This window comes from Balearica regulorum, chromosome 4 (genome assembly GCF_011004875.1).
Source record: "Balearica regulorum gibbericeps isolate bBalReg1 chromosome 4, bBalReg1.pri, whole genome shotgun sequence".
Lineage (NCBI taxonomy): Eukaryota > Metazoa > Chordata > Aves > Gruiformes > Gruidae > Balearica > Balearica regulorum.
Window position 1 is genome coordinate 38167866 of NC_046187.1, and position 72089 is coordinate 38239954.

General features: G+C 38.3%; 1 protein-coding gene across 1 annotated transcript; it reads right to left on the minus strand.

The window, feature by feature from the left end:
- Positions 1–33058: 33058 nt before the first annotated feature.
- NAF1 (nuclear assembly factor 1 ribonucleoprotein) lies at positions 33059–55439 on the minus strand. The gene is made up of 8 exons (XM_010313241.2): positions 55086–55439; positions 52601–52736; positions 49692–49785; positions 46118–46200; positions 44906–45066; positions 41331–41382; positions 36323–36428; positions 33059–33801 (listed from the first exon to the last, which is right to left on the minus strand). The coding sequence occupies exons 1-8, from the start codon at positions 55367–55369 to the stop codon at positions 33377–33379; spliced, it is 1341 nt and encodes a 446-aa protein (XP_010311543.2). The 5' UTR covers positions 55370–55439; the 3' UTR covers positions 33059–33376.
- Between the last annotated feature and the right edge of the window lie 16650 nt (positions 55440–72089).

Consider the following 72089-nt stretch of genomic DNA (forward strand, 5'->3'; position numbering starts at 1 on the left):
TGCTGCTGCTTGTAATTCACAGAGAAGAATCACTCAGAAATCACAGGAAGAGGGATACAGTTTCTCCAGTGCTGTATTCTGCTCAGCCTTCAACAGGCCATATGAGTTAACAGAAGGGCCCGTTGTGATTAACAGAAAAATGGAAGTTTGTCAAATTAGAGCTAAATCAAAATGTTTGAGCAGCAGATTCTAGTTAAGGTTAATTTTAAAACTCCATTTACTGCTCTCAGCCTAGTTTCTTTCTTGTTGATTCAGGATTTGAATCCTGGCTCAGATTTTGCTAGCTCTGGAAGTACATGGATTTTATATATAGCTGTTCTTCCTCTGATAATGAGTTTTCTATGTTTATTCATCTGCGCTATACCAGAATTTATGTATGAAAACCGACAATTTACATCTGGTCAATTTGCCCAAATCTTCCTTCAGCTGTTGCCATCCTGGTACAAAATATTTCTGTAAATACATTGAAATATGGTAGATATTCAAACAAAATTACTCACTGATCATACAAATACTGTTTGTGAAAATGTGACATTTCAGTCATACACTTATGATACTTCTGTCCATATCTAAACCTGGCACAGCAGACATTTTAGTAAACTGTATATCAGCACTGGGCAACTGAATTGTTTCTCCAGCTTCAAATTGTTAGAGTCAAAATTTTATTTTATAGCATATTCAACAATAACAATTTGTCATTCTATCATAGGTGAGCCCAGACTCAATCAACCTCCAGGATGCTAAAGTTGTTTACCAGTAGCTCAGCCTGAAATGCTCCTTCTTCCTTTTTTCCCAGCACTTTAAGATGTGACAAGTTGTAGTCAATATCATTCACCTAATGAAATTCAGCAGTTTATTCTCACCTCCTTGATTTTCTTACCACTTGCTACAGGTAGCATGAAGGCTATCCAAACTGCCTTGTGGAGAGAGAAACCCAGGCTACAGGCTGTCTGCGATGTTCCTAACTGCTCAGAGCTAGCAACCTGTGGAGACAACTGATGTAAAAACGATGCGTAGCACTTTACCTCATCTCCTCAAGGTTTTGCATAACATCATTACATCCCCAAGACAAAAAGGGGAAGATTTTTTTTTTCTCAAAAATATCTAAAATAATATCCAGACAGCACTGCATTTACTATCACAGTTCTGAGGAAGGACTGTGTGCTTCAGAGGATGCTGGAGGAAATTATGATGTTACATGGCAAGTGAGAAGCTTTTCTGGTCCAAGGAAACCATGTGTCCAGTCTGTTGGGGACAGACCTTGCAGTAAACTATCTTGTCAAGACAAGCTACCAGAGCTTCATCTCAAAGAGCAGTATTTGGTTCACTCCTGAAGGAATGAGAAAGCACAAATACAATGCAGACGTTCATGAGACCAGGACCCTGAAGTGAAAGGGAACACTAGCTGTCTTGGTAGTACAGATCAATCTCAGGTCAGTCATCTTTAAATTTATCCTGACTTTTAGCCAGTTGTCCTGGGAAGACTGTCACAGGTGAGGCCGAGTTGTGGGTGAATCTCTGAGAACTGCGATGTCTGCCACATCAGCTTTGCCTCTAACTTCAACAGTACTGCAGGTTTTCAACTGCTCTCCTCCGCACCTTCCTCCTCCCATGTTTTTTGGGCTGCACACTTTTGCAATGGAAAACATGGCTTTCTAGCAAAATTGCACATCTAGATTATCAAGTTTGTGTTGCAGGGATACAATTCTGGGGAATTTTTACAAAACTGTTGTAGCTTGTTCATACCAACACAATCTGAACTAAGGGAAAATGAGACATGCTGTTTTCATATCTTCTTTTCCTAACTATTAGCACTTACTTGCATTTTGTGAGACCTCAAATGGACTTTTCATTAAACACCGTCAAGAACATCACAGGCAGTCTCTTAAAAAAAAAAAAAAAGAGAAAGAAAAAAGAAGGAAAGAAAAAAGAAAGAGAGACCTACCACCCTTGCAGACATTCTAGAAAGTGTTTAAGACATTCACGTACTTTCTGACTTCAAGTGCCCTTTCTCCTCATAAACAAAGCACAGCCAGAGATGTGCCTTTAGCTAAGAATAGGCTGGAACAGTTCTGGTCCACTGACTTTCTTCTTCCCACAACAGTAGTTCAGTTTGTTACTTCTTTCTTGAGGTTACCACACACCTATGTGGATTAGGATGCATTTTCTACTACCTTTTAAGCCCCACACATTTGGGGAGAATGGTAAGTATTTGGTTTTGCTGAGAGGCCATCTTAGGGAAAAAGTGCTAAAACTTCTATAATCATTGCTTTCTTTCCAGATTTCCTCTTGGGAGGACAGGCATATTATAACAGTGACAAATACAGGAAATTCTTCTTTTGCATTGCTTCTCCTCCGAGAAAGTCCATTAAATCCTGCTAACGATCCCTGTCAAAATTCCATCAACACCTCCATTCTCTGCTCCAGCTTCAAGCTAAGTAATCTTTCCATTTTGCTTTATTCAGTAACCTAATCTGTTATCCCAGCCTCTTCCAGTAAAGAAAGCATTGCCCCCAAAGCTGTTTGAAAATACAGGAGGATTGTAACTACCTTTTTCTTTGCCAATTTTAAGGCCACTGGGAAAAATTTGGTGTGCTTGCATTGCAGTTTTATTTTAAGCATGTAAAGACAGCATTTGACCTCTTTTATATTAACCCCTTTAATTTTTTGCTGATGGCCAGCTCTAAGCTTAGATTTCTAAGTGGCAGGACATTATTACATGAAAAAGTACACTTTTTTCCTGTTAAGGCAGATGAAAGTATAATCATGGTTTTGCATTTTCTAGGTGATATCTGTGTTCCGTTATTCCATTTATTGAGATGTGTCAACTGCTGTACTGCAATAATTCAGAAGAATTAGATCAGCAAAAGAAAATATCTGAAGCCTTCTTTTTCATGAGCAATATTTATTACCTGGGGACATTAAATTCTGAACACCAGAACATTGGACCAGCTGGGATACGTGCACAGAAAGCTTCTCTACTCTCTTGTGCTGGTCTAATTCATTCCTGTGATAGCAGGTAGCATTCTGAAATGCATAAGGAACTCTGCAGAGGTACTCTGTATGTTGTGCAACACTCTGCCTGGTCATTAGCACAGAATTACGAAGGGAAAGTCTTTCCTAAACCTCTTGGCTTGGTTTTTCCTCTCTTTTTTCTCCCTTTAATTTACTATTTCTATGCATTTTCTCTGTGTGTAGAGGGGGAAAAAATCTCTTTTTTTTTCTTTTTTAATAAGAAAAAAATAATTTTTAGCATCATGACTTGGCACCTCATAGTATAAACCCATAAGCTACAGCATTTAGATCTGCGTGGTCACAACCTTCAACAGTTTTGTCAAGTATTCCCCCATTATTTCCATCTCCAGGTACCTCAGGCACATGAATTTTTCTTCTTCTGTGCTCAAAACCCTTTAACTTGCCTTTCCTATCTCTTCATAGCCACTGGCTGCAGCTACCAGCCTGCACACATCAGAGCAGGAGCCTGCTCCAGGATGTGCCAGAGGGAACAAGGACTATGTAAGTTGGACCTCAGTCAGACTGGAAGACCCTGGCCAGCATGACAGACTAATAGCAGCAGGTGGTCACATCTGTTTGAGGGGCAGATGGAGTTAGAGAAACATGGGCACAGTCCTTGCTTTGCAGTTTGAAACTGTTTGAAGGAAAACTTGCAGAATTTTCTGGCATTGTCCATGAGGCTTTCCCATCATTCTCACCTCTTCTCTCTCTTTTAGTCAGTCAGCTGGAACCCTCAAGTGATGTAATTTGGGTGCCTTATAATATAAGATTTTCTTTCTCTTTCTTTGAAATCAGGATCTAGAATGTTTTCCTCATCTTTTCATTCAAATGCTCCTCATTGCTCTACTTCCCCCTGAAAAGGCTCTTTTTGAAATTTAATCTAGTGATAAATTAAAATAGACTGAAAAATCCCTAACTTTCCAAAGACAACTTAAATAATTTACAGGGTTTCCTCTTCTTTATATGAAATAGTGTAAATACACATTATTTCCACACACATCCATACAATGTGTATGGATACATACATATCAATCTCTTCAGGGGGCAAAATTACTATTAGACCTTCAAAAGTAGAGTTCCTCAGGTTATAGGTCATCTGACTTACACGTCTGAAAATACAGAATCTACGGTTTGGGGAAAAGAAGTGATGTTGTTTTAAGCCACTGCAAAAATCTCTATGTCCCACATATCTATAAATCAATTCTATCTGGTTTACGTTTAGAGTTCGGAAGAAGGGGAGGAAAAGGTTGGGTAAAACTGGTTTTGTGCAATTGTTAGGTGTTTTTTAAACAGATCTTATTAAAATGTTGATATATTATTTATTCTTACCATCAATGTTATCGACAAAATGATTCAACAGCTATAGAATTCAAAAAGGAGACATTAAGAAACTCTGCAAGCAAATCAAATATACACCATCCCTGAAAAAGTATAGTCCATACAGTACTTTCAACTTAAACTTTTGACTGTGACTTTTTTGGTTTCACAGACCTTGATTACATCTACAGTCACCATCACTAAAATAAACTCCTTGAAGGTTACTGCTGCTAAACCTGAACTATATGTACTAACTCAAAAACTTACTGTAGGAAGGCAAGATAAAAAGACTCTGTACATATCAGTATCCAGATAAACAAAACAGAGACTTATTAAGGAAAAATTGAAAGTCTTGCAAGTTTCCTGAAAGATTTCTGAACTTATTCCTGAAAGATTTCTGAACCATTTCACTTATTTTGCAATTAGGTTGTCTAATCTATTATTTGTTTTCTGGAAATGCTTCTCTATAACATAATTGTCATTTTTTAAAAAAAATCTATACCGTTATTATTCATTTAAACCCTTGAGGTTTAAACGGGTGACCAATAGGTTTATCTTACCACAGTAACAAAACATTGTTATGCTGCTTAAGCTGTGGTGCAGAGCAGAAATTCTGTGTGTCTATAAACTCACTACTTCATGCAGTGCAGTAAAAAAAATATTCAGCATGTGTGATGTACATCAGATCCTTAGTGCTACTCTACTCACCCAAATATCAGATTCATTCTCCAGGCTCTTGAAACATACGTTATCTGCACAATAACACAACTATTGCAAGGACTAGTATGCAACAACCCATGCCACACCCAAGTGGAAGCACTGGACATGAGTACTTGCCTCCTCTGTTCCAGGAGTTAAAATACCTCCTCCAAATCTGGAAGTGCAATGTGAGAACATTTCTGCATAATGCTGGCTGGAATCCTGTAATTTCCTTCACTTATTCATGGTAAACTGTAAAAAAGTTTGAAAGTCATGAGAAAATACAAAGCAAGTTTTGCTTCAGGCTGTAATTAACAAGACTTCATGCACTAAACTATAAAAGCTGTGATACAGTTGACTGCAATGATAAACAGTCGTTTCCAGTCTTCATCCAAGACTTGAATAAACAGGCATTTATGGTACTGAAAAAGCATAGTACATATAGTTTCCCAAGACTACCTCAGTTCTATGAGGAAAATTCTAACAAAACAGGCCATGGAGCATTTTAAAAGAAGTATAGAGGCTTAAGCAGACTCTAATTACCAGAGCTATCAGATCTATCAGGTGTTGCCATTCTACAATATTTCAATTTTCCCAGCCTGGTATTTTAACAGTAGCTTGAAAGGTGGGGAAAAAAAAGAAATTACTAAGATGACAGCTCAATTGTGCAGCAAAACTAAGTCATATTATATAAAGACATCCAATGAAGAATCACTTTTTATCACTGCGTTTTTTCCTTTGTAATTTTAACATATGATTTTCCTTGATGCCAAGAAACAGTCAATAAAAAGAAGCTTTTGTTCTTGAACAGCACCTTTGTTCTTCCCAAGCCTTAGCAACTGTTCATCAGTTCATGAATGCAGTAAGCGTAGAATAAGGGGAAAGGTTTATTGCTTACCTGAGTACAGCCTTAGGCTTATATCTGACTCCAATTTATAGTGCTAAAACTGCTGAACACTACCCTACTGACAAAACCACTAAGAACAGGAAAAAGCATCTTCCCTTTTCTACTCCTTATTTCAGATCACATCCCTTGAGCTGAGCACTGCCTCATGTGACCATTTTCTGTAACAGTAAAAGATGTAAATTTTTTAATTGGGTTTATTGTGGTAAGCAAGCTCTGTTAAGTAGCTAGATTAAATACAGAATATGAAGCTTCCTTGCCAGATTTTACTGAGCATAAAGAGTACTATTCCACTTAAGAAATGCAGAATCAGACCAGAGCACTGTACTGTAACAGCCACAGGCACAGCTGAGGAGGGAACCTGATAACATTTGTCAGTTTTCAGGTCCAGGTCTCATCGTTGCTGCATATGAACAGCGTATCAGGACAAAATATGTGAAAATAAATTCTCCCATGCACAATAGATCCCTCATGTGGGAAGCCTGAACCTGGAGTCATGGGGTACTTCCGCAGGTCCCTAGGGCTGGGCAATCAGAGGATGGGGAACATGGGGTCTCCAGCCAAGGGCAATATCTGCCATGGAGCTCGTTCTTGTATATCAGAGCATTTTTCATGTTTCCTCAGCATAATTTGATGTGAAAGCTTGGGTTTGTATCTCTCTGAAACCTACATTATGATTATTTTTGCATCACAATTTTATTAATTGTTTTTTAATTTACTAGTCTAGTACAAAATACACACCTGCTTTTGAGAAAATCTGCTGACCAAAAAACCACCAAAAATTATTTGGACTGTAAGGAGGAAGCACACGTCTAAATTAAGGTAATTTGATGCTGAAACAAATGTTGGGGGTAGTGAATTCTTCACTACTTAACATTTTTGCATTAAAACCTGTTTTTTTAACAGCTGTGTCATAACTTATAGGCATTGTAAGTCTATGTGGAAATCCTTTGTGTTCTGCTCTGTGTGACACCATAAATCATATTAGAAACTAAGAATAGGCATTTCAGGTTTTAAAGCACCTTGATTTAATCATGCAACCTGCAATCTTAATTAACTCTTTATAAAACAGATATTCCATAATTTACATTATTCTCCCCCCCAAAAAAAGTACAACTTTATCACTACAGATTTTTTTTTTTTTTAAAGTAACTGACAGTATTCCAAATTAAGTGGCCTGTGGTCTCAAGAAATTGCTCTGCTTGCTTCCTATAGAGAAATTATTTCAGTGTGCCTTTCTTATTTAGTGAGAGTATGGCGATTTTCTTCTATGGGCACAATGTAATTAATAATGGACTCATTTTACTTATGACTTTGAACATTAACTTCAAATTTATCAACAATTCACTTAGCTTGCTATAATAAATTCCTTGATTACTAGAAATACTGAGGGTGTCTGATATCTTTTCAGTTTAAAACAACTGGTTTTAATTAAATAACGTTGCTTTAGGTTACTTAGGGTCTCAGGTGACATTCTAAAGATATACTACTACTCTTCTACATATAACAATACAAATTGATATTTAAACCAGTGTTTTTTCAGTTTGTGAATTTCTGTATGATCCCAGCTATGTGCCGGTTGATGCCAAAACCTTCAGACTCAGTTTTGATGTTTCCAATAGAGACTGTTATTTCAAATTACACCAAGGAGATTAAGGAGCCAATTCAAAGCCTTCAAAGAGAAAAAGCTACTTACATTGATCTTAAACAGCTTTAGATCAGGACTGTAATTTAGATATGTGTTAAGGCTCCAAAGAGCATGTCCTTTTTAAGAAGCTTCTCGTTTCAGTTCCATGAGGACCAGAGTGATATGACCTGTATGACATTATGAATTACTTCAGTTTCAGTAACCTTTTTAGATAACTATGTTTCTTCTTTCATCAAGATACCGGTTAAAGATGTGGCCATGTCCCTTACTGATCCTGACTGCAAGTTCCAAAGAGATATTACTACAGAATCTCCAGCTGCTGAAATTATTTCACTACGAATTTATCTTCAGCAAATTTTTTTTTTTTTTTTAAATGTAAAGTTATAATTCTTCCTGAAAGCACCTTGTATTTGCAAGCAACTGATTTATGTTCAGGCTATAAGGAGGTGTCAGCTAACCACCATGCAGAGTCAAAGAGAACAGCAGGAAAGACACCTCTGAGGATGGACTCGCCCTCAGCAACCCTTTATTTTACTGCCAAAATACCTTTCAAGCTCAGACACACATGATAATTTTGTACCATTCCTGGTTACACCACCAGTCTAGGTGCCAATATGCACTGCAGTGGATTTTGAAAACCTGGATCGTGACAGAAGATATTGTCCTCCTATAGCAAACACCCGACTAGTGTGCAATCATATCACTTTTGTTTCAAGGCTCTGGTCTACAAAAAGAAAGAACTTGCTTGGGTTGTATTTCATAACAACTTCAGTATGCATGTAAGCAAGTTACCCAACCACATCATCGTTAACTGTAAGGGTCGTATAATCAAACCTCTCCTTTACATATGGTGCAACTCCTCCACCTCACCTGCCCCCTCTGAACAGCCTGCAGCCCTCCGTCCCAGCACTCCAGTCACAGGACTCATTCCACCAAGTCTCACTAACGCCGATGATATCGTAGCTCTGAGAACTGGCCTATGCTTCCGGTTCATGTTGACTGCATTCAGGTTTGCTCCTTAAAAACAAAAGAAAGAAAGGAAAAAACAACAAACTAACCCACAGAGTAAGTTTTTCTGGCATTTAACCCTCTTGCAGTGATCATCATCAACCTTGCTGCCTTTCTGTAGTCTCCTCAGAACACAAATTGGATGCTTAGAAAAGGCTGTGGAATAACTTATGAAAATAAAATTTCTCACATCTTTCACTATGGAAAGCATTTTATCTTCCATATGATTTCTCCAATTAGTTTTAAATTAAAAATATTTTAATTTTTAACTATGTCTTTAATAGCTATTAACTACCCTCTGCAGCTGAAACAGAAGTAAAACGTGTAGGAAAAGTTTTATATCATGATTCATGACCTATTTCTAACTGCTCATGAAATTATTTTCACCTTGCTGGATCTGAAACTGTCCAAAATAATCCAGTGAGAGTTTTATGAGCAGCAAATTTAGAATATTGAAGCAGCATTTATAGAAAGATTGAATCTTTTTGCAAAACTTGTAGGCATTTGGCTTCTCCTTTTCAGGAATAAAAGGGAAACTGTTTGGGGACCAAAAAAGGTTTGGTTTTCACTGTTTACGGTCCTGTGAGATCACAGGGTTAAGAAAACATTAAGAACAACCTTTACAAACACGATCACCTGCAAAAATAAGAATATTAAAACAAAGTGTAGCTGACACCTTCCAAGAGTAAATTCTTGTCCAATAATTAAGTGTCTGAACCCACTGTAGTTTGACTTTTTTATGCTGTAGATAGAAAATCAAATGTGTCAAACTGAAGCAGCATAAGATACTATGTTAGAATTACTGTTCCTACTCACCTGGATTTAGTGCCATTCACAATATCATGTAAATTGTGATCCACTGTTCTACATGCTGAATAAATATCAAATAAATGCCAGTTCATGTGAAGATGATGATACAATTTGCAAGACAAGTAGTAAAAGTTGACAGGGGATTGAGTAGAGTTGGGGCAAAATGACTAAATTGTACTAAGGCAATCTCAACTGCTTTGATCAGTACTAATGACTAGTTAAGAAATCAAACACATTCCTTCATGAAAAAAGAGCAAATTTTAATAATGTACACTTCAAATAAAACACTACCATATTTCCGAGATCACTAAGGGGTAATGAATGATATATCCACAAAGCCAGAAAATTCCATTTTCTGCCCCTAAGAAAGTGCTTGTAAAAACCTAAGTGAACTTTTCAATAAAAAAATCACCCAAAAAACATGTCTTGAATTTATGGTTTTGTGCTGTATCTTTCAAACACTAATCTCTAACTGTGCTGAGTCAACACCTGCACAGCAACAGAGAAGAGGAAATACTGGTACTTGGGGCTCCAGTCAGCAAGTGCAGAGGAGTCAGGTAGCTTGGCAACAGCGATACAAGTAATCTTTAAGATTTCATCCATTTAATTCTTGAGGAAGAGGACTCTTAGTGAGCTGAGGTTGCTGCTAAAAGTGACAGTACAGCATCTACAGTCACCGATCAATTTAAAAACGTAATAAGAAAGATTCAGAATGATTGAAAGTAGTACAGAGCCTTTGAAAAAAAAAAGTTGTTTTTTTATTTTAAGGTTACTTAGATTTGCAGGTTAGTACTGAATACTTGTCACCTAGAAGACCCCAGAAGATATTAATTTCTACAGTATCATATTGCTGTAATATAGTCTTAGTTCAGGGTAGGCTTCAATTCCTTATTATTTCCTTGAAACATTGACATATCAGTAGAATAATAAAAATGAAAAAAAGAAAACACACACAAAAATAACACAGTATTCAAAGAATGTGTGAGAAAACAACCTGATTTTTAAAGCTAATTTGCAAGGCCATTTACTTGTACTGTCCCCAAAAAGTTCAAAGAAAGCAGAAGGCTGGCTGATAACACAAATTTAATACAATTTATGAATAGGATGGTTTATAGCAAATTAGCTATAAGGCATCATAATTTATACATACAGTCAACTGCATCAACAGTTCTTGTACGGTCTCATTTATGAGGTCTTCCAAGTGGTTAGGAAAATGCAGAGAGTCTAGAGATCACACTTATCAGAGAAATATTTAAAAAACCATTGTGCAATGAATTTTATTGCTGAATTTTGAATGACACTAATACCACCTTGCAACATGCAATTATACACTTACATGCACAGAGATGCTATGTTCAAAAGTCCTGAAATTTAACTTTAACATTATGACTACTACCTGTACTTGCTTTCATTACACCTGTTTTAACAACAATATTTTTTTCAGTCTACAGATTCCTAACAACACCATTTTGCATACTTTTGCTAAGCTGAGAGTGAGAGAAATGTGTGTGACGGAACTTTTATCTGTCTGTCTGTTGAGAGCAGAGCTGCTTTCTGCCCCTTTCCAGACCTGGTATCCCTGAGAGAGAAGGGGAAGAGAGAAGAGCAAAAGCTGGACTCAGAGGGGTGGTGGAGAGAGAGGAACCATTCTGACCTTTCTCTGCACTCTTTTCCATCAGTTTGCACAAAACTCTCTTTAGTTCACAAGCAGAAACTTCTGCTTTTCCTCTGCAGCTACCTTCCAAAGGATAAAGAGGATGGAAGGAAGAGCTCTTTCTTGGAAGGGGCTGAGATTCCTGACAGAGCTGGAGCTTCTGGTGTCATTGTGAGAAAGCCACCAGCTCGAGCCAGAACAATTCAACTTGCAAACACTTTAAAAGTTGGTAACTGCAACTCTTGCTGGTACCACTTAAAGAAAGTGTCCTTTGTGAATTTAATGCTTCCGAACAAGTAGAGTATGAGTAATGTCGTTGCCACTCCTCACAAAGATCAAATCCCAGTGAATCAACTATGTGGGAACCAAAATATCACAGTGACAGGCACTTCAGAACTACATCATAAAGCCTCTTTTGTAAATACGATGGGTTAAATCTTAGCCCTATTGAAGTGAAAGCTCACTCAAAATCAAAGAACGGAGTAGCATGCCTCTAGGGAAATGAACTGTTCAGAGGCTTATCTTCCTAGCAGTATCAGGCTGCTTCTCACACCTTGCTCTGGTTCTTGCTCTGCCTCTGACCTGCTGCGTGACCCTGAATAATTCACTCACCTTTCTCTCAGACAGAAGCTGTGCTTTAAAAGGAGGGAGGTTGCTTCCTACAACATAATGCATGTCAGCTGCTGCTAGGTACCCAAACACTGCCGCTGTATCACACCCAACAATGACTGCAAGTATACCGCATCTATTCTATCTTCAGACAGTTTGGGATTTTCGTTGTTGTAGTCCTATAAACACCATCTTCTTTCCATTTAGGAATCTGGGAGATATAAAAGAGAAATTGCTTAAAATAGAAGCCATGAAAGGGCTCACAAATCTAACCACCACAAATGAGATCTTTTGCTGTAAAACAGGATGACAGCATGTTCCAAAATGAAACCATACATTTTAAATTACAAGTGAAAAGCAGAAAATTAAACACAAAAAATGAACATTGAGCCATGCCAATAAAAACTATTTGGAATCGTCTCAGCCTCCAAACTGGTAATAAGTTAATCTCTATAAAAGTCAGCTAAAGGCCATCCAAAATTGACAGTTTCAGCTCCCAGCACTGAATACACAATCTCGGTGCTCTTACAAAAATGCTGAATTCATATAAGCAACCAGGCAACAGCATCTTAACAAATACACAGGCTATTGACCAAGCACAGAAGGCAGCAATTTCAGGAATGTAAAAAATGTCATGGTAATAGCACCACGTGGAAAAGACCAGATATATTTAAAAAGCATTTAGTTAACTGACCCTCTGCCACTACAACTACATCTTGAGGCCAATTCAAGACTGTGGAAGAATTCAGCTCAAACAGGTACGGGACAGAGTCGTATTCCTGCATTATCATCCTCATGAAGCCATAATGATCTTCTGAAGAGAAAGGACACACTATTATTCCACAGGTTTTCTTCACAGTCATCTGTGAGAAACTAATCTTGTACAGCATCCTTCTTTGCCAGATCTTCTACATGGCAGTCATTACAAAATGTTTCTCATGCCTGAATCTGACATCTTCTATATTGTAAAGACACCCAGAAGTTAAAATCGAGCTACTTATTTTCAAAAATAAGCACAAGATACTACATGGCAGGTACAGTCCAAAGGAGCAAAAAAGCAGATGTATATTTGGCCTAAATTAGATTACTCTCCTGATGATCTTGATGAACTCTTGGCATGGTCTATAGAGGGAGTAAGATTCTGGAATAATTCACATCTATGGATGTCTGCATCTGGCTCTTCACAAGTACTTCGTTTCCTCTCTCTTGTGTTTTCACAGCAGTGAAATAGTCATCCTATGTCCTCGCCATAATTCAATGCTTACAATTCCTTATTGATCATAGTAAAAGTTATTGCATTCAGTTACCCAGTTTGCCGGCATAAAATAGTTCTCTGGGGAGCAAGGCAGTGTATTTCACTCACTTCTAAATAAAGCTAGTACCCATTCCATACTTCTACAGCTAAAACCTAACACTAAAAGGCAAATAAGGCTTCACATCTTCCTTAAAGTTATCTATCAGAGTAGAAGGACAGAGGGAGATTATTTTCAGCAACAGGGCATCAGTCTAACAGCTGTTGATCTTTCTACAACAGTGCATCCAAACACACGGCAATGACTATTTAAGGGCCTTGGAGGTAGCACAGTAAAACTGATAAACACAAAGATTCAGTTCATAACTTAACAGATGAGGTGTTATTTGCATAGCAAGCATGATTGGAAAGGAAAAAAAAAAAGACCCAGAAATCATGGATTAAGAAGTTGAGAGAACAAAAGCTCACATCACTGAATTGGGCCTGGTAAAGAGAAGGAATTACCTCAGTAGGATTAAAAACTGTTCTTGGAAAAATATATCTATATTATTAACTTTTTTCAAGCCCTTTATGGTTTAAACTTCTTATTAACACAAATTTGTTTTTTTAAACCATCTCATCAAAAAGCCATCTGTTCTGGCAAAGTCCCAAGATTTGATCACTAATGAGAATCATTTTACAAGTATCCTAAACCATAAAAATCTACCATATTTATTTTAGTCTTTAAAATTATTTCTCTAATAACTTTCTAACTTATCATTGTCCTCTGGAAAGTACCTGAGATTACTATGCACAGGATTATGTTCAGTTGTTAGCTCTACAGCTTCATCAAATACTTACATAGTGTGCAGCGTCTCCTGCAAATGCCCAGGAGCAGCTTATTTAGTGTCTGACAGCTTCTCTTTGTTTTTTTAAAGTTATCCTAACATCTCTTTGTACCTGTGCAAGGTGCCATATTGATTTTTGTTACCTTTTACTGTTCTTCTCTTAACTACGGCACATTACAATAATTCTCTGCTTTGCAGGTATATGCATGTTTTCTCAGGTAGGGCCTTTTTTTTTTTTTTTTTTTTCTTTTTTTCTTACTTTAAGAGCTTTCTCCACCAGCTGTGCTTTATCCCTTTGATCTTTCGCTTGTTTTACATCTACAGATGTTTTCCATGGACAGGAGGGTTTTTCTGTAGAGGGTTTTTCTTCAACTTTGGTGTAGCTTCACTTGACAAAGGTCTTCTGAGATGAGCAATCTATGCATGTCTCTCCTGTAAATGACACCGTTTCCAGACTGATTAAGCAAGATATTATTCCTTTATTTTCACTTCATTTACAAAGGTGAATAAGTCTAAAATATGCTCATTTTTCAAATAAATTTTAATTTGACTAAGAATAAAGTCTTCATATATTTTTCAAAACCATCAGGGTACTGACCATTATTGACAAAACGCAAATTAAAAAGTTATATCTCGTACTCATGCCAAAAGAGCGTGAACTGCACTCATACTTAACTACCATTTGCCTTCACAAAAGAATAAGTAACAGTAGAGGAAATAAAGAAGGAACAGAAATGCTTTTTTTATGAACACTGACATACAGCGTATATTGCATCCTCTTAGAGCATTATCATAAGATAATAATGTGACAAGTGTAAGTGTTCAATAAAGCATGAAAACTCAAGGTATTTAAGCTATCTAGAAAAAGTAGCTTATTTTCTCTGTTTTTCCTCTAGGTATCAACATCCATCTCCCGGTTTGATGGTTAGGTTCTCCTTAAAAGATACTTGATTTTGTATTTAAACACTGAATACAATAGAAAAATTAGATGTCAATATATATTTTGAAAAAATTATTTTTCTTTAATCCAGTTTTTGTCTTCTTACTATCACTTGAAGTTACACAGTTCCCAGCCTTTTCTGTATGGATCAGTAAAGTTAACACTTTTTCTACTACACCCAGTACATTTTCTTCTATATTGCTCCCCGTTGTTCAAGCAGAGAGCTAATATGCAAACCCAGTTCCTTGCAGTAGAAAGCAAAATTATATATTGAGTCAGGCATATTACTTAGTATAATCTTGTTTCTAAACAAGATAATAATAAAAATAACAACATAATATTTCTTCCACACTGAGGAACAATAATAATAACAACACATGCAATCTTACTTCCCAGAAGGCCATATTTACAATCAAAGATGTAGTTTCTGTCTTTAGAAATCCTCAAAGCTGTCGCTCCAGAGAGCCATATGTCAAGATAAAAAAAATTTAGTCTGTTTTCATTACTTCTTACCTCTACATCTGACTCTCATGACACTTTGTGATTTCTCCATCTCTACATGCATTAATGCTTTTCTGCTTTACTCCTTGCTCTATGTTAGGCCAGCAACAAGCATTCATACATTTATGCACAAGTCAGACCGGGGCACTACTGAAGATTTAAAAAAAAAAAACCAAACCAAAAGAGACATTTACAGAAAAAAAACAGTCTGCTTAAATTGGTATTGCCCCTAATTAGCTATGGGCCAAATTTCATCCTCGAAGAGTGCCCAAGATTTTTTTTTTTCCTTTGGAGTTTTTTTTTTTTTATGGTTTGGGGACTTTTTTAACCAGGTCTATGGGGTTTTTTAGACTAAAATCTTGTCTATGGGCATTTTCAAGCTTACCTATACCTGCACAGAGCCTGCTTCAGCTGTTAGCGTTGTAACACTCCTTCTCTGGGTCATTTTGTTCAGCACCTTCTACCAGGTACCAAGACACTCCACAAAGCAAGATATACAAAGATAAGAAGTACACAGCAATTATTTACTCGTGAGTACACACAAGAGCTGCCTAGGTGTAACAAGCAGTATTTAAACATTAATATGCTCACTACTCTTGCAGCAGTCATCACTCAGTGGGAAATAACTGTTCCTGTTTGGAATGGGATAATCTTCAACCTCACTGAGTTGTAAACTTTTAATTCCTTGCTTTTTCTCTTATGGTTTAATACCTTTTCTTATCAGTGTTCTTCCTCTTGAATCCTTCAGGATTAAAATAACTTGCATTTTAATAATTCTCAGAATAAAGCTAAGGCAGCATCACATTGCTGTACAGCACCAAACCAGACCTTCAACCACAAACTGCTGGAGCCCCAGTTGGGAATTGGAGTATCTGTTGTTCATGTGCCCTTATACATTCCACTTCTTCCACCTAGAATGAAATGGGTATTTCTTACAAGGTCAATCCAAGTAATTGCCATTCACTTCTGAGCATCCAACTTAATTTAATCTCAGCACAAGCAGACAGCTCATACCACCTCCAAAGTACTCTGGTCTCAGTGATGCTGCTGCTGTCCTTGGCAGTGCAGAAGAACTCTTCTTTCCTTGTAACTGAGTGCCAGTGCAGGCAAGAAAGAGGACAGCAGCCACGCGTAGGGAAAACCTTGCACAAGTCCAGCACGCACAAAGTATGTCAAACTAGTAGGCAGAACATTCCAGAAAATTTCTGAAAGTTCCCTTAACCAGAATTTTACAACTAACCAATCAACACTGAAAATCTTTTCATAAACTTCCAGGGGACCTCCAACTGAGCCAGGCGCCTTTGTCACACAGTTGCCTTAGGGCTGCCCCGTCCCCCCGTCCCATCCTTGCCGCACAATGAACTCAGAGCACTAAACATTGTTTCCAGAGCTTCCAAGCTCCCTCTCAGAATATTGCCCCAGGAATTTCACTAAATGATACTTTTTCAAGAGATATTTCTGTATTGACAGATTGACATTTTCCAGGTGAATAATAGTAATCTCCAGTTTTAAATATCCACTTTAGATGTAAGCTTTTATACCTTTTGTTTAAAAAAAAAAATCAAAATAAATTCCACAGATGTTTCCTTTATCTAAAACCAAACTTTGGCACCCTTGCAAATCAGAAAGATGCGTATGTGCACACACATACAAACATGTGAATATGACTAAGTACTGCCTAATGTAAATCTTCTAGTCAGAAGTCAGGCCTTTAAATATTCTTGAGTGACAACCAGGCCACAGTTTTCAAATATAAAGGCAAAGTATATCTCAAGTATATGAGAGATGAATGGTGAAATGCTACAAAAAATAAAGCGTTTGAAGCTGCAAGACTGCACGCACTGAATCCTACTGGCCAAGGTTATTGCATACACTAGGGACTTCATGTCTTTCCCCTCCGTCCCCGAAGACTACAAACCAAATCCTTGTGCAGTCTCCTCCACCTCAGCAGCCGTGCACATGCACCCCATTTCCTCCTGTGATCTTCTCTCCCCCACTTTTACAATTTGTCTGAGATAGTTATATCCAAGAAGTTAAATCAGTTTTTTTTTTTTTTTTAGGAGATAAAATAAAGTATGGTCACACAGATATTAAAGGATCTTTTCAAATTCTCATGTGATTACAGACTTACACCTGTGTATAAGTTTTTTTGCAAAATCTGCACTAAAGGCTAAATCTCTACTGTTGACTCATCGCACTGGAAAAATTGTGCTCCTTCAATCTAGTCTGGAAAGAGTAATTTGTCTCTGCTGTTTCAAAGAACAGCTTTGAAACCATAGCTGAGTCTAGCCTAGGAGTACTTCCTTGCATGGTATTCTAATATTCCCAAACTGGTAACATACTGAAGTTTTCAGTAGTTTCTGCTCGTGTCTCTACTCATAATTACCATAGGTATGTTGGAACAATCTATAAACAAAAAACTAGATTTTGGGAGCAGGAAAGTGAAAACAGAAGTTTGGCAAGAGGCAGAGAGGGGAGGCAAGAAGTCTCCTGGCCTCTTTAAAACTACTACCAGAGCTTCAACATACTTTAACAACCATCCACGATTCATTTAATTTAGAACACCCATTAACAACATCCTATTTCACCTCGTTCATACTCCCAAAAGAGCACAACATATTTAAATCCTGGCATTTTAAATGACCTATCTCAGACAGTATTAGTATCATATCAGTGGCGGTATTATGCTCTCATTTGAAGAGAGAAAGTAGGATATCGGAAGGGCAGGAGTGAAAGAAAGGGTAGATTGGCAAATTCATTTGGACTTCCTATAATCAACAACAATTAAGGATACCAGTTTTTCCAACGCTACAGCTCCAATTCTTTATCCAGGGAAATCCCCATTGACATCAACATTACTAATTAAGACCAAGGTTGAGATTTCCTGGGAAGCTTTAAACATTTTGCCATCAAGAGGTGATCTTGCTCATCCCTATGCTCCTGGCCTATACTCTTGACCTCCTCTTGTGTCCACAGGAGTACCAAGTAGTAAACTGGACTACTGACCTTATCAATCTAAAAAGAAAAACGTGCCTAGTACAAACACCTGACTACTTACCGAAAACCCAGCTTAGGTATTATTTCAATATTATTGATAGTGGTTTGGTTTTTTCTCATTCTGGGAAAACAGTGGTCCACACTGAGCTGCTACAATATTAATCTGGACTGCAGTTACAAGTATTTTTTTCAGCACATTGCATTAGTCTGGTGAGACGAGGCAGGCTTTGCCCTTTCCAAAGGGTTATTCCTTCTGATTGTGAAACAAAAAGCATGTCATCCTAATTATTCTGCCCACTAAAAAGCAAATAGCAGAGATGAGGCAAACATAAATGAGAGAGTTTGCTAGCAATACAAGACTTGTAATTTATGAAAAATGGAAGGGCACTTTTTTTATTAATAAGGCATGTGACCTATTTTCTGTGCATCATTTTTCATTTCAGGAGTATTCTGAAGCATTTATTTAATGATCATATAATGATGATGCTTCCAAGTTTCGCCCTTGAGAGATGAAGGTGATCTGTGGCCACTATATTTAAAGACTATAAATTATATTTGTCTGTCATATACTTTAACATACCACATTGATTTCTGTTTAGACACATACCAAAATTGCTCAGGATTAAGCCTTAAGAGCTAGATCCCATCATACACTTGGACAACTTGTGACTATAAATACAAACTCTAAAAACTCCATGTTGACTGATGTATATTGTGCCTATGGCTGACTAACTAGCTCTCTTATGTACTCCACTCAAATTCCATTTTCTTGTCTTCTATACAAGACACATGACATTTGCACACAAAACATTTGTAGTGAAGCATTATTTTTTAGCCTATATAAATAAGAATTCAGGAGGTACAACCAAATAAAGATTATTCATGGTATGGGTTGTGGATTGGCTTTTTTTTTTTTTAATGTTTAAAGCAGTACAAGTGTCTGATCTCTCTGAAGCATATTCAACTTCCTTAGGCCTTGTTCAGAAAACCTGTATACAAATCTTGTTAATTCTTTTAGATAGGATGCAGAGACAGACGTCTCTCTTTTGTGTTTGTATCTCATATACTATTGTTTATGAAAATTATTTCCATACCAGAGGAGCGAGGGAAGAACTTCTTTAAAGAAAAAAAAATTAATAAAGTTTGATTCAATTTCTGCTGCATACAAAGCAAATTCTAATAACCATTAAAGGATGCAAAATTTCATCTTAAGTAATGAACATCAATAAAAATGTTTCTTTGGGGATAAAAATAGTTCTCTTTCCATGTTGACATTTTTAAATGCATCTACTTATGTGTTATAAAGTATCTATTTTACTTGTTGTTTTTGGCTTCTGCATGATGTTGTAAATGAAAATAAGAAAATACTTGTCAAGTGGTGGTTTTAATCATCAAGATTTACTTGATCATCAAGAGGTACTGTAATTACATCTGGAAGTTATCAAATTGCTTCTTGAGTTTAAAAAACCTACCCTCTTTTATAATCACAACTTTAATGGAATTTGAAATGCAGTAATACATGCCAACAGAATTGAATATAGGAAACAAGTTATGACAGGGAAATTAAATTAATCACTTTAAAGGCATAGCACTAAATTTAAAGCTCCAGATTATTATTTTTTTTTAATTACTGATAGTTTAAAAGTGCTAATAATCTGAAAAAAATACACTACTATGGTGAAATTGTAGTTTCATCCTAAAGATGTATGGACATTGAAAATTTTGAAAACAATATAGAATACTACTTTCACAGAAAAGTAGTATGGTTTGGGTTGGAAAGGGTCTTTAAAAGTCACCTAGTCTACTGCCTCCTGCAATAAACAGGGATATCTTCAGCTAGGTCAGGTTGCCCAAAGCCCCATCCAGCCTGACCTTGAATGTTTCCAGAGATGGGACATCTGCAATCTCTCTGGACAACCTGTTCCAGTGCCTCACCACCCTCAGAGTAAAGAATTTCTTCCTTATAGCTAGTCTGAATCTACCTTCTTTTAGTTTAAAACCATTTACCCCTTGTCCTATTGCTACAGGCCCTACTAAATAGTTTGTAGCCATCTTTCTTATAAGCCCCCTGTAAGTGATGAAAGGCAGCAATTAGATCTCCCCAGAGCCTTCTCTTCTCCAGGCTGAACAGCCCCAACTCTCTCAGCCTGTCCTCATAGGAGAGGTGCTCCAGCCCTCTGATCAGCTTCGTGGCCCTCCTCTGGACTCGCTCCAACAGGTCCTTGTCTTTCAAGACAATATGGCAAGCCACATTATCATCCAGATCTCCTCGAGATCTTTTGTCTTACTATTAGATTTACTCTTCAGCTGAGTCAGAAAACTCATCCCACTGAAATATGAGGACTCTGTTATTCTCAGAACCACCAGACAGGAACATAGGGTAGAGAACATAGCTGTCTTTTCAGTGCATTTTTACATCCACTTAACTGCTCATGAAACCACATCCTGAATACTGAAAAAAATAGATTTAGAAGGCAGCCAGGCACAGCTCCCATACAACAGCAAGGTGCTGATCTGCCAACACACCACATGAAGCAGAACACTGAATGACCACAGAAATGGACTTGAGCGTGGATCCCCCTGTTCAGCCATTTGCACGGGGAAAACACAGTGCACAGCCGTCCTAGCATCCACAGGTAAAGGGAGGAAAACACAAATTCTTCCATAAAAGAAGTGCTTTCTTTGCCTCAAGGGATAATTTAAATGAACATTTTACTCGATGCAATGCAATGGAATAAGAGCATTAACATGCTCAGTCACTTACATTCAGCTGCCTTGCAGTAACTGCTTAAGCAGAACTAACAGTAATTCGCAAGTTTCTGCTGAAACTTATCGTGAAGCAGGCAAAGTTATATTAGTTCAGAATAACTTACAAATAATTGTTTATACATATAATATGTGTGTATATATATAAAAAACTCACATATATAATTACTAATATTTTAATATTTATATTTTGAAGTGCATATATTACAGATTATTATATACACATGCATGCATTTCTTTATACTGATACTAAAACCGTTTACTTAAAATAGAACATTAGATGATACTTGAGACCAACTCTATAAAAAAAAAAAATTCTTTCTTGATAAAAGGGGGATTTGCTTCCCAAGTGTCATGGTTTTACCTCAGCCCAGCCGGCAGCTCAGCCCCACGCAGCCGCTTGCTCACTCCCCCTCCTGGCAGGATGGGGGAGAGTGAAAGTGAGAAAACTCGTGGGCTAACATAAAGGCAGTTTAATAGGTAAAGCAAAAGCTGCACACAAGCAAAGCAAAGCAAACCAAGGAATTAATTCCCCACTTCCCATGGGCAGGCAGGTGTTCAGCAGGGCTCCATCATGCATAACAGTGACTTGGGAAGACAAACGCCATCACGTCTTCCTTCTTCTTCCCCCAGCCCCTTATATGCTGAGCATGACGTCATATGGTATGGGATATCCCTCTGGTCAGTTGGGGTCAGCTGTCCCGGCTGTGTCCCCTCCCAACTCCTTGTGCACCCCCAGCCATCTCGCTGGTGGGGTGGGGCGAGAGGCAGCAAAGCCCTTGGCTCTGTGTCAGCACTGCTCAGCAGCAACTAAAACATCCCTGTGTTGTCAACACTGTTTCCAGCACAAATCCAAACCATAGCCCCTTACTAGCTACTGTGAGGAAAATTAACTCTACCCCAGCCAAAACCAACGCACCAAGATTACTTCTGAAAATTAGAATCTAAGCAAGACATAGAGCATAACTTCAAAGATTTTCTGTGTCTCCTCTTTTATTACATTATATGCTAGTTCAGAGCCAGTCATGATAATTCTTTGTTTACTCACTTAAGTTCTCTATTCTGAGACTGAAGCAGAACATTATAACTGAACTGGGTTAGTGATCGACCACCTGTAGGAACTCAGCCACTTTTGTATGTTTTTGCCTCTGAAGGAAAAAGAGTCAAGATTTTAAAAAAGTGTGGATAGGCCTAGAAATTTGACAGATAAATAATGCTTTCAGGTTATGGCCTCAAAGTTGGGAAACAGTTTGAAAGTAAGACATCTGCATCTCTACAAGTAAGCATCTAATGCTGATGTTTCCAAAACTGCCTTTTTCCAGGGTTTAAAATTCCAAATTAGTGCTAAAATATTCCACTCAAAAATCCTTAGAGATTGAAAGAGAGTTTATTTAAGCTTTTTCCTCCAAAAACAGAGCAGAGTTCTTACTTTTAAGTCTCTCTGTGCCTTATTAGATGATTTCGCAATAGTCTTACCTTTAGGTTTCCTTTGTTTTAATCACAAATTATAAAAAAAGTCACCTTTAAAGAATATCATCAACACTGGACAGTGAAATATTCAAAATTCAGGAACAGCAAGATTAAGCATATCTTTACAGATATACACTTTTTCATCCACAGATAAAAAAGAAATAAGCTGGGGTTTAAATAGCCTTTGGATTAAAGACTCAGAAGTCCTGCTCATAAGATCTTTAAAAGCAATATTGTGACTGCATAGTATAGGATCTATACATAAAGTACATCATGCAAAGATTCGAGTTATCAGCTAAACACCCAGTACCTGAATCCCGATAAAAAGGTAAATCAGATTAGTCTGCAATTTTCAAAAAGGAATTAATTCCCTGAAAAATCAAATCAATATTCTGTATATCAACAAATCATATACATTAAAGTCTCATTTGCACCAGTATTCAATATAAATAAAGTTATTTTACTCATACTATAAAAATAAGTAGGAAAACATTGGATTCTTCTAGCATTTACATTATTTTTAGGTCAGTCTTCTCTCTCAAAGCAATTTTAGATTAACATTTCCATGGAGGACTGTGGGAAAAGAAAGTCATGGGATTTGGACACATTTTGCATTAACCTTTCAGGAAGATATAAATCTAAATCCCTTATACTTTAAAAATGCTGAGCTAATTTGCTTTTCTCAGGCCTGAGATAAAGTGATTGTCAAGAATGTATCAGCCTCTCATGTTCAACAGTTTTCTTAACACCACAGAATAAATGACAAGTAAATGTCAAGGAATGCCCAAATCAGAACTATGAATTAGCCTAGTCAAACTAAAGCAGAGTGTAAAAAAAAATAAAAAAAATTAATAATATTAAAACTACTTAATTGTAAAGACACTTAACTGTAAAACTCTGAAGAGAGATTGTTTGGGGTTTTGTTTTGCTTATTTATAGAATCCATGAGGATGTTGTTATTTTCAATATCTATCACAGGTATGTTATAGTACCCAACAATGTAACAGTAAACTGCTGCAAAATGTCCTTGTCTGTCTTCCTGTCTGTAGCTGCTTGAAACGACAAAATATATTTTCTTATTGATGTTGTACAGTACTCATTTATATGTATTTTGCTATAAATTTAATTCAAAGTAAACCTTTTTCAAGATTACACTTGCAGGAATAATAAGAAAAAAAACCAAACCAACAAACACTAAGTAACAGCATTGTACGCTCGTTTCTATTCTATACTTATGTCACACAAATGTGTAAAATGGGTCTTTAAAAGTTTCTAACTGGTTTAGATGCATGAGCACGTGTCGCGTGAAAGGGTACAAGTCTGATGTGTGGCTGAGGGAGGCCCTCCCGTTGAGTCACGAGGTTCAGAAAGGACCCCCTTGCTTTCTAAACTCCTTCTCAGAGAGGAGCCTAGGTGCGGCTAGGTCCAGTCTTAGTCCCAGACTTGGTCAACGGTTTATGTCTAAAGGGTTATGTGTGTAGCCACTTATCAGAGTCAACGTTTGCCTGTCAGAACCCCACTAAGGACTTTCACTGAAACAGTTTCGCAAAGTTGAAAAGAAAAATAGGTAATTTATTGAAGCGACAGATATAAAAGTTCAGAATTGCCATTGATAAATGCACTAACTGCAACAATTTTGAGCTCAAGTTAATAGTTCAGCGCTTTTGTTAATGATAGTTTTCCCGGGGTAACATCCGACATAATCGGAGGTGCAAGTCTTACCAAAGAGGCGTCCCTGCTTGGGGAGGAGAGAGGTCCAGGCCCGTCGACCCGTCCGGATAGTTGGAGTTCTCGTCCTCAGAAAAGAGGATTCTAAATGCCAGATTTATACTTTTGGCGAGGTGGGACTAAGTCAGGTATTGTGTGTCGATTGGCCCTTCACAAGGCTTGTTGTGCAGTTGATGGGGGCTGGGGGGGGAAGTGGCAGAGAACAAAGGCATTCAGTACAGAGGAGCGGTGGTCTGTTTAGTTTTACCAAAGTAACGTCAAGCTGTGAAGGCTCCCCCTCACCCCAGGCGTCACTTAGTTGATTAAGGAGCAGACCCGTCAGGCGCTGCATCTTGTTAAGATGAACAAATTGCTCATCTCCTGCCCCTGTTCAGGTCCAGTGCTTATCAGTGCAAGATAAGCAAGTTGCTCAATCCCTGCTCTCGCCCAAGCTGGACTCCCCCAGGGCCCCTTCTGCTGGGTCATAACGGCCCTGTATTCGGCACCAACAAGCCTGGATAAGTCCGGCACCCCACAGCACGGGACAAGAGAAACCTAGTATCTGACCCTGAGTTCTGTCTGAAACCCAAATTGAATTCTGCTCACTATCCAAATGTTAATGTTTTCCCGACATCCATACGAGCCAGATTGATTCTGCCTGAAATTGCATTTTAAATGGAATCTCCAAACCAGTTACAGGGCACAGGAGACACTAACCTAACTTGTAACAAACTAGAATCATCCCTTCTCTAAAAGGGCACTTTCTCTACGGTTACTTATAAATATAGACTCATCTTCCAACATGTTATATATTTGACCAAAATGAATTTGAACTTAATAGGAAATATTTTGCCTAGGAATCCAAAACTTGATAAATACCATGGCTTTTTGCTGGTTTTCCCCTCCTGCTTCTCCAGCGGAAGAAAAGGTTGATTTGCTTAAGAGACTGAGGGTGACAAAATAATGATCTGAATGTCCTACACTGTGACACCCAGACGTGCCTCAATTTTGAGGAGTATGATAATCCCCTTCCTGCCAAGGTCACCAAGTCCTCCTTCTTTCACTACATTGGAATAGTAAAACAAATAGCAAACAGGATTCTCTACTCACAGACAGAAGAGCATCATGACCTACATCACTTCCCCAAGGCTCTATTTTCCTCTAGAGTACAGCAATTGTTTCCATCTCAAACTCTGACATCACCACTTCATTACCTTATGCTGGAGGGATGGAAATCTTTAATGCCTGAGCAATTTCAGGGTCAGAATGGTACAGAGAGAAAAATCAAGTATACCATAAATAGACAGAGAATATAACGGGTATGTGCTGGATACACTGCAAAGGAAAAACCAAACAGCCAGTCACCAAAAGTGAAATATCAATGCAAGTGGTACTACACCTCTTTTTGATATAAGAGGAAGAGATGACTGTTGTGGAGTGTCAAGAAGTAGGAAAACCCCCCAACATACGTGTGTGCTCTCTACCTTGCAGAATGTGTTAGCCAAGACCAAAAAACAAGTACATCTCTATGTGGCAAAGTAAAGCTGTGGAGACTGAGGACTGCAGGATATAACAAATAAATGTAAAACTATGTGAAATAAATGCATCATGATGAAGAGTGTAACCAAGAAACTACATGCTGACCATGATTTCTGAGAAAAATGCTCACCAAAATGCCACCTCTTTGCACTTTTACTAAAGTTTGCTGGGATATAAAGGGGGCATACTGTTATACAGGACAACCTAGGAATGGTGGAATCATGTGTGTGAAGATCCAATAGAAAGGTTAAACAGGTCTTTATAGTCTAGGCATACTTTTCACTTGTAAATCAGATACTGTAGAAAGTCTACTTTTGGTCAAACATTCAACCAAAGGATTCAGTTGAAAACCCACAAAAGTACTTTTTTTTGGTTCCATTTTGAAGAAAATATTTTGTTATTTCAGACCTCACGTGCAAGCAATCCTCACAAAACAAGTTTAAGATTACCTAATTTACACATTAAAATTAAGTCAAGATTATTAAATGAATATAGGCAATGACATGCCTCCTCTTTAAAGAACATATTACCTGTATCACTTCTTCCAAAAGACAGACCTCCAAAAGACAACTTAGTCTGAGATTAAGTAGCAGTTTATTCTTGATCATAAAGAAAATCCTAGATTTTTGTTCCCTACTTTCCACAGTACGGAATTTACAGAGTTAAGTCTTCGAATTTAGAACATAATGCAAACAGTAGCCTTTGAGACTTAATATAGACAAGCTTAGATACTTCATAACCATCATCACTCCCACATTAGTTTCAGCACTTGGTGACGCAAGTTATTTTACACCTGTGTACTCACATTACTCAGGTGGGAATGGAAGAGCCAGAGAGAGAAAATTCTGTTTCCAAGTTCAAAGATAGAGCACGTGACAGTTCCCCACGACCATCTCTGCGTATAGGTGGCTGGCTTCATGCTAATAAATTGCAGGCATTATGCATAATTTCCATCTATTTTAGGCCTCAGAAGTAATTCCAATGAAGTATTTTTGTAAATCATTACCGAAAAAATTCAGAGCATCAGATTCACACGAAAACCAACAATATTATCCTTCCATAGGTATCACTGATTTCATTTACAGCAAATGAAGACTACCCCACACTCCATAACACTGAGTAAACTTTCAAGTGATTGAGATAAAGAACGAACATTACTGGTATTTGCCCTGGAAGGTAAGCTGTTCTGTAAAAGCCTGATGCTGTGCCTCCAGCAATACTTTTATCTGCCTTGTCATCCTTGGCTGTGTTTTCCATATTTTCACCGGTCACCATAGCAAATTCTATTACCAACTGTTCTGTGCAGACTCAGCAATCCTCTAAGTTAGACTACGTGCATCATTAAATTCACTAGACAAGAATAACTAACTATATCTCTGACTTGCAAAGAAACAGAAAACAGAACCTAGAAATAACTAAATACAACCTTAAAAAAAAAACAAAAACCACCACCAAACCAGCTTATTTTTAGTTTTCATCTGTGTGGCACTAATATGCATCCTGGCATGAGTGCCCAGTATGATTCAAAAGGTCACTCAGGCAAAAATCCAATCTCTTCTTTAAAGAAGAACATTTGTTAAAAATAATTCTTGGGGGGTTTTTTGGTGGGTTTTTTTGCTTTGTGTTTTGTTGGGTTTTTAAAAAAAAACTTTTTTGGGTACTGTTACTCGTTATATGATTCTCAAAATAAATTGTACCATACAAAATGTTTTACCCCCTAAGGGAAAATGACAGCAACTGAGATTTTCATTAGCATTAGTTCCCAAACAACTAATAAAGGAACAATTCTTCAAATTAGCTTATATCCAGTGAAATGGAAGCAGTCATTATCTTCCACAGCAAGTCCAACTTTCAGCACAGCATGGATATTTTAGATATAAAAAGATGTAGGATAATGAAAGAGCACAATAGCACAAATGAAAAGCTAGGCTTCCTGAGCACCAGTAATTCAGGCTAGTCTATTCATGCCTTTTAGTCTTTAAAGACAAAAAGTCTCTGGTGAGAAGGCAGAAGCTCCAGAAGCATGACAAGAACAGTTTATGTTGGGATGGCTCTCACGAGACCCTCTGGCCCACCTCTCCACGCAAAGTGAGGACACTATATCGCACAGACCCTTTTCCAAGATCAACTTCTGAATCCCTCCAAGACCTCAGGTTCCATCATCTCTTGGAGCAACCTGTGCCAATGTGAGCTTCCCCCCTCCACACAGCACTTACCAGAATTTTCTTTTAAGAATCTTGTTTGTCCTTTTGCTATTCACCTCCAGGAAAAGTTCAGCCCCTTCTTGCTGCTGACTGTTGTTCAAACTGGAGTTATAAGCCAGGAAAAGTACCAATGGTTTTTATTTACAAATTTAAGAGTGATGTTGTCAACTATGTGATTTTCATTTCCCCATGTTACCATAGTTACATTTATACAGTACAATAGTTTACTGCATCCATACTTCTATTTATAAACTTCAGCCCTTTGAGAAATTATAGCCCTCTAAAGCCTCTGCTTTTCCTCGAGTCTCTCCCCTCTCGCTTTTCACTCACCCCATACCTTAAGCTTCGCCTGGAAAGCAGCCCGTGTAGAAATGTTAAATCCCACAGGGGGTAACTAAAAATGTTACAGAAGTGACAGGACTCTATTGCAGCTCTCCAGGCTGATTCTGAAAATAGGCATCATATGAGTCATAAATAGAGAAATATTAGCCTACTAGAAAATACTACTTTACTGAAGACTTGCTTCTGACCCATCACAGCGCCAGAGCCTAGCAATCCCTGCTACTTTTGGCACAGACGGAGGGCTGGTGGGAATCACCTTTGAAAATTCTGTCCTGGACTCCAAACTCTTCTGATGTTGACATTGCTTTACTCACCTTTTGAGAGGTAAGAATAGCTACAAAATAAGAAACACTCTCTTCTTTGGAGGCTTTTACAGACTTCCCAACTATATCTCATGGAATGAAAGTAAACTTGTAAAGTTCTAACCTCCCAACAATTTAGTAAATCCTAAATCCTAACAATTCAGTAAAAAAAGTGAGAAAGTTAAATACTGTATAAACATGTCATCATAGTAGTCCTGCACCAAATATTGACTGTTTTTTTTCCAAATAAATGTATTTCAGACATAAGTAGTGGATTAGGTTGGTTAGTTGAAGGAACATAAATGAATTCACAGGTGAAGTTACTCTGCAGGGAAGATAAGGCATGACAGCATATTTCCTCCAGTCCGATTCATCTTGGGTCACTCGAGTGTAATTTTAAATTTCTTTTATTCAAACAGGGTGACTACCCAGCAGAATCGCAAAATTCTATCTGTACATATGGAAGGGCAAATTCTGGAATTAAGGGGGTTTCTGAGGGTTTGGTAGGTTGTTTTTTTTTTTGTTGTTTTTTTAAACACAAGGACTGACGTGAAGTGCGTTCAGTAAGGGTTGTAGAAGCTGGGATCCACCTCTCCTTCCCTCACAGCTAAACACTTCATTGCATAAATCTGCTTCACAAATTTAGCACAGGTTTTGGGGGTTTGGTTTTGTGGTGGGGTTTTTTTCCTTTCGCTTTTTTTTTGGAGGGGGGAAGATGGACAAGTTGGATAGTTATGTTTGGCTTTAAATACATCAGATATATTCCAATGGTTTTGTGCAAAAAAATTTGCTTCATCACCTTTTCCGGTATCAGTGCGCTAATCCAGCAACTTGCCAACTGCTGAGACATATGTCACAGTGAAATTCCTAGCAAACAGGTGTTTGCTGGTATTTTCAACTGGCATCAGGATCAGACACTATCGATAGCCAGAAAGAACAGAGATTTTGAAGCCCTTCTGTTGTTGTGTTCCTGTATTAGAAGCATTAACTACAGTAATGCCTAAGTAGCATCTAGGAAAAATAAGGTTTATTGCAGTACATGCTGAACATTAAAATTACATCTATGTTAGCAAGTAGTGTGGACCAACTGGAGCACATCTGTAGAAGTGTTGGTGCCAAGGACCAGATGTTTACACGATTCACACTCCATGTCTCCTATTTTCTGGCTGGCTGGCTTTTTTAATTTGCAGTATCTCTAGAGAGGGTGCATTACACACCAAATTATTTCAGATTAAAAAGCTCAGCCTGCTCCTCAGTAGCACTGATCAAAAATTGAGCTGGTGTGCATTACTGTTCAATTTCCAGCAGCAGAGAAAAAGGAAGATGCCTTAAAGTGCTTCCTTTGCCAAGGATCTGTCCCTCTTGTGCCTGGGACACCAGCGCAGTCAGAGTGCAGCAGGTGAGTTACTGCCGTCCTGGCTCTAACACTTCAATGTAGTAATGTGTTTAATGTAACACAGTAACGTAGTAACACAAATAGCTGAGGCCAAACAAAACTAGCTATTCTTGCCGCTAAAATTGTCAGGCCGCTTTCCCAAGCTTTACAGTCAGGGCTTTAAAGGCCTGTGGACAAAGACAGGGGCATTTTTTCAAAGAGTTAAAGACACAGAACAAGTATTTCCACGACATTCATTTTTCTATCGAGTGTACCCAGTTTTAGCTGAACTTGCAAACACACCTCAGGCTCTAATCTCCTCAAATCACTGCAAGTCTATACTGCTTGCTCGATAGCAAGTGTCCAGCACACTGAACCAGGGTCTGACAGTATCTGTGCAACACTATTCACTACAAACAGCTATAAACAGCTATACAAGGAAATTAATAATCAATGATGATTGCATTCAAGATTTTTTCTAAAAAAAAAAACAATGAGAGTTACAGTAGCTCTATTTTCAAATTCAGATGTGCTACTCTAGCTGTCTATTGCAATGCCTGTTCTCCAGTATAAGTGATGTTCTGTGTAACACGCTATTTTGGGGCAAGGAAATCAATCCTCCAAATATTTCAAACTCAGTCATCATACTTAGCTCTCAAATAATTTTATAGTGAGGAACTAAAGTTGATTCCAAGGAAAGTTCTGCAAGTGTGACCTGTACTCACGAAATGCAGAACACCTGCAAAATTTGTTTCGACATAAAAAACCAGCAAGTGCGCACAGAACCCGTATTGCCGCTAACAACTAAACATTAATAAAATAGCTCAAACCATAACAAAGTTATGCCAAACTACATTCTGTAACCTAGTTTTATATTGCGTTTTCTTACACGCAAAATATTATGGGGAAAGAGGATACACTTTAGTATAACCAAAATCTTAACAGACTAACCATATTATTACTAGTGCAGATCCAATTATTGCAGAAAAAAGTAAACATTACTATACATTTAAAAAGGTCTCAGAATTGTTATACATACACTTCCTGTTACCTCACTCCTTTTCCTGGTGTTATGCTTACCCTGCAACTGACCCTTTGGATCTCGAGGCTGATGGCATCCATTTGTGCCAGGGACATATGGCAAGTCATCAGCATCCCAAATCCGAGCATGACGTTGATGATTTCTTCCTCCTTACTCTATAATCGACTTGGATCACTTTTGTGTTTGATATCACACTTGTAATATTTTGCTCTTTCTTCAGCTGTCTGCCTGTTCACAACTACATCTGGTTTTACTGTATGTGGTGCATTTTATGTTATATACTTTCTCTCCCTTTTATACTTAAAATTTGTCTAGAGCCCACCCATGCCCTGTGTCTTGACATGCCAGGTGCTGTTCTACACTGCATCTTGCACTGCCACTTAAGGCTGCCATTATCATGTCAGGTCTCTCTTCCTCTACACTACCTTATCCCATCAAAGGCATCAATACGTCACTCTATACAGAATACCTACTTGCTCCTGCTGTCTATATAAAAATCTATGTATATACCATAGGAAAAAAAAAGTACATGTAAAACAAATTAATCATACCCAGCTGCTCATTAACAAATTGCTGTTATAGCTAAACCAAGTAGAAAGCAAGCTCCAGGTGAGTCAAGGGAAGCTTAGACAAAGCCAACCTGCTGAGGTTCAGTCACGAGGCTGTACTGAGCTTACCCCACACCAGTGGCCCATCACCAGCAATGGTAATAGCTGGGCTACAGCTTAGACAGACATTCTCCCCCTTCTCCTTTTCCCCAAACATTAAACATTTGCAACAGACTAGAATTGGACATTCTTTTTACTGGGGGGAAAAAAAAAATCTGCAAGAATCAAGAACCGAGTAAAGATTAGTGTCTGGAATGTTATGGTTCTGAAATAGAGTTTGTTGCCACTGTACATACCTCTTTTCCATACAATCTGAGATCTAGACAACCTTCTCAGTTGCACACCTATGAAATAGTAGGTTTAGATGTATTAGAAAATAATTACTTAAATATATTATAGGAAACTTTGGATGACTGAAATTAAATTCTAATTCACGGTAGCAGCATCTTGACAAGATGGTCCCTCCCTCTGTGCATTACATTTTTTCTTCATTCTGAAGTTATTTGAAATTAAAGACTAAGCAACATCTGCAGATGTTGCCTTTCAATACATATCCAAAGTAATGAGACCAATATCAGTTTGAGAATACATATACATACTGCACATTTCTATCAGTTCTGTTCAATGGTTCAAAGTGATTGTATTGTTAATGATTCAAAAATCATTACAGATAGTAATGATTTTTAGTGGAAAAAATCATCTTTAAGATGTCTCCGCCCCACTTCCCCCCCACCCCCCTTTTTAAAGTCTTCATGCAGTCTAAGTTTTCCATTCTAGTTGGTCATAGACACTTCCACAGAGACAAAGGAGATGCAACTGTAGGACTGACCCTTTGGACAGGTGGAGGTTGTTCCAGGCTGTCTTTAGTTGACATTTCCACCCCCCTCCTAGAAATAAGCTGGGAGAGTTGATGAACCTCATAATTTCAGAAGAGACAGTTTTGACTTTAAAGACAACCAAAGAGCAATCTAGTACTACCTGCATTTTGGATACAAATTTAAACAAGTGTTCTGAAATGGTATATTTTTTCCTCCCTGACAGAATACTCTACCATACGTATCTATGAGCATTTCTGCACAAGGAGCAAAGACAAGCTAGAGAAGTTATGCTGGTTTTTCATTTCCCTATACCATGCAGTTTTACATCCTAAAATTAACTGCAAAATGTCTAATCGGTTGATCGTCTATAGCTATTGCCACTAAATATGACAGAGTAATTCAGCTGCTGGTCTAAATTCTGGTCTAGCTACTCCAGCCAAAAGATCCAGGCTTCAGTCTTTTAGTTAATATGAAACTAAAATATTAGAAGCTGAGTAACAGGAGTTTATACCATATATAAATAATATAAAACCTAGCTTAAAATTTAGGTGTCAGATTTTTAAGTTTCCATGCAAATAGATTTCAAAATTTGCAGAAACTGAGAAAAATGGTTTAGTGTGGCAATATGCAACCACGCTAAAAAACACTGAAATAGCATCTATGCAACATATCCTCATCACTGTTAGAGAGTAGTTACATAAACTCTTAAATTTATTACAAAATAGATTTCTACCACTAAATAGCAGTCTCCAAAAAGTTTTTATTTATCATCCCAAACTAGTAGATATAAAAATAAACCATTATTTAATATTCAGTTATTTTCATCATACAGTTTTCTTTTTTGAAACAGAAAACATATAAAAAAAAATATTTTTCTATGGATGTCCCACAAAGCATCAGACTCCACATTTGTTCTATCATTGCAGAAAAATGAAGCAACTCCAAAATAAGGGAATACAGTCCTGGCAGCCTGTTCTTCCTCTCTTTAAACTGCAGTTCTCTGTATACGCATTTATGGAAACTTAGTAAGGCCTGAACTGAGAAGGATGGCTATCTGGAGGAGGTGGAGGTGGCGGCGGTGGAGGTGGAGGCGGTAAAAATGGATATGATGAGTTGTACGTGTTCGGGCCTGTCCAAATCATATTCAGATTTGAAGGCGGAAGGTGGAATTGATGCATGTCATTAACAGAACCAAAAATTGGAGGAGGAAAGGGATACTGTTGCATCATCGGATTTTCTTTTCTATGAGGCTGTGGAAACACTGGAGATTCCTGATGTATTCTGTTGTCTGAAGAGTACAGCTGTTGCGGTCTTGCTTGTGGCCTCAAAAAACCTGGAGGGCCTGATGGAGGAGGAAATGGATCCCTGGAGAACCCTCTGCCACGGTACCCCCTTGCGTAACTTGAAGTGGGGTGTTGCATTGACTGATGAAGTCCTTTATTCTCACCTTAATAAAAAACCAAAAACATCAAAACATGCAGTTTTAATATTATTTTTGGAAAGATTAAGTTTAATCCTCACAAATCTTTCAAGCTGAAGTCAAGGAAATTTGAAAAGTAATCTTATCAACAAATAATACTGAAAAATAATACATAAACAACAAAATAATATTGGCAAGTCTACTGTTTAGTAACTCATCTTGATTTACTACAGTCATATAGAAAGGATGATCCTAAGGGTTGCAAATTCAGTCATTAAAAAATAAATTTCACTTTCCTTCCCTCCAGGCATTTTCATTTGTATTAACGAATCACAGGAACACTCAAACTGTGAGTATTTTGGAAGCTTTGGTTTAAAACAAGATTTAAAAGCAACACATTTTAAAACTGAAGATAAATTAACACTGTATTGCACTAAAGTGGTATACAGGTTTCAGACCTGGCTTGGTATTACAGCACGGACACAGTACAAGAATTTATTCAAACTCAAATTAATAAATTATCAGAAAAAAGGCAGCCTGTACCTTTACCCAATTAGCTTTCAGCATTCATCTTTCAAAGATGATTTTTTCCCTGTACAGGTCACTGTAAGCATATATATAAGTTTCGTAACAAATGTACTGCCACTTTATATAAATATCGTAAGAGTATTAATGGAACATTAAAAATGTTCCAAATAGCTGCTAAGATATTCAAAAGGCTGTAGAATTTAAACTGAAACATGATCTCTAAAGGATTTTAGGGCTAGAAGCAAAAGGTATTTAGGGACATAAACACCGCATAAAATCACTGAATTTTAAGAACCTATGTGGACCTAATCCTTGGCACTAGACTACACAGAACCATTTTCACCTTTGAAAAGCTGAGTCTGGAAAGGTAGTTGGATACCACAATTCCTACTCATTTTCATAGGGGATTAGGACTTTAGACTCCTTTGGTGCATGCAGGCCTCTCAGAAGCACTAAAGTGAAAGTACTTGACTGAATACTTTTGTTCTTTCTTCTCCTGTCAAAGACTATATCACAATGAGCCAATTTTAATATACTCAAGAGTTTTATAAGGATGCAACCAAGCAAAACTCCAGCTGAGACTGAGTTTGTGCCTCAGTTTCCCAGACATCCTCATTGTTGAATTCAATAGTCAAACTAAATTGGACACAATGTTAATTTATGCCATGTTATTTACGGAAAAAACACAGCAAAACATAACCCATACTCCTTTCACAGATTGAGACAGTTCCTCCCTTTGTGTTCTCCATTATGGAATACAGTTCAGTAACAGCCTCAGCAAGCCCTAGGCAAAGGCAGGTCTGCAATAAGCTGGCAGAATAAGGAGATGGTAGAAAACATGCCCTATGCTAGATATGGAGAAACCAGGAGAGAAAATAACCATCAGCAATGAAGGGAAAGTATGGCATGATTCAGATCCTTCCCTTAAGGGAGGACTGTGAAAACCATAGGACAAAAGCCAATCCAAGAAAGACCACAGCTTTATGTAAAGGGTGCAAGGGAGGTACGTACAGTACAGAGTAAAAGGGTTAACAGGACAGTTAACTGACTTCCCAGATCAAGAGAAAAGCGGTTCAGTGGGTTACAATGTCTAGCAGCTTTACAAAGGAAAAGCAAACTCACAGAAGGAGTTAGTCAAAGACCTGATATGTAAGCAGTAGAAGAGGGGAGGGGTTAAGAGTCAGTAGTAGTTAAAGGGAGTGGTACAAAAAGCATGCAACACAAGCAGACCAGTGAGAACACAGGAAGAGGGATGCAATTTAAATTACTCAACCAAAAATCAAAAACTTTTGTCAGTAGAGAAGCATGAGAGACGACAGATAGGAAAACCTGGTTATTGCAAACAGAGCACAGCTTCAAGCATATACCTGGAACAGATCTGTCAGTATCAGGAGAAAGGAAGGTGAAGAAGGCTGTGTATATTACGAAAAACTATACATAGTTTATTAAAGTACTATAGGTTTATCTAATGACTGTGTTAGGTAAACACAAAGGTTTTCAGTGGTCTACACAAGTGGACCACTTGTTATTCTAAAGGAGTGAGGAAGATCTTCCTTTTCAGACAGAGGAATAAATTCTCCATCTAAGACTTGTGTCTTCTCACCAAGTGTCACCCAAACGGGTTTCCAAAAATTGCACATGGCCTTCCTCAATCTTCTCCCTGCACCTAAAGGCTTAAGCTGAACTTGGGCCCCAATAACTCCTGCAACACGCAAGCTCTGAACTCTAAAAGGTGGCATGTGTTCTATACCCTCGGTGTGTCAGCTGACACTGGCGTAAGAGCCTTTGAACCCCTCTGACAACTGTCCTGCTCCTGTACTACTTCCCTCCCAATTTAATGGAAAAAAACCTTTCATCCTTTTAAAAATTAAGGAATATACCTACAAATTCATGAATACAGCTTTGAGAAGCACAGAAATATTGATTAACTGTATGAAAGCACAATAACAAAGACAGATACCATTCTGTATTTCAAACTCCGTTTAACAGATAAAAGCATTCTCCCATAGCATTCACTCACTTGATGCATTTGTTTCTGATTTGAGTTTCTTCCTTCCTTGATTTTGAGGCTTCTTTTTTTTCTGTTTTGCCTCTCTCTCTTTTTCATCATCACTGAAATCCAAGGCCTGGTTAAAATAAAAAACAAATTAAAAAAAAAGGAGAACGAAGCCATGTGAAGACTGCAGAGAACTTCAGTTCTAGCAATACATCATTATTTAGAAAATAATCCATCCTGTAGTCAGCTCAGAAGAATATTAAAGCTGTACCTTCTTATTTTGCATTCAAAGAGCTATCGTGTTTAGCTGGCTTCTCAACACAATAACTTAACACTCCACAAATGTCTCTTAAGACAATTATACAATTCTCAGTTATTCCTTCTAATTTTCCTGAACATTCAAGTACTAAACAGAAATTTTCGATTGCCTAAATGTTAGTAAGAAAAAAAATTCACCTATTGCACAGCATATAAAAGATGCAAACACTCACAAATCATTTTACATGTGTATCTTGCACAGCTTACTGCCAAAAACAGCAGTGAAGACATCAGGAAGATGCAGATAATTCAATGGAAAGTCTACCAAGGATTCTACTTCACTCTTCCCAAGAAGAAGCCCTAATAGACAAGGAATTTAGCTGGTTCTTAACAAAACTAAGAGGGAAAAGAGTACTACAGCAGTAACTGAAGGAATCCCTGAGGGAGCTGGCTAGTTATTGCCAAGAAAAAGCTTTCAACAGGCAAACTGTAGACTAGGTGAATAAAGATACAGATTTTTTTAAAAATTAAGTATTTGTTACTAAATTAATTTTAACTCAGCACAGTTACACTACATTAAAAAAATATCTCTAGTCTAAACTGGAATTTTCCGTAGTATATTTAGTAACACTGTTCCTGTTAAACTTGCAATAGCAGTATTATTCCAAAAGAATTTTCAGCTTTGGAGAATGTTGTAATCTACAACAGACTCAATGCCACTGCAAGATTTTGTTCCTGTTACACAAGGTGTTGCTACCTTTAGAATCCTAGCTTACATTTAGAATGAGGAAAAGTTGTTAGTGACAGGTAAGAAGTTTGTCAGCATAACTAGTTCCCTGAAAAACAGCTCACTCATATGATTTAGAGGGGTAGGGTTCCCCCCTCCCGCTTCCCAATTCTGAAAGGAACATTTTTTTCTGCTTACTGACGTTATCGCGACAGTATGGAAAGAGCACACATCTCAAAAACACTGCACTGAAAGTGTTTTTTAAAAGCCACATCACAGTTACTTCTGAATACAACTATTTTCTCTTCTACATAACTGTATTATATTCTTACTCGAAAAAAGCCATATGGAAATACAAGATGATATATAACTCGAAGTAAAATCTTTCACTTACTCCTGCTTCTTCTTAGGACTTCAATATGCCATCCTCCAGAAGTAACAAACAGGTACCTTCTATTGCTAGCTAACTTCCATGTGACACTCCATAAAAGCTGCCTCACAAGGAAATTGCAGTTACCTCCTCCTGCTATCCTTGCAGCATACGCATCACGCTTTGCCATCCTACGGCCCCAATGACAAGGCCGAGACAGATTATATTGCTGAGTCTACAGTTAAGCTGGCCTAATTATAAGCCTGTCAAAAGGAACACTTAACCATATACCTTAAAGTAGGAAGCATAAAAGACCTAATGGATTAATTTAACATTCATACAAAAAATAAAGCTTCATAGTATCACAGAAAGAACTGAATCCAGCAACTGCACAGTTTACTGTGGGAGCTGGCCAGAAAAATTACAGAACCAGCTGCCAGCTGAGGGCTCTAAAAAAGTCTGGCTGTAAGAGACAATTTCAAGCATCAGTAGCACAAAATTTAATCTGCACCCTTGTAGGCAGCTATTACCTTCACAGCAAAAGCTACTTTCTATCAGCTCATCAGCTGTCACATTTTGGATATCTTAGTGTAAACTAACTGCTAGAACTATCCACAGATTATTCTAATTAAGGATTACAAGATGTTAGATGTGGTGTTTTCTCCAAAACAGAGCAGACATATCACAAAGTCAGAACAGACATGGAAACAAAGGTGTCATAAAAAGCAATCATTTGCCCATCCTTGCCATCATTTCATTCAAGCTTCCTTCCTTCCCATAGTGAAGTACACTAAACTTGAAGTTCCCCCTGTACTTCCAGATTCTAACCTGAAGATAACTGTATCATAATTAAAATTAAGAAAAATTATTTTAAAAAATTACCAACTTTGGAAAAAGGAATTAATCTATATCTGCAGAAGACTTTACTGTATTTAGCCAAATTTCAAAGTTACTTAGGTTCCTACAAATTCAAATTACACATTTACAGGCTTATCTCCTGAACAGCTTTAAAAATATGACTAAAACAAAAAAGCTCACCATTAGCCAATAAGCACGTTTTGTATCATCATCACTAGAAAATCGTTCAATGAAAAAAAGCTAAAACTAGCCAGAAGGTTCTAAGTACACACAGTCTTTCAAAGCTCTATTGATCACATACCTACAGTCCAATTCTATGCAACACTTCTAATTCTCAAATGATGATTCTCTGTGAGTGATGTCTCCCCAAGAAAGGAAGGCAATTTACAGTCAGAACTGACAGACAAGCATTCTTTGAGAGAAGTTAACACTGCCCAGCTCAGTTCTGTTTGTGGGAAGAAAAAAAAAAAGGTAATTCTAAATACATCATCCTCATCATACTGGAAAAAGCAACATTCTGGGTTGACAGATCGATACATCATTACAGGACCTATCTTCAAGCACAGAAAAGCCCATGTCACAGCATCTCTCCTTCAAGCCACAACTGGCCTGGGATAAGGACTATGAATGCAAAAATTGATACTGTCTCTCACAGCATCCTTCCAGACAAGTTACCCAACTGTGGGATGAGTGGGTTCATGGTGTGTTGGGTGAAGAACTGGCTGAAGGGCAGAGCTTAGAGGGTTGTAGTGAATGGGGCTACATCTGGCTGGCAACTGGTCACCAGCAGTGCCCCTCAGGGTTCAATTCTAGGGGCAGTTCTGTTCAATGCATTTATCAATGATCTGGATGAAGGATTTGAATGCACCCTTAGCAAGTTTGCTGATGGTATCAATCCGAGAGGTACTGTTGAGTCTCTTGAGGGAGAAGATGCCTTGCAGAGAGATGTAGATAGATTGGAGCACTGGGCTATGATTAATAGGATGAAATTTAACAAGTCAAAATCCTGGATTCTGCACCTGGGACAGAATAACACTGGCACAAGTATACACAAGGGGAGGAGTGGCTAGGGAGCAGCCCTGCAGAAAGGGATCTGGGGGTGCTGGTCGACAGCAGCTCAGTACGAGTCAGCAGCGTGCCCCGACAGCCAAGAGGGTAACCCGCATCCTGGGGTGCGTCAAACACAGCATCACCAGCCAGTCAAGAGAGGTGATTGTCCCACTGTATTCACTGTTGGTGCGGTCTCACCGTGAGTGCTGTGTGCAGTTCTGGGTCCCACAATTTAAGAAGGATGCGAAGGTCCCTGAATGCATCCAGAGGAGGGCAATAAAGCTTGTTGAAGGGCTGGCAGGCATGTCCTATGAGGAGCAGCTGAGGACTTCGGACTTGCCTAGTTTGGAGAAAAGGAGGCCGACAGGCAACCTCGTGGCTCTCTACGGCTTCCTGAGAAGGGGAAGCGGAGAGGGAGGTGCTGAGCTCTTCTGCCTGGGATCCAGCAGCAGGACCCATGGGAATGGTTCAAAGCTGCACCAGGGGAGGTTCAGACTAGACATTAGGAAGCATTTCTTTACCGAGAGGGTGGTCAAACACTGGAACAGGCTTCCTAGAGAGGTGGTCAATGCCCCAAGCCTGTCAGTGTTTGAGGCATTTGGACAATGCCCTTAACAACATGCTTTAGCTTTTCTTCAGCCCTGAACTGGTCAGGCAGTTGGACTAGATGGTTGTTGTAGGTCCCTTCCAACTGGAATAGTCCATTCTATTCTAAAAATTGGTTAGAACACTAAAAAGAAAACCAAGCCACAAAAATCACCTTTCCTACAAAAAACATCCTTCCTACTTAATTACAGAGTAAGAAGCACATACTACATAGCTTAGAACTATGCTAAGCATGCAAGCTTTTGGAAGATTCAAAACAAGCAGATAGAGAGGTATCTTTAGGATACTATAGTAGATAGAAGGCTTCTAGGAATTTCAGCTATTTTGGATAAGATAAAGTAGACATTGCAAGGAAAAGTGACTCAAGTGTTGAGCTAGAAAACAAATCTCATGAAAACACCTCAATAAAACTACCAGCTTTGCAATTCTCACTGAAGAAAAGAACAGTCATGAAAAGTAGAGAAGTGGAGTAAAGGAGCACTGGACAGGAAGCCTAGATGTCATTGAAGAAATCTTTACAGATCCTATAGTAAATTATGTCAATGGTTGTGAGGAGCTCTCACTTCTACATGATCCTGTATGACTACCTTTGTATGGAAGAAGCTCATCTCCTCTCATGAAACTAGCGTTTTATAATAGGAAACAGTGGGGAAACTTTACTAAGACGACATTCAAAGAATGCAACAGAGGAGGTGTCAAGTTAATCTAACAGAGTAGACAGCTTAAACACCCAACTAGTACAGTTTGCAGAGTACTAGCAGGCCTTTAAAGGCAAACAATTGCTTGTGGCAAGGCAAAAGACAAAGCTGCAGTGAAAAAACAGCAAGGACAGAAACTCCCTGGCAGAAGCAAAACTATTAGGCAAGGTAAAAGCACTGCTACTCAAAGTTGAACACTCAGGTTGCCAAACATGCTCTTGAAGGACTAGAGGAACTAAAGATACACATTTTCCCAATTGCAAAAAGCAAGTAGAAAAAGACAGCTAGTACTCTCTACACTGACTGTGAGGCCTAAGAAAAGCATGACCTTCTTTTCAATGAAGAGGTACATCCAACTCTTGTCTGCATAAAAAAATAAGCTAATTAGTTACTCTGCACATAAGTTTTTCTACATATATCTTATGTAATCAAAAAACAATAAGCAAAAAAAACCCCTATAGTTACTTCAGGTGGTGGTTCTTGGTCATTCTTCCAAGATGCATCTGAACCTTTTTCCCTAAAAGAAAAACAAAACCAACACAAATTAGATGATCAAGATGAAGGAAGAAGGTGTACAGAGGCTATGAAATGTCTCGAGTCACCTACTAGCAAATATTCCAGGTTACAAATAATCTGCAAGAAGTGTACTGCAGCAAATAGGGTAACACTTTCTTCAAGGTATCAAGAAGCTGCCTGTTTTAAAAGACTTATTTGTTTTTAAAATGTTTTTAAGTGAATAGTAATGTATGTGTCAACTTAGGACTCCACTACATATGCCACTTGAAAAAAATCTTCCTACTTGGCATGAAGACTGAACATTTCACACAGCTAATATTAAGCTTTGGTCAATATTCTCTCACCACATTCTTTTGAACCTAAATTGCTTTGAACCTGAATTGAGGTAGTTCATTGCAACTTTCTTACGCTGGCTAACTGCTGACCACAGTCATAAGGTTTCTCATTCTTCTGGTTTCAGAACACGTATCTCTAGTTAAAAAAGGACAATGAACTAGTCTAGTATGACGCAGGCTTTAAGTATGTCTATAGCAAAGTAAATTTGGAAAAAACCACCCTCTAAACTTGGCTTACAACTCTGTAATACAGTGTTATATAATTAGGTTTCATATTCTATTTTGTTGTAAATATTAAAAAGCACAGTAAAAGACATTTAAGGAAGCAAAAACTCAATTGTCTTGCCTGACAAGCACCAAAATTAATTTGAAGTGGTATCATTTACTTCACCCACCATTTTAAGAACTTCCTAAAAAGTCAAGTCATTTCTTTGATTAGCAACAAATTTAAATTATGCTGTTAAAGTCTGTGGAGAGTTTTTCTACGCTGCTCACAAATTTAATATATTTTGGTCTGTAATGTCAAGACACAATCCTTATCTATGTAGACAAACTATATAAAATAATGCAATACTGAAAATTCTTACTTGCAAAATAGAACAATATAGTTAAAACCAGCAATATGTCAGTGTGAGAAGTCTTCACTCAGTGCTCTAATAACCAAGGGGTTAGTAAATCATATTATCATGCAAGCTATTTTAAAGTTCAATTAGAAAAGAAATGTTACAGAGAGGAAAGGAAGATAACGGCTCTATATGAACAATTTCTCAGCTGCAGAAAACTTTCTATCTATGCAATAATTAAGAGTAACACTTTTTTTTTTTTTTTTTTGCTATTATGACCCAACTTCTTTGTTTCTCCTTATCTTGTTATTTTGGGGCAATACATGCCTGCCAGAAATACCAGAGCATGCAAGAAACTCTAAGACCTGTGGTCATTAGGCAAAGATAGTACTATTGACTGCAAAATTTAAACCTTCTACATTCTTCAGGCAGCTTATCTCACTCTCCCAAAGCAGCCTTCCTCATTTTAGCAAAACACAAAACACCTTCCATGCCCTGAGATAGTTAAAGAATTACTATCTTGTTCTTTGCAGAAGATTATTGATTTCTGAACTCAGATACTGTAAGATCTGGAAGTCTAACAAAAGGTGACTCAGAGGAATCATGAAAACACATGAGCTTCTTTAGAATTACTTTGTGTTTCATGCAATACAACACAAATCTATTTTTAGCAACAAATTATTTTGCATTCAAGAAGTTTTACACTACACTTTCATTTATTTTGCTATCAAGTATAAAGCTTATTCATAGCACTGCAACTTTGTACAATGCAAGCAGATTGCATGCCAGATTTCAGAAAAAGCTTCAAACTTAAGGTTTCTTTCAGATCTTAATTCTGATTCCTTTCCTTTTCAGAGTACCATCACAGTTTTGAATAGCAGTTCTAAAAACTTTAAGTCTATAATACTTCACAAGCCGGTCTGCACAGAAACTAACAAAAAGCAGAAAATAAAAATCATTGGTCATCAAATCTGCAATTTGCTAAGGTCCAAAAGCCTTCTTGTGAAGCACTGACTGAAGCTCAACTTTGCTACTGTCTATGTCATCTTGGTTTCTTTATATAGACATTACAGCACAGATCAGAAATCAAAATTTTTTATCCTTTTTCAGTAACACCTACTTTGTGAAAAGGCAGCTTCAACAAATAATGCCAAATTGCCTCACAGAGGTTTAAGAACTTTTACTGACAGAACTCAGAAATAAAATATTGTTTCAGTGAAACGTAGCTTAAGTCACATTACTCAGAAATTATGGTTTACGTCAGATCACACAGGTGTTCACATTGCTCATTTTAATGCAGGGCAAGAAACAGTGTTTGATGCACCATTCAGTTGCATTGGTAAGTCATAAAAGCGTGTAACATCTTACCTAGTGTTCAATTTTGTACCATGTATGATAGTAAAGTACTACCAAAAGACAAATAGTTCCCAAAACTACTTGCAAAGCATGTAACAAACTAAAACATAAGTTTCATGTCTTAGATGCTGAGTACAGCACACAGTTATTGATGTAGTAAGCAGATGATTAAAGTCTGTGCAGTTACTGTGCTAAGCAACAAAGTTTAATGGCACAAATCAAAGACCAGCTGGCATCAAAACGCTGCGGGAAAACAAACAAGCAGTAGGGTGAGCAAGTGATCTATTTTGGTCTTCACTGAAAAGAAAAAAAATACGCTTGTGGCTTCCATAGAAATGGGACAGGAAGAAAGGAAAAAAAAAAATACTCCTGCAGGCCTGGCTACATGCATGACTAAAGAAAAAAGTTATTCAATATGAATACTAGCAGAATTGCAACTAATGCAGACACCAATATTATTTGCTATAGTCAGAAAAAAATTGCAAGTCAGATGAGAACTAATCCTAATAAAAAGAGACTAAGCTGCTTGTATGACAAAGGACTTTAACCTATAGTTATTTCAGACAATTATTCATCAATAATTAGAATGCTAATGTCTACTAGTCATTTATTATGCTTTATTTCTTATTCTGTATCTTTGAATACACTTCCACTTATAGGGCAACAAGTCATATTCATACATGCTAATTTCCTCAGTCAGACTGGGATACACAAATACTATTGAGAAGTTTCTGAACATCATACTACGCTGCCACTCAAATCCCTCCCCTCTCCCAAATTTACAGCAGGTAATTTTCACATGGAATTGTCATTCACCAAATGCACAATAGATTTATTGGTAATTAAATTTCAGTTTTAGCCTTGTAACATGAAATAAAAATAGTAAATAAATACAAACTTGTTCAGAATTCAAACAAGCTTATTATAAGTTATGAACCTAAATGAGAATCTGAAGAACAACAAAATTGTAAAGTTCAGTTTGCAAAACCTATGTACATGTATGTGTGTGAGAGGGTGTGGGGGAGGGAAGCATCAATGATTTTTTTTTTCTGGTTATGATATTTCAGGTAACACAAAAACATGAAAACAAAGAAACCTTAATATATTAAATTGAATAAGAAGTTACTAATCTTTAGTAATTATACTTGTAGTTTACAGCTACTCTATACTGTTCTGAAAGGTAAAACAGTACAACCTCTTTATTACAACAGTATTTTTAGCTATATTAAAAAATACATTATAACCAGATTAGAAAAGAAGTCAGACTCACTGTTTCAGTTTCTCTGCAAATATATACTGGGTGAAGTCCTCTACAGATGGAGCAAAATACATGCTGTCTCGCACATTAATACCTTTTGCTTTGATATGCTCAGAGCTGTTAAATCTTAACACATAAAAGGGATGTAAAACAGGACCAAAAATCTCAAATATCTGAAACACAAAATTAAAATGTTTAAATAAACCACCAAGAGAAGGTAACTAATTTCATGATATACAACCATGAAGCTTTAAGATGCTTTTTATTTAAGAAGTTTGATGTATTTTCAAAATGTAGCATCAAATAAAGTTACTTTCATGCTTTAGTCATATTACCACATTTTGTTTGACAGTGTATTTCCCCAGCTACTGTTTAACATGGAAAAGTTCTCACATATTGATGTTGCCTTTGCCCACCCAACTGCACTGTTTTCACTGTCTGCTTCCTGTACCTTAGTAATCCTTCCTTTTGTCAAATATCTATTCTTCTTTCTCCATTATGCTTTCAAATAACTTACACCTGGAACAATCTCCTGATCATTTATTCCTCAAAGTTCATCTTTACAAGGCACCTTTACATCAGTTCCCCTGTCTGTTTCCCAATTCTGTGGGGAGCAGAGAATTCAGAGATGCTGTACAGAACATCTACAATTTCAGGCTGTGTTTTTTTGTTTCGCTCACATCTAGCATTCAAAGATACAGTAGTAACTACTCCAGATAACAGCTTTTCTTCGCCACAAAGCATACAAAATTCAATGCAACACCCCTCTTGGCAAGCATTCTTCGTTATACTTGCATAAAGCACACATTGGCCTTAAACTGGAAGCGCAGAAGGCAGGTACGTAAACATTCCCCACTTTTCCTGAAACGTGACTCTAATTTCTCCCATCTTTGCCCCCAACTCTTGGCAATAAAAGAGCACAGCCTGTTTGTTATTCAAGACACCATACAACTGAAAGCAACCTCTACCTCTCCATAAGCACTCTCATAAAATAGCAGAAACTCATCACACACTGTAATTCTGTAAGGATGCAATGAATTCCAGGTTAGGAATTCTTGAGATTAAAAACATAGGAGACTATAGCAAGAAGAAAAAGCACACAGAAAAAATATAAATCAATGAAACATTGTATTTCATTTAGTCAACTTCAACACTACTTGTTGAACATAAATGAATATATGGAATTTTATATTAGAATAACAGGAGTTTATGCTTTACACACACCTTTCCTGCTGCTTGACGATCTTCTTTAAAAATTATGCTTTCCTCATTTACTGGAGGTAGGCCTCTCAGTGATTCGATTATTACTAAAACGGAAAAAAAAATCAATTAGAACTTCATTTCAACAGCAGTATGTAGTTAATTGCAGAGAAACTTAACACACCACACCATTATTTGTCTACTAAAGTTCATAAAGTTTAACCTGAAAATTCTTGTGCATGCACAAAACTACTTGTAATCATAAACCCCTTCTCCAGTGACACATGAGTGGTAAGATTTACATTTGCTTACAGAATTATTGTTCTCTGGGGTGGAGAAAGAAACGAGACCAGATGATAGGTACAAAAGAGAAGTCTCAGATACGTATGTATGAGATACTTGTTGTATGTACCCAGGATATTTCTTGTGCATAGCAGCAATAACCTGTTTTGTTTGCTGGGGATTTTTTGAGTGTAGATGCATGTGTATATTCTGCCTTCTTAGTATTCCAAATGAAATTCTTCTTGGAAAAAAGAATAGAGATGGCTATTCATTACAGCTTCTCCTAGAAAGTCATAAGAATCGGACCAGAACACAAAAGATGCCTGGCAGTCCAGTCACTGTAGCAACTGGTTATGTCATTTATGTATGCAGATACACAATTTGAAATACATTTCTGCAATTTAATGTCATATAATAGTCTAGTGCTATATTTGGGCCTAATCCATGATTAATGATGGTATGAGTGGTCAGAGCAAATTAGTAGCTCAAAATATGAAATCTTAACATTTAGTAGACTTAACACACTTGTAAATGGACACCAAAGCATGTTATTCCCCCATTAAATACATAACTTGATATACAGGCGACTTCATTTTTAGGTTTTCCATATTCAGAGATATAAAGAACTTATTCTTTACTGAAATCTTTAGAGTTGTTCACTCTCTTTTTTTGTACTTCAAAATTTTCCTTTAGTCTACAGAAATACCAGGTCTTCCTTTACATTCAGCAGGAATTATGCTTAAAGCTGTCAATACAGAGGCCTAGCAGCATTACACTCAAAAATTGTGAAGGTAATCTTTTCTAACATCTAAAACAACAGAATGCTCAATTAAACATTCTCAATGCCCCTCTATCATCAAATAAAGTCACTCAAGCACTCAGTGTCACTCAGATTCCAACAAAAACTAACAAGATTATCACTGCTAAACTTACATAACAGGACTTAAAGCTTAAACATCACATCAAGCTAAAACTCCAGCATTGCTACTATTTCAATCTGCAAACCCCTTGTAACATGCCAAGCAAATGTGTGACAATGCCACAACTGGACTGATCACATATAGCCCCCAGTCTTCCAGCAGGCTAAGGAAAATACTCTGAAAACATAAGGCATGCCAGTCCCATGAAACTGAGGAGACACATTACCACCTAGAGCCCATCTGACTTAAAGCTACCCCTACCCCAACCCACCCAAAATCCTCAGCTTCTACTCTTCCAGGGCCCAAAGTGCAGTCCCAGGACAGGTTTCTCATATATATCAAAGCTGTTTACTTTCCAGGCTACAACCCACATAGTGAATTTTTCTCTTCTCTAAGTACCTTGAAGCAAAATACAGAAAAAGTTCTGTTAAATTCTGATACACTGAGCAGAAACTAAAGTTCACAGAAAGTACTGTCATCATACTTTCAGCTGGTGTGAAGCAAGCACAAACCTACACTGTTCTAGCCTTAAATTCACCTCAAAGTATGGAATAGCCAACTTACTGCAATCTGCAGTGTGTGATACCTGTAAGTTTCCAAGTTCATCAGAGAACAGCAGAGATTTCTGATACATCAAAGGAACAGAACACATTCAGGATACTGACTGTTGTGCCAAAATAGTATTTGTGATTTCCAAATGAGACCTCAACCTTCCTCATACTAGATACAAACCTGGTATACACAGGTATCAGTTATTTCAAAAATCAAAAACCAACCCACAATTAGCTGGCAGAGTCCCTAATATGGCCACAAAACAATTGAAATTGAGGCCACTCAGACACCTGTTTCCAAAAGAACTGAAAAGAAAGGAAAACATGTAGAAAGAGGAAGTCACAAAGCAAGGTAGTAAAAGCAGAAAAGTAACACAGATATCGTGGGGTTTTATTCTGTTCTTAAGTCTGTATTTCATGTATGATTATTAGTCTGATTTCTAAGTTTCACTAACCAACCTAAATTCAATACTTCATATATTTCAGTTACATAAAGTAGAATACAGACTCAAGAATTCACCTATCAGTAAACCGACAGGATTTGGAAAGGTTATACACACCAGGGAAGATTAGAAATTAAGGACGGTTTTCGAAACTGAAGTCTTTAAAAACAGCTTTGTTCAAACATTCAAGTACTAGATCAAAAATAAGAATAATTGCAAACCATGATTCAACTGTTTCTCTTATTTTCAAAATACCAGTTTAGCTGAAAACAGCCTTCTTGAAGTCCCCATTATTATCAATAAGCAAGAAAAGGCAAAGTAGAACAAAAGGACGATGACCAGATTGCTACTTTCACATTCTCACATCAGCTTACTGCACATGAATGAAATTAAATCTAACTCCAAACCAATAACAAAAATACTGTAAAGGAACTGTATTACCTGGAGTCTTTTATAAGAAAAGAAAATTTAATAGCAAAGGTTATTTGCTTTAATTCTTTTGTACCCCACTGAACATATATACTTTAACTTCAAAACTGAACTTAATTTCTAATTTTCATAGGCAAATTGCTTTGAAAACAGTTCAAGCAGAATGGAACACTTGAAATAAGCTTAAATACAAACATACTATGGATTCTTTATTAATATCCGTTTCGGTAAAACTTTGATTTCATGTATCAAAAACTGAGGTCCCAGGTAGATCTGAAAAGATCCCTAAACACGTATCGCCTGCAGTTACGCTTACAGCCATTGTCTGTCTCAATCCCATTAAGCTTATCCTCCAGCACTTATAAATCATGCTAGTCATGCTGTCCTACGAGTGCTGACACCGGCAGCTTGTATTTGGTCAAGGTGCCAGAAGTGGGATAAATAAAAAAAAATTAAAAAAGAACACACCTAATATACCAATTACCCAGCAAGCACTGCTACACTGGCTAGAGAAACAAGTCTTTTTCCTGTCCTCATATATTGACAAGCAATGCACTGTACTGTACCTGTGCTTTCAGTTATACACCTTCTGTATCTTCAGAGATAATTCTATAGCATGTACAACTGGAATATTTCTTAAAACACTCCAAATGTTCAATCTTACTGTTGCTGGAATTAATACAAAGTTCCTAATACACAGTGAAAAAATGCTTTTTTACAAAAAAAATAGAAGATGAAAGTCACACAGACACACATGCATAACAGCTACAGTATCTTAATCTTTAGAAGATTAAGCCAACTAAAAGGGAATTCAACACAAATGCCATCTGGTAGTCCGAGTTCTCATTCAGCAGCCCACTACCCCCTGAAGTAGACTGCTGCAGTACTGGCACTTTGAGGGAACAGTTAAGTGCACAATTAATGCAAAGATATACAGAAATTATTTTAAATAAATCAAACATATCTTGCCTACCTAGCTGCTCAATGATGCTGGAAACTGTCCCAAAGAGCTTTAGTTCAACATCATCAGGCAAAATTATTGATAAGTCTTCAACAGGAGGCAGTTCCTGAAAAGATCAAGTCAATGTTCAGAATATAATATCCTCACACTAAGACATTCATCACTTTGTCGCTGCATAAATTTGACAATCAGAAAAACCTCCTAGCATTTTGAAGACAATAAAAAGATCCAGTTTGATTTGTCTCTTTCAGAATAATTCTAAATCAACTCATCTTGGGGAAACGTCACTTCTGAAGACACCTTTTCTATCGAGATGCTACTCTACATATTTCTGTTGCAACTAAAGTAGAAGTAAATTTTATTTAACTGGAGAAATCCAACAACTGATAGACATTTGGTTCTTTTTTTTGAACTTTCAAATTAGATAAATTAAGTTCAATGTACAACACAATAATTAGATAATCAACAATCAAAAAAAAAATCCAACAACTTGTAACCACACTCAATACATGACAGAAGAAAAATGCACATAGCAAGAGATACAATAGTATAAAATACACTAGGTATGTATAATCTGATTTGATAAAATGGTGTCTCTGTCCATTTATGCCATGATTCAGACCATTATTGAAGATGTAAAGATCACTACAACCTATACAAAGAAAACTTTTAGCTAAAGTTGTATTTGGTACAAGAGGATAATCACAGAGAACACTTCTGAAAAAAAGCATTAAACTTCAGATATACAAATGAGTGCTGCAAAAACAAATTAAACTTTTTCCTCAAATGTAAGCATCAAAACCTGCTATCAAAGGCTGATTAACACTGACCTCATCACCTACTTCCAACTTTCTCAAACTAAGATTTCTATATATATACTATACTACTGTGAGTTCAATATTGACTATATGGAATCCAAGGTAAGGACAACTAGAGTAAGAATTAGCTTCAAATTCAACATCTTCTGAATTTGGAGGTAGAGTACAAATCTTAACACTGAACTGCACTTTTAAAGGCCATCACCAGAAACAAAATTCCTCTCCAATAGAAGAATCTCATCCTGTCTTATCAAAACTTCACCTGATAACCACTCTTAACAAAAGTGCTTGGCAAATGTTTCTAGAGCAACACTCCTTAGTATGCGCAGGTTTTTTTTCCCCTAAGCACATATTCCAGTTAAAATAAAATATTAAAGAAAGTATTTATCTTTGACACACACCTTCACAAGTTAACTATTCCTGGGGACTTTGGGGTAAAAGACTAATCATCAAGTTTCATTTTTAACAGATATATTTTAATTTTCAAATTGTATTCCCTCAAATTTACATAAGGCAATCTACAACATTTTACATAGACTAATTCTATTACTGTAGAATGGCTTAGTAAAAGATACAGGAAATGATGTAGTTGCTAGAACTATCACTGGCAAAAAGCTATAGCTCTGCTGAACCAATGAAATTAATCAGGCCAGTACTTAAAAGACAGACAATATTTTGGAAACACTTGGACTTGAAGCTAGTAAGCTAATGAGACAGAAGAGCAAATCAACAAAGCATTTTCAGACTAACATTAATTTTCTTTAAATAAATCGAGACAAAAGGTAAATAAAACCTATTAAGCACATCTATTTGAGCATGGATTTTCGTTCAAAAGTCCAGTGCTGTAAAAAAAAAAAAAAATGTTGTCACAGAAGCACTTTTAATGGTTCTACTATTAATCATCCTTCAAAACAAAGTGTACGTAAGCAGGAATTGCTCTGATGTTTTGCTCCTTCAGAATACATTATGTGTCTTTCCCAATCTTTGATTAATTTCAGGGATAAAAGCATATCCTAAGAGCTTTTCTTTACTCTAAGTGTCTCTAGAGCAACAGTTTAAGATTTAACAACATATTCTCATCTCCTGCTGCTACTACTAAGGCGCATCAATGTCTCTGCCTTTCCAGTCATCTAACACTCCATTATACACTCTTAAAGACTGCTGAGGCAAAGGTAAATGTAGCCAGACGTATCTGTTCTTCAGAGGTTTTTTTTTTCCTCTACCTCTCTAATAATCTCTTGTACCCTTCACCAGACTGGTTTCTCATCCCAGAAAGCATTTTTTATGAAGGGGAGAAATCTACAGAATAACAGATAGACACATACTATTAATGTAAATTAACATTACAGTGTTATCATTCTATTTGTAAGCCATTATAAATGATGCATAGCTAATAATCTGTTAGCAGATAATTACTAAAACTCATTCCTTTAAACCTCTTAATTTTGAGATAATGAGGAATAAGGGAAGCAGTACTTAATGAGTATGTTATTTATGAAAACCAAAAGACAGTATCTTGATGCAAATCAAGGTTCTGACCTGCAATACATAAAACAGTGTTGTAACAAAATAAATAAATAAATGGCAGAATAAAAAAAAAAATACAACCCACTTCTACGATCAGTCTAATAATTTTGCTTAAATGAGTAGAGGCAATGCAATCTGAACCTCTGGGAGGCTTAATACAACATTTGAAATTTTTACCTCAAGGCTAAACATATTTGAAATATGCCTGCAAGACATATCAGACCTTCAAGTCTCTCACATAGAGAAAGGATGATGAAAGCCTGCAATATACAAACAACAAAAAATGTACTAAAATATCCAGAATTTTATCCAGAATTTTGTTTTCATTAATTACAACTGTGATTTTATACAAATATGAACCTAAAGTAAGTTGTGAACCTCACTTCAGAGGGGTCTTCATAAACTTAAAACGTCTTACTTTTCAGTAATTAACTGTGCTAAGTCTGAATTAGTGCAAAAACGTACATTCAACCACTAGGTCTCTTTGACTTAAAAATGACTTAAAAATATATTCATTTAAAGTATTTTAAGTTAGTTTACTAGAAAAAGGTTTAAAAGATAACATATTGTACTTACATCAATAGGCAACTCATCTTTTGTTTTAACACAGTAAGATCTGTTATCCTTCTCGTTTGGATGATCATCTTCAGATATTGTTGAAGAAGAACATGAAGATGAGGATGTAGTTGATGAACTATCTGAATCCGTATCACTGAATAAAACACATACAGGAGTTAAAATACAGACTTCCACATTACAGATAAGAACAGTGGCTAGATTATACATAACTCAAATACCTTTGGCTACCAGATATGTTTTTCTTAAACGTATACATTTGTATACGGAGGAGCAGCAATCTTTCCTGAACCTACAAACCACTGGACAAGATGATAAAAAAAAAATAATCTCAGAAGAGTAGTAGCTTCTTCTGCAGTTCAGAGCAAATGCTAACAACTACAATGGCTCATTTGAGTTCCTGCTGTTTCACTGTTGAATGGGGCATGTGGCACAAGAGCAATCACCTCTTTAAGTTCACCTAGTCCAGTTTCCCCCACTGGGTACCCCACGCAAAAGACCAGCACCTGCATAACTCCCTCTATCAGACATACATAATAGTCACAGTTTGGGACCTACACTTCATTGGTTTGCAAATGAAATGAGACATTAGAGTCACAGGATGATCACCTTGGTACAGCACCTAGATAAATACAGCCAAATTAGGACCATAATAACTATGCACCACTTAAATTCTCACATTTGAACATCACTTGACATAACTGAGCACCAAAAAAATTTCAAAGACAATACATTAAACTACATGCTATAGTTCACAATCATTCTTCTTGTACAATCCCAATATTAGCATAAAGCTAAGTGAAAGTCAAGAAAATACTTATTCCAAGCAATGCATCTTACACTATGAAGGTAAAAAAAAAAATTCCTATTTTTGCAGGTAAAAGGGACTAGTTTCATAATTCATGGCCTGTCTGAATTCCCCTAGTACATATTCACACAGATCACTAATTTTTCTCACTGGCACATGCATAAGAGATGTTTATTGTCTCTGACTCTTAATATTTCAGGCAAAAGGCACAGCAAGAAACCAGTCCTTATTCACGTCAACATGTTCCTTTTAGCAAAAGTTCGTCAAAGGTTGGTGGAAGAAACAAACGTGGAGTAATTGATCTTGGTGACTGAAAAACCATGTTACAAACTTTACACAAAAATACACCAAGACAAGCAAACTTTCATAAAATTGCATCTATCCTTTCTTACCTGGTCAGTAAGAAAGCAGCATTTAGAAACAAAGCAATATATAAAATACAAAAACCACTCCCTTCTAGATTTTTTGGTATTATATTGTCTTCACAAGCAAATGAATGGCTTTCAATTACCTGTTGATGCTCCTTGTTTTTCCCCCAACAAATGCTGATAGGAAAGACAACAAATAAGAGCACCTCTCCAAATAAACCTTCTGAAAAAGCCAAATATGGAATTTTTGGAACAAAATCAACATAGCAGAAAGAAAAGAATGAGTCAGACTACCAAAGAGCAATTAGTGGAGGGAGGGGAAAAAAAAAAGGAAAGAAAGAAAAAAGTTTGAGATACATGTAGTCAGCTAAGTAAGTTAAAGCTATCGAAATTTTGTCGTTAGCCTTCATCTGAACATCAGCATAACAGATTCTGGAAGCAAAAAAGGCTCCAGGTGAAGCCCCTGCCATAGATCAGGAATTTCGCTCTCCATCACTTCATGATGTTCTAGAAAAAATTTGAACTGAGCACACAAAGTATTTTTAAAGTCAAGCTTTAATGCATTAACTGTAAATGCAGCTCACTATCTTCTTTTTAAGATTCTTAGACTTCATTTCAGCCGCCACTAGTTAGAAGGAGCACATACCCATCTTGCTGCAATAGCCCAAAAAGAAAACACGAAACTCACTGAAACTGATGAAGTGTGCAGGCTTCTAAGACTGAAACAGAGCCCACAGCTAACCGAAGTTACCTTTCACCAACTGTACTGGACACTAAAGCACAGCTGCAAGTAGAAGACAGAGCCTTTTATAAAAAACATACAGGTGTAGAATGAGCATTTCTGCTGAGATGCCAACATCAGAGCATGAGTTAATATATCTGCAGACTCTTTAACTTGAATCCTACATTCGAATTTTTTCAGCAATAACACTGCAAGTGTCTTGCCACAACTGATGGATGAACACTCTGTGAGGACCACGTCAAACAAGACTTTCAAACAGTCACGGTGGCCCAATGAAGAAGCATGGTGCTCTACAGGCCACCACCACCAAACTCACGTTTTCATTACACCCCATGCTCTTATACTCACTGGTTTGGAGGCTTATTAATTCAACAATAAAAGTCCTAGTGAGATATAACAGAAAATGCCACATTTAACGGGAAGGAGAAAGCAAGCCACAGAAGCTGGGCGGGCTCGGACACCTGGCTCGCAGAGCGCTGAGCCGCGGGCCCACACGTGCCGCCGCCTGAGAGGCCTCAGGGGGGAAACAGCGACCGGCGGGGAGCCCAGCCCCGGTGCTAAACCCACCTGTCCGAGTCGGATGAGGGGGCTGCGGCAGGAAGCCTGCTGGGACCCGAAGGCGGCGGCGGCGGGGCCTGATCTTCCCCACTGCCTCCCCGGGGGCTCCGAGGGTTCGGCACCCCGTCCGTGCCCGCCGCCTGCTCCTCGCCCGGCGCCCCCTCAGCGGCCGGCGCCCTCTCCTCGCCCAGCGCCCCCTCAGCGGCCGGCGCCCTCTCCTCGCCCGGCACGCCGGAGCCGGGCTCAAACGCCAGGTTCTCCATCTGCGCCACCACCTCCAGCTGCGCCTCCATCCCGGCACTAAGGGCACGCGCCTCAGCCGCCCCACGCGGCCGGCGACCCCGCCCCCAGCCATACGCTACTTCCGGTTGCCCCGAGGCGCTGGAGTAGTCGGAGTCCGGTGAGGGGCAGAGCGCATGCGTGGGCTACAGAGCGCGCTCCGGGTGGGGCGGGTCCTCCTGTGACGCGCCGTAGTGGGACGGCGCGAGGCGCGGCGGTTGCGGGGTGGGAGGAGCTGCGGGGCTGAGGGGCTGCAGGGGTGAGGGGCGGCCGGCGGCCCCCGGGGCGGTGACTGCCGGCGGGGCAGGGCAGCGGCACCGACAGGGTGCCCGGAGGCAGTAGTTGCCTCTTTAATATTTGGTTGGTCTGGGGTCTTTGTTAAAATAAGCCGTTCTATTAAAAAAAAAAATGATGGAAGGTAACGGTAATGAATTTTGTCATCATTTCTAAAGTCTTGTTTACTTAAGTCTTCATGCTAAGTAAATTTTATGGTTAATTTAAATCAGAAGTCGAAGGTTTGTTTTTACGAGGCTTGCCTGAAAGACAGAGCTAGAGGTCGTTGCTGCTTTTGCAGGGACCTATTAGGATGGCTTAGTTTTGATATTTTATAAATATGCTGACAACACATGGAAGATTCATGTAATTAAAACTTAAGCTCTGTAATATCAAGTCACTATGGTAACATCTAACCCTACTGTAGTAACCATGATAATACCTAGCTCTACAAAACCTAATCACATTTTTAAGATCGACAAACCGTTCACCACAATGTAATTGTCCATTTACACTCCAGGTTCACCATGAATACCTGCTGTTTAGGAGCTTGAAGGGGTTTTTGGTGTCTGTCCAACACCCCACACAATTCAGTGGAGAAGCAGCCCGTTGGCATCTTAGTCTTTTCTCTTGGCATACAGGGATCTGGCTGCACACAGAATCCTCCCCTGTGGGAGAGAAAGGAATTCCCCCTGCCCTTCCCCAGCCTCTGTGGGGGCGGGGGGGAGCTTAAAGCTCTTCCCCATGATGATAGCTCAGGAGACAAGACACGTGTCTTCTCTTGAGCACAACTTGTCCATGGGAAAACCCCAAAGATGTTCCAAAGACGAGCATCATCAGGAGGTCACTGTGAGCCTACAGACTCCAAACTGCAACCTGACAGCTGTGCTCCGTGCCCACACTCCGTCCCTGAGCGTCACAGAGCCTTGTCACGCTATCCTTTGGACTGGCTTCCGAATCGAGAGCTGAGGCTGTCTTTGCTCCCAGGCAACAGGATGAGCGGCAGTGCAATAAGGAGGAACCCCACAAAGCAATACATGAAAGAGTTATGTGTGATAATGCTGAGAGTGCCAAAGAGGAGTGGGACTTGAATATCTGATGAGAGCAGAGGAGAGAATGATAAGTTTTCCATGTAATAAATGTCCCCTCCAGCTCTGAGAGAACTGTGTGCCCACACCTCAAAGGGTACCCAAAACATTTCATTCTTCCCCAGAACGTCCAGGCTGTGTTGTAAAAACTGTCACAAGAGTGCTTCCAAAGTACGCCACGCAGGCTGAGGGCAGCATCTGACAGGCAGAAAATGACTTTCTCTGGTAGTTCCACTCTTCATTTGCAACATGACACAACACAACACGACACAACACAACATGACACAGCAGATGCAACCAGCAGAATTTGTTTAGTGGGAAAATTAAACATGTACAGATATGTATATAGCATAATTCATCAGTATTTTTTTCTTACATTTATCTAAAATTAAGCAGAATAGGGACATTATGGGCATTTGGCATTTTTTGCACTGCCTTAAGTGAGGAGCCTATATAGGCTCTATGTGTAAATAACAGAAGTAAACTCTCTCACTGCACGGTTACTCAGAACTTCAGGGTTAGGAGTCTTCTTTTTGCCAGTGACAACATTGGGATCCCGAAGTGAGGGTACGTGGGGCATGTGGTCTGAACATCACTGCCCTGTGCTGCAAAGTCTTTAATGAAAGAGATCTTTAAAAATTCATGCAATTAAATGGCAACAACAATTAGATGACGATTGCACGGCGATTTAAATATTGAACAATCATAAAAATGGTTTCTGTTGAATCTCACTGGCAAATATGTTTTCATCCCTAATGAAGTGACAGAAATGAGATATATATCCAATTAAAGAGTAAGTAAAGGCAGTATCCTAATAAAACTCAGTCCTGCAAAAAGAGATCCTGCAAAACCAGACTTCATTTTAAAACTAAGCAAGGAGAGTTTATTATTACTTTGAGTATTTTTTCATTGATTTGATTATTTTTCAGAACTGGGACTTGAGATTTACCTGAAATGGAGCATATTACAAGATTTGTGAGTTTGCGTGAGAAAGTTGATTGGTGTGACTGGGAGGGGAATCAGTTCCCCAAAGCAGACAAAGCCCTTATATTGGCCAAATCCTTTCCTAACCAAAGGTAAAATCATTGATGTCATAATGTAGGACTGAATTAGCTGAATGATGAGGAAATGAAAATTAGTTTTATTTGCTAAATATAAACCTCTTAGAAATGTAAAAGCATATTCAAGTCCCCGCTTTACACTTATGTAAGTAAAATCCTTCAAATGTCTCATGAATCATGTCTTTGCTGCTTTTTAAAGGATTTTAGTAAGTGTTTTGTAGCTGTACTCCGGCACTTGGATTGTGTTTTGACAGTTTCCTCTGTGTTTGTGCAGAACTGGCAGTATCTTTCAGACAAGAAGATACTGTATTTTATCTGAACACTGCAGCAGAACACATAAGATAGCATTTCTCTGAGGATGAGGATAGTGAAAGACATGATGCATAGTAAACATCATCATCCATTTGGCCAGGGCATTTTTAAGTAATCTGCAAAGTAGCAGCACAAACACGAAGATGTTCTAGGACAACAGTAATTTCATGGATGAAGACTTGAATCATAGTAGTTCTAACACCTGTTTTCAAGGTCTGAGCAGTTAAGAAATGTCATTGCTGGGACTGGAATCCAACATCATCCATCAAGGCAGGGCTAACAGTGATTGTTGGCCTGTTTTCTGCCTGCAATTTCTTTGGTGAAGCTCTCTGGAGGTGTTGTTTTATACATTTCTTTTATCTATTTGTGTGGCTGAGACAGGTGTGTGTAATTGTTCCCATCATACTTTTAAAGCTACAATGACACTATTCAAACTATTATTACAATGTTTTATTGAATTTCTTGGGATGCAATTGAGGAATCCATTGAAAAACATAGTTTCATCCTAATATCTCTCCTGAACTTGAAGGTGGAGAATCATTTGGAGATCTCAGTATGTTGCTTTTTATGTCTTAAGAGAAAAAGGCATGAATAAGAAAGGAAGCCACGTTTCCTAATATATTTGAAATATGAAGACAAATACTATTTTGACATTTATCATTTATACATTTTATGCTTTCATATTATAGTGGACTATACACAGTGATATCAGAGATTATAACTGGTATAAAAACAATGTACTTTAATTAATAGAAAGAACACAGTAAATTTGAAAAAACATACTTCTGAAAACAATTTTTCTTAAATTTTGAGTTGGTTTATTTAGGTAATTTGACAGCATTTTGTGTATAACCAATTTCAGTGTTTCATCGGTATAATCAGCTAGTTAGATTAATTGAGATTCTGTGTCACTTAAGAATTATTTTTAATATAAAGTAATAAACAAGAAAAATAACATCTTGGAAATACTGTTTTAAAGGTATATAAAAATAGAATCGGAAAGTGAGTTGTTACAGTGTCCTGATGGTTTGAATTGCCATATCCTCTTCCCTTGCTTATTACCGTGCAATTTACCTTTCACCCAACTGTAGCATTACTCACCAAAGCTGCAGACAGTTCATAGTGACAAATTGCTCCTCACGGCTCTAAATGTGGTCTGCAGGTAGCATGAGGTCGTAAAACTTCTGGGAAATCTGTTTACAGATTCAGAGGTATAGCATTGAATGGATTAACAGAAATGCTTGTTTTCTTCTTATCTAATATCCTGCAGTGGGCTCCAATAAACCCTTCAGAAGATCATATCTTCTCCTGATGACACTCTTCCCTGCTTTGGGCCGAGAGGTGGCGGGAATTCCATTAGTGTTGATTTAGCCTTTTCATTAGCACTAGCCAGAACAGCAGTTGCTGCTCTTTCATGTGATGTGGGCACAGTTGTACAGCTGGTCAACTCTTCAGCTCAGGTCTGCACCAGTCCTTCTCCTCTAAAGAGAAAGAGACACAAGAGTGTATGGATTTGATGAGTACTGGAATAATGGTACTGGAAAAAGCATTTTAAACACGTAAAACTGCAATTACAGTAGGGCTTTTTGCCGGCATAGTGATTTCAAAAAATCACACCCCTATGTGCCTTTGCCATGCTTCAAGTTTCTAGCGTAGACTTGCTCCAAGTGACCCAGAGCAAAAGGATGGCACTTCACATCACTCCTCACAATACTTCACTTTTTAAATTGATTAAGGAAAGAAAATTTCTGTTATAGTCTCCCAAATTGCTTTCATTTTGACCTACAAAAATAGATAAGTACATGAGCTGAATGTGTCTTCTGAAATGACCGGCAATGTTAGAATGCTGACATCTAAATTGTTACTCTAACATCTGAGAATAAATACTCCAGGGAACTGAACAAATCACTTTAAAACTTTCTTCCAATGGTTGGTTCCATTTGCAGACTCAAAAAATTCCCTTCAGAAAACCAATTTTTTGCTGTTAGAGAAGAAACCTTAAGCTGCATGTCGATGCCACCCATTGAACAGAAATAGAATAGAAAGAGACTGACTTACTACATCCCTGTGTTGGTTTTGCGTGGCAAGGTTTTGGTAGCGGGGGGGCTACAGGGGTGGCTTCTGTGAGAAGCTGCCAGAAGCTTCCCCTGTGTCTGATAGAGCCAATGCCAGCCGGCTCCAAGACGGACCTGCCGCTGGCCAAGGCCAAGCCAATCAGCGCCTCTGTGATAACATATTTAAGAAAGAGAGAAAAACAGTTAGAGAGAGCTTTTGCAGCCAGAGAGAGGAGTGAGAAGATGTAAGAACATCTGCAGACACCAAGGTCAGTGCAGAAGGAGGGGGAGGAGGTGCTCCAGGCGCCGGAGCAGAGATTCCCCTGCAGCCCGTGGTGAGGACCATGGTGAAGCAGGCTGTCCCCCTGCAGCCCATGGAGGGAGGATGAGGGGGTGTAGCGATTCCACCTGCAGCCCGTGGAGGACCCCACGCCGGAGCAGGTGGAGACACCTGAAGGAGGCTGTGGCCCCGTGGGAAGCCCGTACTGGAGCAAGCTCCTGGCAGGACCTGTGGATCCGTGGAGAGAGGAGCCCACGCCAGAGCAGGTTTGCTGACAGGACTTGTGACCCCGTGGGGGACCCACGCTGGAGCAGTTTGCTCCCGAAGGTCTGCACCCCGTGGAGGAGACTCACGCTGGAGAAGGCCGTGAAGGACTGTCTCCCGTGAGAGGGACCCCACGCTGGAGCGGGGGAACAATGAGTCCTCCCCCTGAGGATGAAGAAGCGGCAGAAACATCGTGTGATGAACTGACCGTAACCCCCACTCCCCGTCCCCCTGTGCCGCTGGGGGGGGCGGAGGTTGAAGCCGGGAGTGAAGTTGAGCCCGGGAAGATGGGAGGGGTGGGGGGAGGTGTTTTAAGATTTTGGTTTTATTTCTCATTCCTCTACTCTGTTTTGCTTAGTAATAAATAAGATGAATTCCCTCTCTAAGTTCGGTCTGTTTTGCTCGTGATGATAATTAGAGAATGATCTCTCCCTGTCCTTATCTCGACCCGTAAGTTTTACCTTTTCTCCCCTGTCTAATGAAAGAGGGGAGTGATAGAGCGGCTCTGGTGGGCACCTGGCCCTCAGCCAGGGTCAACCCACCACAGTCTTTTTTGGCGCCCAACGTGGGGCACGAGAGACTCGAGATAAGGATAGTAATTGGAAGAGGTAACGGGCAAAACATTGACTGAACGTAACTTGAGAGTGATATATTTGTGAAGGGACTAGAGATAGATTTTGTGTGTAGATTGTCCACTCTTGTTTGGTGTTGTGATAGTGTTGATTTGATGTTGGTGTGGGGAATTCTTTTTTTTTTTTCTTTTTCTTTGTTGATGTGATTAGTGTTTGTGAAGTTTTGTGTTGAATGTATATTTTCATGATAATTCTTAAATATGTGATTCACAGAGGCGAGGGGTGGAATGTGTTGGTTTTGCGTGGCAAGGTTTTGGTAGCGGGGGGGCTACAGGGGTGGCTTCTGTGAGAAGCTGCCAGAAGCTTCCCCTGTGTCTGATAGAGCCAATGCCAGCCGGCTCCAAGACGGACCCGCCGCTGGCCAAGGCCAAGCCAATCAGCGCCTCTGTGATAACATATTTAAGAAAGAGAGAAAAACAGTTAGAGAGAGCTTTTGCAGCCAGAGAGAGGAGTGAGAAGATGTAAGAACATCTGCAGACACCAAGGTCAGTGCAGAAGGAGGGGGAGGAGGTGCTCCAGGCGCCGGAGCAGAGATTCCCCTGCAGCCTGTGGTGAGGACCATGGTGAAGCAGGCTGTCCCCCTGCAGCCCATGGAGGGAGGATGAGGGGGTGTAGCGATTCCACCTGCAGCCCGTGGAGGACCCCACGCCGGAGCAGGTGGAGACACCTGAAGGAGGCTGTGGCCCCGTGGGAAGCCCGTACTGGAGCAAGCTCCTGGCAGGACCTGTGGATCCGTGGAGAGAGGAGCCCACGCCAGAGCAGGTTTGCTGACAGGACTTGTGACCCCGTGGGGGACCCACGCTGGAGCAGTTTGCTCCCGAAGGTCTGCACCCCGTGGAGGAGACTCACGCTGGAGAAGGCCGTGAAGGACTGTCTCCCGTGAGAGGGACCCCACGCTGGAGCGGGGGAACAATGAGTCCTCCCCCTGAGGATGAAGAAGCGGCAGAAACATCGTGTGATGAACTGACCGTAACCCCCACTCCCCGTCCCCCTGTGCCGCTGGGGGGGGCGGAGGTTGAAGCCGGGAGTGAAGTTGAGCCCGGGAAGATGGGAGGGGTGGGGGGAGGTGTTTTAAGATTTTGGTTTTATTTCTCATTCCTCTACTCTGTTTTGCTTAGTAATAAATAAGATGAATTCCCTCTCTAAGTTCGGTCTGTTTTGCTCGTGATGATAATTAGAGAATGATCTCTCCCTGTCCTTATCTCGACCCGTAAGTTTTCTTTTATTGTACCTTTTCTCCCCTGTCTAATGAAAGAGGGGAGTGATAGAGCGGCTCTGGTGGGCACCTGGCCCTCAGCCAGGGTCAACCCACCACAATCCCATACCAAACAAGGTCAGGAAAAAAATGACAGTATTCAGCTCTTCTCTTGTATTAGACGATCCTTGGTGACCCATCCGTATTAATATGTCTGTATGCCACTTCGCAGTGAAGACCTTGTCCAAGGATGCTTGGATGCTCATACTGTAGGTGAGCTATTCATTGTATCTGGTGGTGATGGCTGTGGTTTCCCCACACCATTATACATTCAAGTTGTTCCATATATTTAGTCCAGTTTCAAGGGGAAACTTAAATTTGCAATTGTTTTGAAACTACTGTTCCAATCTCAGAGCTTTTTTTTTTTTTTTCCCCCCACTCATCAATTGAAATATTGGAGGTTAAGGTATTCATGGTCAGGAGCAGTGGGAGGGAGGGAGAGGAAATCAGATCAACAGAATTTTCTGTATCACTATTGCTAGTCATATTTCTTTCCACTCAGATGAATCAATATTGTAGCTTGCACAGCTGAGATACCTAGTTCTGAAACAAGATTAAAATAGCTACAGTACAGAATGTTTTACTCATTTCAAAGATTCAAATTATTGTACAGAGTTAAATTACACAAACTCCTTAGTTCTTTCTTTGGGCAGTTTATAACTAGATGAAAAGAAATAATATGACTTCTAAGGATTAAAGACGTTTTCCCCAAAATACATTTTTAATATGGAAAAGTACACAACTTTATCTTATAGTTCCATATTCTTCTTTTAGTTTATTCTTCCAAATATAGCCAGTAATTTTGTGATGATTGAGTGGCCCACAGCCAATTTCATCAATAACAATCCAAATCCCTTCGCTGATGGACGGACTGGTTCACCTCCAGTTATTCTAAGAGTTTGTACCATTCATTTATCAACTCTTTTATTAGAGCCTATTACATTATTTTTCTAGTTATGATTTCAGTCCAATATTTGAAATTATACCCATATAAGCATAACTTGCTTAGTTGCCAAACCAACTGCATCCAAGCTGCATCTATAAATGTGATTTATTCTGGTATGTATAAATAGCTCAGAAATTTCAAATGTCTGCATAGCTGAAATCAGCATACTGGAGTTTGTAGGGAGTCATATTTGGAGAGACTAATATGCTTTGTAAAATTGAGTGTGACTTCCCTATAATTCCCTCAATATAAGAAAAAGAACAAGTTTTTGTAAACTGGTTGTTTATCTGATTATCATAAATTCTTGTGGTTGGGACATGTGTCCCACAGCCTTGTGTAAAGTTTTTGTGACTACCAGAGCACTTTATTGACTGTCTCCAGAACCTGGAAGACCTGTCTTTCTGTCCTGACACGTGCTCTCAACCAATCCGTCTCATTTTGGCTGCACAGCCTAGCATTCTTTCCGTGCTCGCAATAATGTTTTGGGTAGACAGGCGCTCATTAAAGTGTCAATATACGACAGGCATTAGGCATGAAATTTGTGAAGAAATTAAAGAATGTCATTCTTAATCCTCTTAAGTAATAATTGAATCTAAAAGATCTTTCTCCCTGTATTCAGATGTTTTGCTGTAGATTTCTGCACACTTGACATCTCAGATTGTATTTCTTACATCGTAGTTTCATAACTTCGATGCAGCATAAACTGGCACTGCCAGCAAAAGATGGTTTTGCCCTTTCCCCAGTTCTCATTGTCTGTCTTGTTCCTTGTGCCAGCACTGGCATTCATGCAGATATGAGTGAGTCAGGGTAGGGAAATCCAGGGAAAATTAAACCTCCACCACCTCCCCCAGGTTAGTTTTTAGCCAGATCAGTCCCAGATCCCACATTTCACTGTGTAGCCCTACAAACACTAGCATCAGCATAAATGGGCTGTGGGATGTGAAGTGTCAAGACCCAAGAGCTAAGAGTTAAGGGACAATATACAAACTCCTAGCACTGAAATTTTTACCTCCTCCCAGTTATGAGGAAGAACTAGTTGGTTTTATTTTTTTCCAAAAGACCAATGTTAAGAAACAGAATAACAAAAGGACTATGAAAAATTCTAAAAAGTCCCTTTGAAACAAAAACTGTTTTGTATGGAAAATTATAAAAAGGCACTTCTTTGAAGTATCCAAAGAAAGCAGCCTAACCTAAGATAACAAGAAGTTTCAGGAGACCAGCAGGTAAGAAAATTGCATATTTAGACTCATTGTTGAATAGCTTATGGGTAATCATTGTGTCCTGAAGAATTTTATGCATACTCATTTGGCCTTCACATTTCTTTTGGTACTTAGGGAGTTCCTTCCACAAAATAAACTGATTTTTTCATCTGTTTGGCTGGAACATGATGGTCTTTCCATTGCATTCAGATTTAATCATAGGGAACCAATGTCCATTTGACCTTTAACTCAATTATAATTCTCTGTACCTAAAAAAGAAAAACCACCAAAAATAACCAACACCAAAACCTTACGAAAAATGAAAATATCTCAGAAAACAGGAGTTTTTCTGCCTAGCAAAAGTGGTTACTGAAAGCACATTACCTTAGTGCTCAAATGTTATTACTGATTTCTCACTGATAGGTAAGATCTGCATCACAGTATCCTTCACAAGAACTACAAGTGAATTGCGAACCTCACAAGTAAAACTTATGTCTGAAGAAAGCAGTCTTTTTGGAAACCCACCTGATGAAATACGGAATTCATTCTTGAGAGAAATTATGGTGCCTATGAGCTCAGTGTCTTTAGACAAAATTGAAAATCTAGTGAATGGAGTCTTCTTCTCATAATGTCACCAGTAAGACACACATGGAAACAAACAGTGGAGAGCATTTACTCAATGATTATTCTGAAATAACAGTCATCAGAAAGAGAACAAGCAAGCAAATTTCACATTGCATACACAAGTTGTACCCAATATACCACAATGATCTAAAGAAAGTGGAAGGAGAAACTAGAATGAATATATTACACAGAACTTCTAAAATTCCTTGCCTCTGCTTTCCCTCCCTTTTCCCTCCAGGGAATTTGTGTTTCACACTGCCCCTCCATCTGTCCCAGGAGTTTTATATGCTCTCTGTTCTCTTATCATGCCTTTCCTTTTCTTTCTTGCTTGTTTGACTTAATCCTATCTCTTTTTTTCTAGTGGTAATTTGTTGTTGTAGATACAAGGCTCTTTGGGAACCAGGGAACAGAAATGTAGAAGAGACATGGCTCATCAAATCCAGTCTCCTGCAATCTCAGACAATCATGTGATTCATCTTTGGTCCAGAAGGACTAGAAAAGCATGCACTCTCCACATCACAAAATGGAGAATACTTCTTTTTGTTTGATGAACTGTACAGTAAGATAAAAAGCAATGCTACTACAGTGCCTCAGAAAGAAAGTAAAACAGACCTTATGAATTTATCAAAACCTTTCTCCCTACTGCACTAAGTGGCCATTTTTTACATAAATTACCTTAGTTTTAACCAGGCAAAGGAAGAGGTACAGTTTAAATGAGATCAACAGTGCCAATATCCAGTCCCCCCTTATTTGAGCTAGTATCTTTCTGTAAAAAGTTATCCATATTAGTATTAGTTTAGTCTCGAACCATGTGTCCTGAAACTTTGTGAGAGCTTCTGAGTTCTGATCTCTGGTCTATTTGCTGATTCATTTTTAAAAGTGAATTTTGAATATGTGGAAGAGCTGAACTGCTTAACCTGACTGTAAAACTTCTCAGACTGAAGTATTAGATGGCCAATATATGCAAACTTTGGTTTACCTATTGTCACAAGTGATCTAGAAAAAAATGAGGTGTCAAAATTTGCTGGCTATTACAGTAATGATTACTACACCCATAGTAAACATATGGGTGAGTGTGAAGAACTGCGGAAGAACATTGAGAGACTGAGTGGCTGGGTGATAAAAAGGTAGAAAAATGTCAGGAGCAAAAATTGTAAAATCATACATATGAGGCAAAATAGCCCTAATTTTACAGATACTGTAATAGATTCTGACCTGTTTACTACAAATCTTGAAAGACACCTTAGGATTATAACAAATAGGTCTCTTAAAATATTAGCTGAGCACTCAGTAAGAATCCAAAAAAGGAAAAAGAAAAGACAAAGACAAAAGAAAAAAAGAGAAAAAAATTATCAGAGAACAAACCAGAAAAAATATTGTGCTGCAGAATAAATCGACTCTGCTTTTGCATCTTGAATACCATATGCAATCCCTCATGTCAGAGAGGATATAGTAGAACTGGAACAGCGTAGGGAAGATTCTGTACTAAATAGAGAGCCTTCTTCAATCTGCAAAAAAGCAACCCAGATGTACTGTCAGAGAGATTTATGAGGGATATGAATAAGAAACAACACTTGAGAATAAGAAACAACACTTGATAATAAGAAAAGGCATTAAAACAATGACATTAAAACATTAAAACCTTTATGAGGCAGGTCAAAATAAAAAAATAGAAGGATGGTCCTTTACACAACACGTATAATTGAGCTATGGAACTCATTTCCATAGAATGTTTTGGATACCAGAAGTTTTTATTAATTGTAAAGATAATGTCACTGCCTCAGAGAGTTCCCGAGCCACAGACTGCTGCAGGCTAGGAGCACCTATGCTAGCTTTGTTAATTGGGTTTTCCTTTAGACAAGCACCATCTTCTATTGCGGCAGACAGGATACTCAGCTAAAGGAGTCTTTGGCCTGAACCAATACAGAGGTTTTTTGTGTTTTCTGAGAGCGGTAGTTCCTGAGTGCCTGATTTCACTGAGACACCCTAATACCCAGAACTTCTGAAGCAATGGCTACTGCACAGGAACTCTCTGCCTGATCTGCTTATGCACACTAAGTCACATACAGAAGGGATGCTCTGAGTTATTGTACACACTCAGAGACTTATCAGTCAACTTACTAATATATATGCAATTGGTTTGACATTGCCTAAGAGACAGACTTAATATGTGTGCTGCATGGTATATTTACTCTTATTTCTGTGCAGAATTTTCCTGAGAGACATATAGGCTTCTTAGCCAACAATAAAAATAAAATAATCTGTTTCAGAAATGCTTTACTATTCCTATTCAGAAGGTTAATTTCAATCACAATATGGTACTGTAAAGCACAAAGCATTTTTTTTCAAAAAAGGAATGCAGTATCTGCATTCCATGTTGTATTTTAATGATGATAATTAGTGGGTGCCTCTCACAAAAAAAACCCCAGGTATGCTACGCGACACATCATGCAGTATATTCAGATTGGATTTCAGTTTCCTTTGGGAAATGTTGTATATTTCTTAATCTTATTTCTCTTATTGCTTAGATTAATTAAAATATCTCAAAATTCCATTTGTTAGTCAGTATCTGAGGTTTGCTTTCTGAATTTTGGAGATATGCAATAGAAAAATTGTTTTTACTGTTCAAGATGGATTCAGAGAAAAGTGGAGAAGTATTGGTTGCTTTATTGATTAAGCTAAGAAAAAAGGTCATATGCTAGCAAAAGTTACAATTGAATAGCTTTATCCTCATTTACCATCTGTATGCAGTAAGTCTACAGCTGGGAGGTTTCATACTTTCAGGCCATCTCTTTTTTCTTCAGATCATGTTTTCTATCAAGCTGTTATTGTGAATGTAGATATTCTAGGACTTTGTCTTCCTTATGGATGTAAGTACTACCTTCTGTCATTACCTTCTTTTATGGATGAAACCTTCCATATAAGCTAGCATACTTCAATCAGAAACATAATTCTGAGGCAGTGTGGAAAAGGAAGCAAAACTTCACTAGAAGTTCAGCCCCTTCCCCTCAGAAGCAATGTGTTCATTGCAAACCAATGTGTACTGCCCCCATCCAATATCATACTTCACTGGATATTAGAAACTAGACCACTTTGCTTTGTCCTGTTTTCTTTGGGGGCAAGAAGAGGTAGAAGTGAGGAAGAAGGCATTCTAAAAGCCAATCGCTATAAGAAACCAAAAATTTAGAGAATCAAAATATTAGCAAAACATTAGAGAGACATGACATCTGATTTCAGACCCTGTGGTGAACTCCTTGATAAATAATTAGAGCTTAATTCCATCAATGAATTAATTCCTTCACCTCGTGGCCAGAAATTGACACTCTTGAACTTTAAGCAAACATTGCCCTCTCTGGTAAAAGTAAGAGAGGGCCTATAATTTCCTTAACTGGATTTGCTTACTCAGGTAACTCAATATATTCAAAGGAAATACAATCCAGAGATGCTCATTCATTTTCTGTTCATCTGGGAATGCCTGTTTATTGTAAATGATTTAGCTCCTTATTCCCACAAAGCTGAAATTATGTCTACACAAAATGGCTACATGCCACACACAAAGTTAAGGCAGCCATGTGTCCCTGCTTTTTAGCCTTCTTAGGGAGCCATCCTGTCTGTTCAGTGTCAGAGCAGAGGAAGGAGTTTCAGTTGCACATGAAGAAGAAAAGAAACTTCAAATGGCAAATTTATAAATGGAGCCATTTCCTCAGACTCACTTCCTTCTATCTTCAACCTACGTCTTACTCATTCAGGCAACTGGTGCTTCTGATTTGATTTCTCATCTTTCCATTCTCTAGAACTCAAAACAGAGTACCTTAACTTAATAGTAGTACTGATATTATATCTTTTCTCTCTGGCAATGAGGTAGGAATCTCATTGTACTTTGAAGAGCTCAATAAAAGAGTGGGAAAGTACAAATGGTAAGTACAAATGATAAGTACAAATTATATCAGATCAGAGGTCACACTACCGTCAGGGAACTGGTTACTGTAGTGCCAGAGAGAACCAGCTGGATTGACTGGGAATAAAAGGAATTACTGACAAGGCACAAGTCAGCCGTTGTGACAAACAGGCTGGTAAATACACAGATTGAGAGAAATGAAACGGTGAAAGGGCAACTATTTCCATAGAGAAAACCACTAGACTTGTGATGCTAGAACATCAAACACTAGAAGAAGACAATGCCCATGGTAGCAAGGGGAAATCTGGCTACTGGTAAAAGTTGAAAGAGAAGAAGTAACTGTGAACGAGAAGGTAATCTAGCAGCAAGTGTTAGTTGTTAGACTGTGGCATTGTGATGTATGTGTCCTTGACATATGAAGCCCTACTTTGTGGACAAACTAACAATAACGTACCTAATAAACTATTTGGGAAAAGATAATACACAGGAGCAGAGGAGAGCAATATTAGAGTATTTAGGGGGGCAACGATCAAGCAGTAGAATATTTTTATAGTGGATCACATAGACATAGTAATATCAAATTTAAAAAATCAAAGCTAGCCAGAAGACTGAATAAATTTGAGGTATGAAGGTAAAGCAATTACATTATTTGAGTGCTTATATCTTTTTTTTATCCTTTAAAAATCTATTTCTATTGCACTTACTCTTAGAAAGTTGTACACAGAATGAGAAACTCAAAGACGGTTGAAGGACAATTACTAAAACAAATAAAAAGCATGATCTTTCTTTGATTTATTACTTTATTGCCACATGCATGTAATCTTCACTCAATTCCTTCTTTGTCATCTGTTGTTACACAATATAGTAAAACTACTCTGTGATTTGTATTTACTTTGCATATTTGTATTATGTATTTAATAAACCATGGTTTTGGGGGCTAGTGTCCTTCGTGAAGCTGACTGGGATCAGGAATAAAATTAACAAAACACTCACCATGTTGCAAAAGAGTTTTTTTAGGTAATGCAATGATCACTCATCTAGACATTCCTAGAAGCTTCTTAATTATAAAATCAGAATACCAAAAATACAAATTGCTAGGTGTATTTGTTAGGCAATTTTTTCCTTCTGGTTTGGCAAAAAGTACATTGTGATGTTAGTCATGAATCCAAAATAAAGAATATATCAAATAGATTCCACTAATATCGGTAAATTAAAAACTGAAAATTTGGCATTTCATCAAGTTGCTGATAATTCCAGATGGTACAGTCCTATCTGAAGCATGTTCAGAAGACTTCACCAATTACAGTTATTTGTTCTGAATTAAAATGTTTTCATAGATAAAGTGTTTAATTTTCTGATCTCCATTTAGTTAACATATAATCTAAATAAATTTGCACCAGCTTATCTCCTTTTGAAGTAAGACAGTATTTATATATTGATATATTTTCCAGATTTTTCAAACAGTGTGTTTCCTGGACATTTCTGTTTGAGAGATACAAAAACTGGCTGAGAAGTCTTTATAACTACAGTGCTGCTCATTCACATACTCATTCAGCCAAAAAGGCCAAGTTACGAGGAAGTTAGGCAAGGAAGCTTGGCAGTGACCAGTTGCAATTCCTAGTCTGCTTGCAGCCCAACGTGGAGTTGTCTTTGGAATCGGTTATGGACAGGAGATCCGTATGTCCAGTTTTGGACAGGAGATCCAAATTATTCTGTTTTAGAGTGACATGGGAAGATTCAGTGGTCCTAATGGTTGATTTATTTTTGAACAGAAAGCTCATACTTAGGCTTAGCATAAATGCTAGGAATTTCCACACAAGCAGGTGAGTGAAATGTTAGGCTCACTGATACCTGTAGGAGTTTTTGTACATGTTACAGTGAGTGAACTGACCTGTTTTGTTTCTGTGTAAGTTCAGTTTTCCTCATCTCTAGTCACAGAAAATGGGTTAGACGAAGAACATTAATGTCTACTTCTTCTAATATTTTACATCCTGAACCCTCAAAGAGTGTAACTGGTATCTTGATGTCTGTAAACAGGCTTCTTGATCTCTCTGCCATCAGAAGTTTTGATATTATGTATAAAAGGCACCTACTCAACACCATACCTTTTTTTTTTTTTATCTTTCAGGAGATTTGCTGTTTTGTGATAGAAGGGGTTATTTTTTTATCTACAAGCTTATCTTCTCACAGAGTAATTTATGGATAAAGTTTCTCCGATGGAACATTTTCTTCCAGTGCTTCTCAGAATTTGTGACAATTGTCTGGGTATGATCTTCTTCAGATCAGCCATGACTACTCAGTAGGTGAGCTGGCACTGTGGAACAACAGTCCTGATAGGGCTGCTTTTACAGAGGATCCCGACAAATTTTAGAGTTTGTTTGACTTACATTATGGGCATCTCGACTGTACTTTATACAGATGGTGTTCTAACATACCTCTGAGATGCAGCAGTGCAGCACATGCTGAGGTACCTAAGTCGGTATTCATTTTGCAGTGCCACAAACAGAATTTAATATTCTAGTAATCAAAATTCAGTAAGTCTGCGATACCCATGAAAACCACAGAGATGATTTTGTGGGAAATGCTGAGGTACTTCAGAGGGCTTGGGCAAGAAATCCTGAGGCGTATTGGCGGGAGGATTTGGGTGGGAAACACGGCAGTAACGGTGGGGCCAGCAGGATGCAGAGGTGCCCGCAGGTGGTGGTGTGGAGCGGTGGGCGGGAAGCGCTGGTTCACCTCAGGGGGTCTGGGCTGCGCTCAGGTGTCTGCGCAAGGCAGAGGAGACGTGAGCGGGAAACGCTGAGGTAACGCTGACATATCTCAACAGCGATGGTGGAGGTCTTGGGCC

Coding starts and splice junctions, on each gene's coding strand:
- NAF1 (XM_010313241.2), bottom strand. CDS start 55,369: ATGGAGGCGCAGCTGGAGGTGGTGGCGCAGATGGAGAACCTGGCGTTT. Junction 52,737..55,085: donor CCCTCATCCGACTCGGACAG/GTGGGTTTAGCA, acceptor TGTTTTATTCAG/TGATACGGATTCAGATAGTT. Junction 49,786..52,600: donor AAGATGAGTTGCCTATTGAT/GTAAGTACAATA, acceptor TGATCTTTTCAG/GAACTGCCTCCTGTTGAAGA.